The following is a 52879-nucleotide window of genomic DNA, read 5'->3' as shown; positions in this document are numbered from 1 at the left end:
ATACATGAATGGTATGTGCCCCTATCAAGGCTACTCCTCTGAGTTTATTTGGGTTCATTTCTTAATTTCTTTTGGTTAGTGTATAGATGTATATAAATACAAAATTAAATATAAATATAATTGATGATTTAGTACTCAATCCGGTAACTCTACAATTTCCCTTATAGCTAGACTGAAACCAACATTTCTTACAAAAGCAAAAAAGACTCCCGATGGAACCCAAGAGCAAGCTAATGGCAACTGCAAGTAGGCCAGGTCAAGCACGAATGCATGCTAAGAGTAGAAGGGTAGACATATTTAGTCATCTTCCCGACGAAGTTGCCCTTCGCATTCTTTGCCGCCTTTCTATAAAAGACCTCACTTGTTTCGGCTGTGTGTCTAAAAGATGTAGACAACTCTACCTGTTGTCTCCATTATTGCATTTTGATGAATTTCCCAAGGCAAATACATTGACGTGTGGTAAAAGGCTGAAATTGTTGAACTGTTTGGATAGGTATTTGGTTCACCGTGGGGATAATAAGATAATGAAGTTTAGTGTTTGTTGGGCTCGCCATCGATTACCTGCTGATGAGGCTACGCAATGCTTCTGTGATGAGTATTATAGAATCATGACATGGATCCACAATGCAGTAAGGTGTAAAGTGCAAGTTCTTGATCTTGAGATCTCTATGTTTGAGGACATGGCATTTCCATCTTGTGTCTTTCCTTGTGAATCTTTGGTGCATCTATCGTTGGACATGAAGTGTAGGATTGAAGTGCCCTCCACTTTTTTCTCTAATCTCCAGTACTTGGACTTGAGCAAGGTTAATATAGTAGATGAGGGGTTCTTCAAATGGATCTCGTGTTCTTGCAAAGTCATTAAGGAGTTAAACCTTCACCAAGTTTATGGGCCAAAAAATGTCACCATCGAAAGCTGGTCTTTGGAATCATTTTCTCTTGAGTGTCACAAGCTGATTGACATCTGCCACCTCAACATCTCCGGTGAGAAACTTGAAGAAATATTCATAGACTGGGAATTTGCTACCCCTAATGATAAATCATTAAGTATATTTGCCCCGAATCTGGAAAAGTTTTATTGGTTCGGGAATTTTGTGTGCAACCCAAGTCTGGGAAACCCTGGATGTTTAAAAGAAGTGGGGATTTTTCTGGATCCTGAAGCAGATGACTATAAGTATGTATTTGATGATGTTTACACTTCATCCGAGGTTAACTTTCTTAATCTAAATGAAGAGACCATTAAGGTAAAGTGAACCCTTCATACATTTCATTATTGTTTTAAAAATTATGGATGCCATTGCCTTTACATTAAGAAAAGTTGCAGGAGCTAGAATGAAAACTCTTCTTCTTTTCTTTTCTTTTTTTAAGTTTTTGTTCAATAGAATTGAAAAGTAAATTGTGAAGCATGATGTTGTGTGCCTTTATAACATTGCAGGCTCTGTTTAGGGATGGATCCATGCCGGCTCCATTTGAAAATATTCGCCATTTGCGTGTTCATATTAGGAGCTTTATTAATGACCTAGTACCAGCAATGGTCTTTCTTTTTTCTGGACTGCATAACTTGTATACCTTATACATAAAGTCTAGCCCGCCTTTAGTCGAGCCCGAATCTAATAATGTAAGTTAAGACTTAAAAGTGTATGTTGTTTCTCAGTCTCTCTCTTACGCTTTGTTTTGTCATATTAATCAAGACCTTGTTAAAGCAATTGGACTCTATATTTTGGTAGTTCTTAACTTTTTTTTGTTGGAAATTTTCAATGTCTTCTTGCTTTTCCAGGCATCTGGGTTTGTTATGGGACACTGGAGCATGCAAAACCTTGCTTTCATTAAACAGCTGAAGGAGGTTACGATAGAGCTTTCGCATGGATCTAATGGAGTTGAGTTTGCAATGTATATGCTTGCGCATGCTCAGAATTTGGAGAAGATGGTCATAATTCATTTGCCAAAGCAATATGTTAGGAGGAAGATAAAGAAAAGCAAGAATATTTCGAAGGCAAAAATTGTTTTCAAGGAAAGAAATAGAGATCTGGTTTGATATTTTCCAGAATTTGTGTTATGTTGTGTGTATGTTATAATATCAAAGTCTTAGGATGTTGGGATTTCTATTGAATGAGAGTAATGCACCTTTTGCGAGTTGTTGGTTGTCTAAATTTTATCTTATGTGCTGCTTGTCAGTATTAGTATGAAGTCTGGTACCGCTGTCTTTGATTTGGTTCAGTGTTTAAACTAATATAATTGATGTTTTGCTTTCTTAATTTTCCTTGCCTTGTAGTACGGATTAAGACCAATTTCTCTTACAAGCTCAAGTAAATGGCTACTACCAGTTGTGAAGGCGGAGAAGGTTGTAATGATAGTAACTTTTCATATCTAGGTTATTTTGGAACAATTTTGATAAAATAAACAAATTCACACTATTTATCTACATGTATGCCGCTACTGTTTGCCATGGCAATCAAACGACGAGCCCCATGCCATATGCTGACCACCCAAAAGACTCGAGCGGGTTACCTCTTCAAGTTTTCCGGCATCTAAACAAAACACTCGTTTAGCCATCAGAATCGTTTCCAACCGATGAGCAATCACCAGGACCTGTTAATAAGCACAATATCTGATTCATTTAGACACTCAACATAATTTTGCAAGTGTAAAATGCAAAAGCTATTTTTCACAAACCAAGCCAAGATCTGATTCATTAAAATGTATTCATTCAAGATCTAGATAAAAGATTGTACTATCAGTTAACAAAATTAGAAAGTTGTAAGACGGGACAGGAACAGAGGGCAAACCAAACAGATAGGACGTGCTCCATCCTTACCGTGTGATTTTCCATCAAGCGCTGGACAGCTTGTCTAACTAACAACTCAGACCTGCTATCTAAAGCAGAAGTAGCTTCATCCAAAATCAATATAGAAGAATTCTGATAGAGTGCCCTTGCAATGGCTAGTCTGTATTAGAGGAGAGCAAACAGAGAAGTTGATTAGCAAACTTAACATGTAGTTAATCACCATATGACGTGCATGAGTTTTTCTTTTCCCAGGCCGGACCTAACAATCATGCTAAATACCAATGTTAGGATCAGGGATGCTTCACCTTTGCTTCTGACCTCCACTCAAACTTGAGCCTCTTGGTCCTATGTTGGTTTTGTATCCATCTGGGAGATTTCTGATAAATTCATCTGCATTTGCAGTTCGTGCTGCATCCTCTACCATTTCCATGTTAATTTTTGCCAACAGATCCCTGTACCCAATATTTTCAGCAACTGTTCCTGAAAAAAGTGTCTAATACATACAAAGTTACCAACTTAATATTATGATTTGGACAACAAATAAAATATTATAAAAGATTTATTAAAAATAAAGAAGAAAGAAACTGTATTTCCAGAGTCATGAGTCTCTTTCAGACATTTTAGTTAACTGGTGTTCACATCATACCCTTAAAATAAACTCTCAAGTCTTAACCATACGTCCATGTTATTATACAAAAGAACAGTCTCCTAAACTTCATAACTTTTTCAAGTAGTCTTTGGAGTGCAAAATACAGTCCAATACTAGTTGAACTTACCAACTTATCATTTTGCAATCTCGTGCATAACAATATTATATGTAACACATATAGAGCAGATCAAACAACTCCAAATTCAAATAGCACAAACAACCTGAGGTAACTGACAAACTTTATATGAGTATGGAAGTAGAGTTAAGGTCTTGTGTTTTAGCGCATGTAGTAAAATTTTATACCAAAAGATATAATCATACGTCACTCACTATATCCTGGGAAACCAGGCCAACACATCTCCTCAAGCTTGTTAACTTCACACTCTGGATGTTGTGGTTATCAATAAGTATACAACCTGTAAAAATGGAAAATCCAATAAGCAGCCTCAACAAAAAAAATTCATATTCCAAAATTGAACAACAAAGAGTTGAGAAATTTTGCAGAATTCCCTTGGGCATTAGAGGAAAGAGGTGGGAGTGGGATAGTGGTTTCCCTGGTTTTGGAAAAAGCTACATCTTTATTGAAGAGCTCACCAGATAAAGGATCATAAAGCCGAAGAAGTAGTTTTACAAGGGTTGTCTTTCCTCCTCCAGAGGGCCCGACAACAGCAACTGTCTCTCCAGCTTTAATATGCAGATTCAATCCATTCAAAACATAAGCCATATTGTCCCCGTATTTAAATGATACATCACAAAATTTGACCTCTCCTGTAACTTGGTCTAAATCAACAGCATCCAGTTTCTCCTTTATCTGTGTTCAAGAATAAATTGATAGATGCCAAAGCAACATGAATAATAACTACATTGAATGATCACAACATTGAGTTATAATAAAGTAGCACGAAGCATCTTGTCAAGGGCACAAAAGAATGATTAGTATAATTATACCCAATGAGCATTATTATTAATTGCACTATGCTGACCTCAAAACTAAATAATGTAGAACTAAATTTGGCTTCCTCTGTTCAGAAATTTATTAGCAACCATCCTATTCTCTCTTTTAAGTAACTCCTTTTACTTCAGAAAGATTAACTCAAAATTAAATAATGTAGAACTAAATTTTACAAATAAATATATATGTGTGAGTGTGTGTGTGTGTGTGTGTGTGTGCACGCGCGCGCGTGTGTGTGCGTGTGTGTGTGCACATTAAGGATTGAAATACAGAGACCAATATACCATAATTTAGCGTTGATTTCTTCTATTCAGGGAAAAAAAAAATTACCATTGGTTTGAACCTAGTAAGTTCAAACAAGCGTTCAATAGCCGGTTCTCCTTGCTTCAACTCATTGTATGCTTTTCCAACACCCTGCGTGATTCTTTACATTCAGATTGATAACTTAAGACAGCTCCTCAATAGCTGACAATAATAATAACACACACAATGATTAGCAAATACACTTCAGACAACTACTGGAATAAGTTATTGAGAGACTGCTGAAACTATTTTCATCTCATAAATAGCACAAAGCAGAGTAAGTTGGTAGTATACTAGTATCTACTGAATTTCAAGAAGGTGAGGTCAAGGTCATTAAATAATGCTCTGAAATACTAAGAAACCTAAAAAGGCAACTTCCAGTTACACACTAACCATGTTAAGAAAATCTATCAAATATGACAAAAACCCACAAACAAAGTTAAGAAGGGTAGAGGTTCTTCATATCACAGAATATTACCTGAATTGGCTCAATCAGAAAAATCAACGCTGTTACAAATGAAGCCATGCCACCGCTGTCGAAAGAACTACTAGAAAACACCAGTGAACCAGCACACAACATAAACAACACCCCAAAATATATAATCTGCACGATCTGAGGAATAAGCGCCTTCATTTTCTTCTTTTCCAAATGTGCAGAGAGGTCATCGTGAGCAAGCTTCCTAAACCTAGCATACTCACACAATTCTGCATTGTTTGCTTTCACAAAAAGAATTGCTGGGAGGACCTACAGGACGATAACATATGAGAAATAAACACAATCAGCCAGTTAATGACAAAGAAAGTCCAGCAAAATGTTAATGCGAGACACAGAGTGGAGCACTCATTGGAAAGATACAACAGAGAGGGCAGGTAAATTGAGACATAACATATACCTCATTGAGATAAGCAGAGAGAGCAGCAATGCTAAGATGGGCCTTGTTAGATATCTTACGGAGTTTACCGCCAAGTCTGATGATGATAAGAGCCATACATGGAATCACCTACCCATAAACCAAAACACAAAACACAATAAGACACACCCTCAACCAAGTCCAAGAGCATAATCAGTAGCTTTAGGTGCACAAAAGATAAAGCATAACTTCCTCACCACAGCTGAAATCAAAGATAGCAAAGGGCTGATAGCCAACATCTGAGCAGCCATAGCTAACAGCTGCAAAGCACTGGGGACAGTGGTCTGCCATTCACAAACCCAATCAAAACAACATAATCAATCAACACACTAACAGTCGCTCTGGCAACACAATCAATCAAAACTTGAAGACTTTACTCACATTGAGAAGAGCAAACACAGTGTCAGCGATATCAGAGGCCTCAGCAGTGATCCTATAAGCAATATCTCCGCTCAAAACACCGCCATAACCTTCGAAGAACTCTAAGTCCCTCTCCAGAACCTTCTCGAACACGGCAGCCCGAACCCGATACACAGCGTTCAACGCCGCGTCCCAGAGAAACGCTTGCTGCCAATACACAGCAACAAGCCTCGCGAGGACCAATACCCCCACGGCCAAGCCCTCATTTTTCAATGTGATGGGGTCCAAATTTTCGATAAAGGTGGAGAATTTGCCGATTTTGGGTACGGTTTTGGAGAGAGAGTAGACAGAGACGAGGCTGCAGAGCCAGCCTAAGAGGATTGGCTTGTGTTGGGAGAGAATGTAGGGTTTGAGAGAAGTGAGAGAATGGAGAGTCTGAGAAAAAGGGAGGTCGTTTTGGGGTTTTGGGGTGGCGGGAAGAAGAGAGGGGACGTTGGTGGAATTATGGGATTTGTGGAGGGAGGGCTTCAGAGAATGTTTAGGTTTTGGGAGAGTGGGAAAGGGGTGAAGGGGCTTGTGTTTGAGGTAGAGGGAGCGCGGTGGAGATGGAGGAGGGTTCAGAGAAATCAGAGACATTTTTGGGCATTTTTCTTTTCCCCTGGAAAATGATTGGTTTCAGAGTTTCATTTTCAGCTTCAAACTTAACAAGTCCAGAATAATAACTGTGATTAATTATAAAAGTAATTATGTAAAAAAATCAGTGTTTGACTAATAAAATACCACAAGATGAGTTTTATGTGAATAGGTTAAAGTTTGTGAACAAAATTGTTTTGTTAATGAAGTTTAGGTTTAGGGAACATTATGAATCTGTATAGTGTAATTAAACAGTGAGACTGTTATCCCATGATTAAAAGCGATGAACAAAATTATCCTCGGAAAAAAATGATAGAATATTAATAGCGTTAATACGAGATTCACACCAATCAACGATTATCAGCTACCAATGCATAACACTAGTACCAATCTTGTGATTATGGCCCAAACCAGAATAGAGGAAACTGAATTTTATTCAATCTTAGAAACGCAAGAAAAGGAACATTGTATTAGATTACATGTTTCCTTACAGAATTCATACATGTATCGTTGACAGAGAAGAGGGCATTGTTCGCCAAAATCTACATCAAATTCATCAGCAGCAGTATTTCCATATGGGCATGCATGACATTACAAAAGGAGAAGGAAAAACTTAAAAACAACAGAAGCAAATGGGGGAGGGGGATGCAAAATTTGGCATTGCTTCTATTGTCTGGCCGCTGAGTTCATTTCTCTCTCAATTTCTTGGTTATGGCAAAAATTGCCCCTGCCAGAGCCACGATCACCGCCGAGACTATAACGCTTTTCTTGAGAGTCTGGATTGCATCTTTCTTCTCCTGGTCCTTTTTCTTCTTATCTTCAGCCTCTATTTGTTCCTGTAAAATAGGCATTGCAACATGATTAGTAACATGAGAGGCACATAAGAACAACAGGGTTTCAAGCATTTTCATGAAATTCCATTGTTAAAAATGTTTATATTAGCTTGACTTGAGATACATTATTACAAGGTTCTCTAACAACTTCTTCTATAGGATTCAATGGTTTCTTTTACATTGTATCAGAGCTTCAATCCCCATCTCCCATTTCATCTTAGGGCAGCGATTTTCACACTCTTGCTTTGTAAACGTGCTCTCTTCCCCCTTATTTTCATGTTTTCTTTTTCTGATCTTTATATCTACGCAATATTAAAGCATTTTGCCTGCAAAAAAAGTATATATGAAAGCATTCTTCCCTCCCCTGCTTCATCTTAGGGTAGCTATTTTCACACTCCTCCCTTCTTTTTTATGTTTTTCATATCTTTGTATCCATATGTAATAGCTCAAGTATTTTGGACACTTTTTATTCCATCCCATGCTGGTTTAGAAGTGATATACTTGCTTTTCAGCGCCATGAAATATGTATTCAAGTTTTATATAGACAAATCGAGACAGGGTTAGAGTTGAAGAAAAAAAATATCACCTTAATCTCCTTGGAGGTAGCTACTAGAGATGGCCCACTGTCTTCTTCAAAATTCTTGTTCTTGCCTGGATTCAATTCTAAATCCACATTAGCAGCAGGAAATTTCGAATCTCCAGTGCCTGCATCTGTTTGCTTTGGGCTTGCCATTTTTCAGCAGACGGAAAACTTGCTTTGAGTTTCAAAGTTAAGAGTTTTTGCTTTCTTTGCTTTTCTTTCCAAAGGAGGGAGATAGAGAGATATCATAACCAAAAAGAGAAGGGGGCACGTGTCAGTACCTTTTTTCATTGATAAGCACGTGTCAGTACCTTTTTCATTGGTAACACGTGTCAATATTTAAGTAACTCTTCTATGGGTCTTTAAGTAGCTATTTTCTTGTTCTGTCATCAACTGCCCGACAAAACCATCGGTGACTCATTCTGGGCCTATCCATATTTAGGGGGTGAGGGACAAGTCTACATCTCACTATTGAAGCTTGTGCCCGTTGCTTAGTTAGGATATGTCGGGAAATACATCCCAAAACCCTCGGACCCAAAAAGAAAGTAAGAACCAATTTCTCCAATATCTATTCATTTGGAATTAAGATTGTGTTGATGCATTATGGACTCCACATACATTAATGGCCGATTTAGGCAACGAACCGTAGCATAATCGCTAAGATTTAAGAATTATGAAAAAGTAGCTACCATAAGGCAATGGTTCGTCCCGTCTCCAGGAATGATGCATGAATTTCTCATTAATACAAAAATAGATTGCGTACAGAAAAGTGAATATACAATGTGCTTGATACACTATTGCAGGAGCATCAACTTCACAAAGTTAAACTTGTGTAGTTGTACCCAAAGATATCTAACAATAACATATCTAGAGTACGCAACTCATTGACCTGAAATCCCCCTTGCTGTCATCACTCAGTTCCCACCCCCGAAACCACGAGGACTGGGCCGAGATGCCGAGCCAACAAACTGCCTCTTTGAATCAGTTCGTCGTTTCCGTCTTGCAGTCCCTGGAGGAGCCTGATACGAGAATCCAAACCATAAAACATTGATAAACAAGCATCTCCCAAGCAAAGTTTATAACAATTGGAAAAACTAAAAAGCAGGGACATAGTTCATTAGCATGCATATAGATTACAGAGCAGAAGTTGAATGGAAAATACGGCACCTTTTGTTCATTTTTTAGGGATTCCTCAAGATTGTTCAGTGCAGGAATAGATCCCCCTTCCATTACACCCATTAGATTCTTCATTCGAACTCGCATTTGGAAGAGTTGAGCAACAAGTTGGCTCACCTAATATTCACATCATTAAGGGCATATGGTTAAATGTAGCAGCTAATTTTATATTGTTACTCAACATATAAAACCCTTCTTTTCAGGGAAGCTAATACAATGACAACATGTCAAACATAGATAGCCACTTCAAACCTGCTGCTCTGTTTTCCCAGACTCTTGAGCAATTCTTTTTCGCCTGGTGACAGATTCTGCCAACAACTCTGGCTGCTCCTTTTCCTCTGTGAGCAAAGATGAAAATCAGAAAGCCAAATATAATCCACAATGCACCAGGAAGCAACTTTAAAGTATCATCACTAAATGGCAGATTCAATCAATAAAAAATAATAAGAGACCAGGGGTCATTGCTTCAATCATTGCTTCCATTATCTTTAAACTCTTCTCTGCTTCTCGAATTTGTGCAGGAGTAACCTGTTCATTAGGTAAATGAGAAAGTTCAAAGAATTAAATACAACCAAAAAAAGGAACTTGCTGGATCTCAACAACTATTAAATTTTCAGGTTCATAAGTAAACATGGAGAATGGCACCACAAGAGCAGTTCTTAAAACACCCCTTCAAGGTATGCCACAACAGACATAAAAGCCAGAGAACCTATCAGAAAAATAATGCAGGAAAATGGGAAAACAAACTTTCATACCTTCCCCATACCAGGGATCATTCCAAGAACACGAGTCATGGAACCCATGCGTGCGACAGCACGAGTTTGCTTTAGGAAATCATTGAAGTCAAACTTTGCACTCATTATCTTCTTTTGCAATTCTTCAGCATCTTCTTGGCGCATCTATATTGACAACTCAATTATAACTATGTTTAATATAAATATTTAGGGAATCTATAGTGAAAATTACAAACCAAAAAACAAAAAAGAATGAAAAAGAACTTACAACTTCTTGTGCCTTCTCCACAAATGAGAGAACGTCTCCCATTCCTAATATGCGTCCCGCCATACGATCTGGGTAAAATGGCTCAAGGTCCTCCATCCGCTCTCCTCGCCCGACAAGTTTGATTGGCTTTCCTGATACCTGTCATTAACTCATTATTAGGAAAACAATAATATAAAAATATTTTCGGTAGCTTCACTATTTTAGCAAGAAGAGATACTTCAACAGTTAACAAAACTCCTTATGAAAAAGAATTGCCACCAAGAAACATCAAATGACTCTAGTCACACTTCTTCAACAGTAACTCAATAATTGTCACCAAGAAAGAAACCCACAATGAGCCAATGACTGCAGTAATACTATCTCTCATCACTCAAATTTACAAAACAACTCCAGAAGACATCTCCATCTTGATCAAAGGATCTGAACAACCTCCACTGGAGCAACTTTATGATGGCATATCAAAACGCAACATTATGTACTCTGAATGCTAAAGAGGAATGCACATATTATATCTTGTTCAAATATTGTTACACTCCACGAACAATATTGAAAATAAAATTCATGACAAATTATACAAAACTAAATATCATAAGTGATTCTTCCTCTAGAAAGAGTTAACTGTCTCTTCTCTTGAGATTAGAGTTAATTTTCTCAACGCTTGATATTTTCAAATCATGATTCTGCTATACGATAAATCAATTACTCTTAGTATTGCATTCCCCTGATATTTAATGATGAAGAAATGGGGCAGAACAAATGAGATTACTATGACAAATAAGTAATGCAACAACAGCCAAACCTCTTTAACACTCAAAGCTGCTCCACCTCTGGAATCCCCATCTAGCTTGGTTAAAATAGCTCCAGTAATCCCAATCTCTAAGTTGAATGTTGTGACTAAAGCTGCAAAACTCAAAGAAGATAGTCAGCCTATTTCTACAAGTATTCATAATTCTCTTTGTGACATGGTTATATTACACTTTCTGAACATCAATAACTGGAATTGTGCTGGTTGTGTATTTTGAGGTTTTGAACGCACGAAGATCATCAAATGGGATGCAAATTGTTAACAATATGGTTCAAATCAACGAATGTGGCTACAAAACTCATAATTTAATTTGGATAGGTGTGAATTTGTTTTTTGTTTTTTTTAATCTCGAACATTAAGTGCAATTAATTGCCTATGTGGAACTCTTATGTGTACATGATATTGCAGATAGATCATACACAGCAACACGTCCTAATTTTGCTTCTATATCCAATTTTGCAGCAATAACGGAAGAAAGGAAAAGAAGATAGAATATGTATAATTTGGGTGATTAAACTTTAGAGTATTAAAAACTCAAAAAATTGAATGATAAGTCTGAACACCTGCAGCTTCTTGGCCAGTCATTGCATCCACAACAAGCAAAACTTCTGTGGGGTTCAATACCCGCTTAACTTCTTTCAACTCATCCATCATTCCTTTGTCTATCTGTTAAATAAAAGAAAACAAAACAAAAAGAAACCCCAGCCAAAAGTTAACACAACCAGTAGACTTTCGCAAGACATCATATCAGAATTACCTAATAATCACATGTGTAGAAGAATTACCTGAAGCCTTCCAGCAGTATCCATTATTACTACATCTATGTTCTTCTTTTTGGCCTCCGCCAAACCTTGCCTAGCTATTTCTGAGGGTTTAGTGTCAGTCCCTGCTGTATATACTGGCACCTTTACCTGTTACAAGCTATGAATTTAACATAAGAATGAACACATACCAAAATAAAAATAAAATGAAAATGTAATCGGCCACTTTGTTGACAACGAAAATTCAATACCTGGTCACCTAAAATAACAAGTTGGTCAATGGCAGCAGGTCTGTATACATCACCAGCAATCAGCATAGAACTCTTCCCCTGTGATTGGTGTATGTCATGGGGTCAGAAAAAGGAAAATAGAAACAAAAAAGTAAACTACATAGAGCTCCAATGCATATATTAATGAACAAGGAATGAGGAATGCTTGTGGAAATGCACCTGTTTCTTAAAGTAATAAGCCAACTTTGCACATACGGTTGTCTTCCCGACTCCTTGTAAACCAGCCAATAAAATAACACTGGGGGCAGATTTTGCAAAAACAAGTTCAGACACCTCTCCGCCCATCAGTTTCACTAGCTCATCATTCACAATCTGAAAGAAGCACCAACTGAGTATCATAATTCATTAGAAGTCAACACTCAACAGAGACTACCTAGCTTTCCACTGAAGCGAGCAAGAGAATTCTATCTTCGTATAGCGTGAGAAACTAATTACCTTGACCAATTGCTGATCTGGTTTCACTCCTCGAGTAACCCCAACACCAACAGCCTGATCACTGACAGCTTGCACAAACCTTCTTACAACAGGAAGGCTCACCTATTAACACAGCAGGAAAATGTAAATAAACCACCTTGCCATACACATAGAAATCAAAATCCAAAAGACCACTCACATCTGCTTCCAAAAGAGCCCTCCTTATTTCTCTCATAGGCTCCACAATATTCTCCTTGGTCAAAACCTCTGTAGCACAAAATACAGCAATCAATGTGAGCATACTATGGAATTTCAAATGCTTCCAAAAAAACTAATAAAAATCCCCACTTGATACTAGACAATTTGATTAAAACATAGAAGAAGAAAAGGGGAAAAGAAGCAAAACCTTCGCCTTTGAGCTTGTTCCAAGCCGATTCGAGGCCACTTGTCAATTGGCCAAACATTTCAGCTCTCACAATGCCCCGCAACTCTTTTCTCGTAATCGTCACTTGCTTGGAATTCACCCAACCCCATATCTCTCTCTATCAACAATTTTGAGCAAAAGTATGAAACTTTCAGTGCTATATTTAAATTCTTTTCCTACGTTTTCTCGGGAACCAAACAGAAAAGAAAGCGAAACCCCTTTGAGGCTTTGAACTTACAGTGAACAAGTTTCGAGAAGTGAGCCAAGCAGGAGTGCGTGAAGCAGTCCAAGAAGAGCCCAGCTTAGCAGTCGAGCTCCTCGCCGCGTACTTCGAATCGTAGAAGCCTCTGTTCGTGGACACAGAATGCGACGTCGTTGAGAAATGGCGGGAAGCAACGGTCGAGAAATGTACGGCCTCCATCGCCGTTAAGATATTTCTTTTCCAGTTTTCCGGACCAAAGCTGATACTTGCTCTATCCAGCCTATTATCCGCTTGTCTGGTTTGCTTAGGTGCTTCGCGTACCACCGCATTATCATAGACCCTCCAATTTCACGGAACAAATTTATAAATTTGCCCTCCAATTACCGCGGTAACTCCCGCGAGGGAGTTTTCGGTAATTTCTTATTTCGATTTTGTAGCAAAACGCACCGTCTCTCCCTCTACCGCCATGACCACCACCCATAATGGCCCAACCCAGTACTCCATGGAACACTCGCTTACGAGAGCTATCGAAGCAATGTCTGTTCTTCGAAGCCCTCACTGTTTACCGCCAAATGCTCCGCCATGGCCACTCACCTAACGCTTTCACTTTCCCCTTCGCTCTCAAATCCTGCGCAGCCCTCTCGCTCCCTTTGGCCGGTTCCCTGCTCCATTGCCACGTCGTCAAAACCGGCTGCGAGCCCGAACCATTTGTGCAAACTTCATTAATTTCTATGTACTGTAAGTGTTGCTTGGTCGACGATGCACATAGGGTGTTCGATGAAAATCCCCACTCGAGAAAGCTAACTGTTTGCTACAACGCTTTGATATCTGGGCACACTTCAAATTCGAAATTTTCTGATGCGGTTTCGTTGTTTCGTCGGATGAGGGCGGCGGGTGTGGAGGTTAATTCGGTTACGATGTTGGGTTTGGTTCCGGGGTGCGCGGCTCCGGTGCACCTGGGTCTCGGGATGTGCTTTCATGGTTGTAGTGTTAAGTGTGGCTTTGACGTTGATTTGTCTGTGACGAATTGTTTGCTGACAATGTACGTGAAGTGTGGGTCGGTTGATCATGCAAGGAAGCTGTTTGATGCAATGCCTGAGAAGGGTTTGATTACTTGGAATGCGATGATTTCTGGGTACGCGCAGAATGGGCTTGCTACTCATGTCTTGAACTTGTACAAGGAGATGGAATCTTGTGGTGTTAGTCCTGACCCCGTGACACTAGTTGGTGTTCTTTCGTCTTGCACTCACATTGGTGCACACGGTGTTGGACGCGAGGTAGAACGACGGATAGAGTCGTGTGGATTTGTTTCCAACCCGTATTTGAACAATGCTCTGGTTAATATGTATGCTAGGTGTGGTAATTTGGTGAAGGCTCATGCTATTTTCGATGCCATGCCTGAGAAAAGCTTAGTTTCTTGGACAGCAATTATAGGCGGATATGGGTTGCATGGACATGGAGAGATTGCATCGGAGCTCTTTAATAAAATGATTATGACTGGAATTAGACCAGACAAAGCAGTGTTTGTGACCATTTTGTCTGCCTGTAGCCACGCGGGATTGACGGATAAGGGGCTAGAGTATTTCGCTGCAATGGAGAAAAGATGTGGGTTGCACCCTGGTCCAGAGCATTACTCTTGCATGGTAGATCTTTTAGGCCGCGCAGGTCGACTCCAGGAAGCCAAGGAACTAATTAAGTCAATGCCGATAAAGCCTGATGGTGCAGTATGGGGTGCCCTCTTGGGTGCTTGTAAAATACATAAAAATGTAGAGATAGCAGAGTTAGCTTTTGAACATGTCATTGAGCTTGAACCAACCAATATTGGTTACTATGTGTTGTTGTCGAATATATACTCCGATGCAGAGAATCTAGAGGGGGTTCTAAAGGTTCGAGTTATGATGAGGGAGAGGAAGCTCAAGAAGGAGCCAGGGTGTAGCTATGTTGAATGTAAAGGAAGAGTTCATGTTTTCTTGGCTGGGGATAAAACCCACTGTCAGACAGAAGAAATATACAAAATGTTGGAAGAATTAGAAACTTTAGTGAAGGAACCTGGTCGAGGAAGAAACGAAGAACAACTCATTGGTGCTAATGTTCACAGTGAAAAATTGGCAGTTGCATTCGCGCTCTTAAACACCGGACCGGGGACCGAGATCATAGTGATAAAGAACTTGAGGGTATGTGGGGACTGTCACTTGTTTATAAAGTTGGTTAGCAAGATTGTGGATCGCCAGTTTGTTGTCAGAGATGCAACTCGTTTTCATCATTTCAGGAATGGGGTCTGTTCTTGTAAAGACTACTGGTGATACCCCTTTCACAGCTATCTCTGAATCAACAAGCTTTGGTTAAAAAGTTATTCCAAACTGTTCCCAGCATGCTTCTGATTGTGCATTGCATCCAGATTGGTTCAAGTTTCCGAAAGTTTGAATTGGAAAGGACATCTTGGGTTCAAAATCTTGAGATAGCTTCAAGGTCCGTCGATACGTATTGGATTTTTGGTTATTGAAGACACAATGCCAAGGACAAGGGTTACAAGTTTCCTGCAAGTGATGAGCAAAATCCATTTTGACATCCCCGTCCCAATTTAATGTGTTCATGGATTTTCTGTGTAACAATACATTGATTCAAAGTACAATAAAGAGAATCACTGGCAAGGTTACTTTCCTACCATGCCAGTGGGGCAAGACATAGTTAAACGTTTCTAGGTGATTCTTTTATAAGAAGCCCAAAAAATCATGTCATTAGGGTAGAATTTTACTCTTCAATGAGGAGAAAAAGATATTTTTATGTAATTTGCAGACTTAAAATAACTTATAATTCATACTTTCTGAGTTCTAGAGGCAAGACTAACCCTTAGTTTGTACAGATATCTGTTTTATGAATGTTGTCAGTAAATAATCTTCCAAGTGGTCAATTAAAAATAAAGTAAATTATTTATATTTCTTAAAAAAAAAATATATTGGTTTCCAACATACAAAGTCACAAACAATGAAGAAGGGCCATGGGGGCACTGTTCAGAGAAAGAATTTTGCCTTTCAATGGCTTAAATATGACATGATTGGAATTTTCAGTTTCGGACATAAGTTCCAATTGAATAATAGAATTACTTATAAAAACTACTAACAATTCAATCCGCCTATTGGTAAAACCGCATCAGTTCCTGTAACACATTCATCTTCAACAAATGGAATCGTTCTCCACACTGTCAATTTCATGGGAGCATTTCCTTTCTCTGCAAGTAGTTTAATATATATTGTGATTTTTTTTTTTCCCACTACTTTCATTTTCATCCAGAATAATAATCTTTGATTAAATAAAAAGAAAAAGAAAGACAAGACTCTCACCTCCGACGGCTTTACGTTTTTCCATGCAAATGGCAGCATAATGAGAGCCAGCCAACTCTAGAAGCGAAAATTGCCAATTGGTTGTGAGGCTCATGGGACCAAGAGATTCAACACTTATTTCAGATATCTAACAAAAAAAAAAAATCAGAGGCTCAAACATCTTTAAAAAATGTAAATTGTATATTACGAGTTATGGTCAATATTTTAGACCAGAAGTAATTTTTGCATAAGCAATAGTATACCATAATATCTCTACACCACGGCTCATAATACCTGCTCATAATCTTGTAGCCAAAGGAATAGCATGCTAAACAGCTATGTTCAATTGTGGACTCTATATCACATGAATTATGAGTTTGATACCTAGGAAGCCTCCACATGTTGCAATAAAATTTTTGTTTTCCGTCTCTGACATACCTCAGACTCTATGTCCCCAGAAAGATGACGGCCTCTCTTAGCTGCATCCCTCACTCGAATGGTAAAGGTCTTAAACGGTGCAGAAGAGAAGCCCTTCCCCAGTGCTTTCACATATGCCTCCTGGAAATGAGATCCATGGCAATAAGAAAAAGCTTGAGAAAAACATAACCTACACGTAACTCTCAAAATTCAATTAAGCAGAGTTATGCGTTTTTAGTATATTCTTGAGTTCGCATTGAAGTTTATTGATCCTTATTTTCAAATGTTTTTCATTAATCATCCCCACTACTTCTACTTTACATATGATACCTATAAGTGCTTTCAAGAGTTGCTTTCCCTTGTCTAATCTCTATGGAATTTTTTTTTGGACAACTATACAAACAAAAGCTTATGGCAAAAATTAATAGTGTAATGCTAACAGATTACACAACTACCCATGTATACCCAGCAGAATGTACCATTTTAATCAAGTAAAAGAAAATGTGTGCAACTCTGAAAAATAGAAGTTGATGCATTATCATTGTTCAAGTAGTTTCACAGACCTTGAGAGTCCATAATTTTATAAACTGTTGACGCTGAATTTCAATGTCCGAAATAGAAGTTAAATGTTCCACTTCATGAGAAGAAAAGTACCGTCGAGCAAAAGCTAAGATATGGTTCTTCAACTTCCGTTGCTTATCTTCCACATCCATACCAATCTAAAATAATTAGAGGAAATCTCGTAAGTTCAACAATTTTTTACATATATACTCATAGACACTCTAATATAATCCAAAGACTAAATCCAATATATCCGTGGCCCCTTGAATACTCGCAATACTTACTGGTGAATCCACAGTTACTCCACAAGCTATCAAGGAAGACGTGTGTGAGATGTTGAAATGCAATGGTGGTGGCTGCCAGTCATCTGCAATTTGCCACTCTACCTAGAATAAGAAGATTAAAATGTGGACAAAAAAAAAGCCGAAAAAACACAATGGTAAGAAAAATCAACCAAGTAAATGGGAGCATAGAAACAATTTTCTCGAGACATCAATGGGTAAGAAAAAAGAAGCATACCTCAGGCTTCCCATGATTGTTCTTTTTAAACTTTAAGGATCTTGGATCTACTCGATGGTTTGTCTGATCTAGTATGAAACAGCAATGTTTAGAACATTCACAATAACCACATAAACAACATGAGTTGTCATTTTTTTAAAGCAAAATGAAAGGACCTACATATCTAGAAATGGTAGTCCGAACCAATGCCCGGGCAAGCAAGGCTCTTTTCTTGAGCTCCTCTCCACGCATACCCAAAACATTGTCTTTCTCAGACGGCGACAAAAGCTCAGAGTACCAATTCAAAAGGCTTTCACTCTTCACCTCCTCAGGTAAAACATACCACAAATGACTTTCCCTACAAAACCCATCATTTCTAAGAAGAAAATCTTTCATTTTAATTAAACAAAGCATTCAATGGTATTGAATAATTTGTGTGGTAAATACATACATTCGAGATGGAAGTTGAACTGGTAGCAGAGGTGAATGAGCAGCGCAAAAATTGCTATGGAGGCCATGAATATTCATTCTCAAAAACGCTCTGCGTCTGAATAAAAACATGCATACTACCAATCTGTGACACTGTAACCAAATTTGGATAATGGACAGAATCACGATTTAATTATTAACAGACTGAAAAACAAAGCAAAATAAAAACTGGGTAACCTCTCAAGCAAGCAGTGAGCTTTCCTGGTTTATACGAGCAAAAGAAGAATTGCTTTGAGAATTGAGAGAAAGAAGAAACGAGGAGAGAGTACCTTGGATTCTTTGAAATGTTGTGAGGCTGCTTATTAAACAACGAACTTGCTCCGACGGCTCCGACGATGAAAGCAGAGACGGAGAAGGTGGAAAAGTTTGGAACTTTGCAGGTTGGGTTTTGGGCTCGACGGGCTTTATGACACAAAATATGGAGCTGGGCTATCTTGAACCCAAGTCACCTCCAACTTTTCCTTTGTAAGTTATGGATGCACACGTGACATTTATATGCCAAACACATAAGCAAAGAAGTGGGCCCCACTGTGCCACATAAAGAGGAATTAACAGAGTTTTTCACGGAGTTGGGAATGGGTAAAGTGAGACACCAAGTTGGATTTTAGGGGGTAAAGTGAGTCATTTAAAGTTTCAGAGGATAAAATAAGACTAAGATAGAGTTTCAAGGGACAAATCAATAATTAAGCCTTAAATGAATATGTAAAACCCTTTTTTTTTTCTTTTTTTTTTCTTATACAAGTGGAGATTAGAAGAGCAGCAAGAGTGAATGCTCTTAACCACATAAGATACCAAATCTCTTGCACCTCACAAATTTTAAAAACTATTCACGGGTTGAAAATAAGACGTTACTGGCCCTAAAAAGTCGTCATGCGTGCCTTCCTCTGTAAAAACTTAAAGAGAAGTGCAGAATGACTTTTGTAGTAGGGGTGGGCGCAGTCTGGTTCTCACCTCAAACCGAAATCGGAACTAGTATTATTTAATCGGTCTGGTTTAGGCAAAAAAAATTTCAAAAACCAGCCGGTTCCAGTCCAGTTCTGACTGGTTCCGATTTTGAACCATATTATTAATTTATTTATTTTTAAAAAAGAATTCAAAAAAAATATTTTTAAAAAATATTGTTTATAAAAAAATTTATAATAAATAACTTATTTTTTTGGCTTAAAAATTAACAAATAATCCAATTCATACATTTATAAAATTTTTGAAGTTGAACTTGGAAAAATAGTGATTATAAAATTTAAAATATGGCATTAGATTTTAAAATTTTGTAAATATATATATATATGACCGGTTCGGTCCGGTGCGGTGGGGTGTAAAACTAAAATCGGTTCGGTCCAGTTCCAGTACGGTTTGTTGACTTTTTTGGTCAACTGGTTTTTTTTCCAGTTTTTTTTTACTAGTTCAATTCGGTGTTCCGATTTTCCTATCACGATGCCCACCCCTATTTTGTAGTATGCAGTAAATCTCATCATTGTAACTTGTGTTTATTTTTGTCAAGCATTGTAATTTGCAGGGGATGTAGTCAATAAATGTGGGATATGCACCAGTATTCAAAAGAGCTGGATGAGCAGACAAATTTTTGAGCTCCGGAGAGGCATTGTAGTTTTAAGATTATTTGATTCATTGAAATGATAAACATTTCCATGATATGCTTATTTTCTTTGTTAGTGAAACAAGGAATTTTCAACCACTTTCAATCTCTACTTGAAAAACAGAAAATGTTAGAATGGGTTAGGGAAATGTCCACAAGAGACAAGGTTAAGAAATTTCATCCACACACAAACTTAAAGCACACATGAGATCATACAGACAGACACATACACAATATTTCCACATGGGAGACAGAAACATACGCCAACTTGTTTCACCACTCCCCAACACCCAAAAACAGCCCCAAACACTCTTCAACGCCAACCTTCAGCCAGCTCTGTCCTCGAATTAATGCGGCTAAGAATTCCAGTTCTCTTGCTCTTGTCTGCAGGCCCAGCAGTCTGAATCATTAGCTGCTCGTTAACCTTCTTGGATCCCTTCTTCAGATTCGAACCGCTTGATTGACCTGTTTTGCTCTTCCAAATGTTTGGTTGAGCCTCTCTACCTGCACCTGTTGAACCATCTTCTTGGAGCCCATTTGTCAAAGAGTTAACTTGGGATACAACCTCACATGGACAATTATCAGCCAGAAACCAATTTCCTCCAGGAATGATATTCTTGATAGAAGATAGGAAAGTTTGAGATCCAGTTCCACTTGTGGAGTCATCTTGTGCAGAATGAGCCGGGCTTTCTAAATCGGGTTCTTCACCAACAAATACGTTCTCCTCTTCATTTTCCTTGTTAGCCTCCTTCTTGGCCTCTTTGAGATATGGTTGAAAAGTACTTTGGTGCCCATCCTCATCAGTAGGCTCTAGGTGGGGGACAGGGGCTGTTTCTACCATAGACTCTTCTCTTTCTCTTAGTGTCTTGACAATAAGAGTCTTGAGGAAATTCATCACTTGGACAGCATACATCAATGCAGTCAAAGGATCTACCATCTGCGATAAATAGAAGTTACAGAAACTGTTACTAAACCTACCTTGACCACAAGTGGTCGCCTTAAACATATGACAACATACTAAAGAAAGGAAACCCCTCAACATTGGACAATATAGGACTATAACATCAGACCCTAAATGGAAACTGAAAAAAGATACTGGATGCAGAGATTAATAACACTGTGTAGTTATCAGATTAATGAAGGTTTTTCCTAGGTGTGATTCGTGACAAGACTCATATCCAGTCTTAGAACATATTAAGGATGTAATAGAAAAACCAACGGTTGGAATAAAATCTCCCTCAAATTATCACCTCTTCTTATTCCTTTCTGATTAATTATCTATACCTTCAAGCTTTCAAGGTGACAATTGGGAGGAATAACGAGCGTCCGCTTAGAGCTGAATGCATGGATGACATGAGTATGATGTTTGATCTAGCCAATCGAGTCCTACCCAAGTATATAGAATGTCTTGGCGTGGATGTCACTAATAATGAAAACTATGCATGAAAGTAGGTTTTTTTGGCCCTCCTTTTCTACAAATTTTAGACAGAGTATACTTTTCACTCACTTGAGTCATGTTTGGTGCAAACACCATGGCAATATTGCGGGCATTCATCTTGTTGAAGTGTTCCATTTGTGCAACATCAGCCATTAGATTTACTGCCCAATCCAATAGTGCGGCTTCTGTTGGGGGGAGGAGCCTAACAAGTTGAGCACACTCCTCTTCCGACTGGGACTGCATTACCTGCTCTGGCGTGAGAGAGTCCAACACACCAGTTGGTAGTTCTCTAAACCAAGCCTGAGAAGCAATAGGACATTAAACGTCAAAACTCATGTTTTTAGATGAAAGTGCTCAATGATGAGATCATCTTCAGTTGATTGGGGGAGGGGGGAATAGAGCATTTACAACCCATGAACCAGAACCCTTGAGTTCGGCCAATGGATGGCATATAAATATCAGACTAAACTGAACAAATGGTAACTGCCTTACCTTAATAAGACCAGCCAAACAGTGCACGTCAATGCCCTCTGGTATTACTCCCCTATTCAATTGGTCCCTAACGTACTCCTCCTGACTGTTCTCGGCATTAATTCTGAAGATTCCTTCTGCCTGCATGTATGAGTGAACTTCAGTTTTTTTTAAGGTAGTTTGAATTATACCAAAATGCCCAAACTTGTACATGTTAAGCTGCATGCGACAATGAAATCTCAAACTTTCGTACTTTATAAATTATGTCGAACCCTCCGAGACAATGTAGTTTTCCAGTTACACTCTACCCTGGACATGGCAGACGAAAGGAAGAAAAGGAAAATGGTGATATACCTGAAGACCACCTTGTGCATACAAATGTCTCTGCATCAAAATGAGTATTGTTGGGACACTGTTTCCTCTGGCATCAAATGAAAGCTGCATAGACTCCGTTGAAACCCCAAAAACATTTGCACTGCAGATGAAATCAATGTCAATACAAACCTCGAAAATGGTTTTAAAATTAAAAAGTGTGCAGCAGATTACAAGGATCAATAAAGAACATAGGTGTATCTATTCCCAATTTTCACTACATTAAGTATCATGCCAAATCAACTCAAAAAGTCACATAAACAGGCACAAACATGTAAAAATTGTTGAGTCCAAAGATTATTCTCTGCATAACATTTAGATATAGATTGCAGGCCTTAGTTGGAAAAAAAAACATATTATCTTCACATCTTACTTGAGCAGCACAAAGCACCAGCTCAGTAACTCATAACAATTTGAAACATCTTTTAAAAATAAGCATACCAACCAACAATTTCTAAGCACTAGAAGAAGAAAAAACAACACCAGAGAAAAATGAAGCACATTCATTCACTCATAGCATCAAGAAAAGTACTCAAATCTGACAGAATTGAATCATGATGAAAATTCTAGACCAGACATATATTACAAGGTACACAGAAAATTGGCATCCACTGTATCCCTCTTGATGCTTATAGGAGGACACCAAATTATTTTGGCTAAGATTATTGATGGAATAAAGTAGAATAATTGGTGAACTTTTTGTGAAAGAAAAACTTGCTCCAAAGAAGAATCAAGTCCACCAAATGCCCAGCAAGGAAAAGCAAAATAATGCATGTGACAACACAGAACAAAGATAAAAGCAAGTTCCAGCAAGGCATATAAGAACAAAATGCCTCTGAATGCGGGTTCCCAATCATTGAATGCAGCTTCAATACAATCCAGAAAACACCTTAGATAGCTTTATCAGCTATCCGACCAAATGAAACCCTAACACGGGATTTTCGAGACAAATTCAAAAAAGAGCCACCTTTATCAAGAATAATGCAAACCAATCGATATATGCAACCATGACAAAATTTTCAAGAAGGATGAAGCTTACCCATATAATAGAAACCCAGAATAGCATAATCTAACCAATTATCAGAAACCCATAACGCAATTCTAAGAATGAAAAAGAGAGAACTTTTAACCCCTTTCAATCAAAACAGAATTATACATGAAACAAAATGAAAAAGATCAAAATCTGTAATTGACCGACCTAGCACTTGGAGCCCTCCTGGGAACCTCGGGTTCAAGCTCAGAAGGCAAACCAAGAAAGCCATTGAAGCGATCAAAGGTGACATGGGCAACATGCCTGACATTTGAAGGCCAACCAATCTCCATAGAAGACAGCTTTCCTCTACCAGTATCAGTGCTAGTAGTATTACTACAACCCCCAATCAAAGACCTCCTGAAAGCAGTCACCAAAAGTGTCAAGAGCGAAAGCTGATCTCCTTCTCTGTCCCTTTCTTTCCTTTTCCTTTCTTCTTCTTCTTCCTCCTCTCCTTCTTCCTCTTCCTCTTCCTCTTCCTCTTCCTCTTCCTCGGAGCCCAAATACCCTTGGAGACTGTCTTCTATTGTGGGACTGTTAATAAGGGCATGTGGGTATGGCCCATCATTGGGTGTAGGTGGAGCACATGGTGTGGAAGAGCTTGAGGGTGAAGGGAAGTGAGATGGGGATTGGAGCACCTCAGTCATGTTTTGGACCCAAATGGCAAATTTGGGGAGGGAAAAATAAACAGTCTTTTTTGTTTATGTTGCTAATTTATTGCGATTTTGACTATATTTGGGACTATGAAAGACCAATACTTTGGATTGTGAATGTTGAGTGGAGTTGGATTCAAGGAAAGGTTTTGGAGGTTGGGACATGACTATCATCACTTTTCTTCATTTTCCCTCTTTTTTTTTTAATATCTGTCTTTCCCTCTCTCTTGGCTGGCTTTGATACTCAATGGGTTGAAGAAGAGAGAGAGAGAGAGAGAGAGAGAGAGAGAGGGAGTGGTAGGTTGAGATGGGGATGGAGGCGTATGAGTAGAGAGAGAAGAGAAAATAATAAGAGAAGAGAAGAGGGCCTGTTTAATTGTTTATTGTAGACCTCTAGAGAGATTTTACAGGAATAGAGGGAAAAAGAGGAGGTGGGTGGTGGTTGTTTCCACTTCACAGCAAAGTCATCCAATATATATCTGATTTTTGTAAAGGAATGGAGCTGTTGTTGCTTTGCTCCACTCACTGTGAGCAAGTCTATGCGCTATATGAGGCTTTGAGGCTCTAACAGTGATTCAATCTTTTTTGCCATTGTTCTTTTCTCTGGTAGCCATTCAACTTTTGGCCCTTCTTGTCTGTTCCCCTTACCCTTGGGCCATGTGTAAGTTGGTGAAAGCACTCTGTTGGCAGTAATCTTAAGTTAATATCTATATTTTGAATACAATCGATTGTCTAAACTATAAATGAGAAGGAATTCTCACACATATTACAAATGTATTCAAACTTGAGATCATTTATCTATAAGTCAATGCCCTTTTTAATTGGACTAAATTCTATTGACTAATGTCATTTAAAGTCTAATTTAATAAATTAAAAAATTACTCATTTTCTAAAAAAAATTCAAATAATTCTTTTAGAACAAGAATTTGACTCTCCTCCTGTATTGTTTTCGGATATACTGGTTGACAGAATTAAAATCACATCATTACTTACCAATGTACAAGGACAGTGCTGAAAATGGGACCAAAGTCGTCGTCGATGAGATGAAATTGAGGGAATTGACAAACACGCATCTGTATGTTGGGACTTTGTTTTGAGTTTAAGGGTGGAATGACAGGTAATAATAACACGGTTTATCTCTTAAACAAAAGATTATATTACCTAAAACCATCCGGTGATGACAGGTGGTGATGCTCAAGAGAAAAGACCACCTTACCCCTTCACGTGCCCCACTTTCATTTAGGATATATTTTCCTCTTTTATTCATGTGGTAATTTTACAGGGAATGTGATTACTAAGCATGGTGCCAAAGGTGGCTGATAAATTATATTGTTCAGCAAAAGATGGACAGTTGGAAGATGAGGCAAAGTTTCTTTATGAGTGCTTCAAAAGGTTACAGTAATTTGTAATTTTTCCTAGGGTGATTTACTGTCCCAATCTTTATACATAAGAAAACAGGGAAAAAGAAAGAAAAAAATGGCCTGAATCTCATGAACATGAAGAACAGGAATAAGCAACAGCGAAGTACAAGACAAGCAAAGAGTTTTCTATGCTTAAGAATACAGAACCTTCTCTTTTATCTTTTTGGTGCAGATACAGATCCAATCACAATCTCCATATCATATTTATGTACACCAAACACATGCCATCTTATCTTACAATTGCAGAACAATTGGTAATTTTTAAAGGAGACACTTGGGGTTGGGGGACCATTTCTTCATTTCTCAAGAGAGCTATTTTAACACAAGTGGAAGTAGTGACTATTTAATCTAAACAGGTTATGTGCGTCAAACCGTCAATTAAAACCGCACATTTTATGATCATTATATCAAATTTATCTGAACTAACAATCTGGTAAGATAACATTGCGGATGTGCCATTGCCCACATGTTAATAAAGGAAGATTAACTATTATAATGCTGCTTTCGATCCAAGCTTACTCAGGATTTAGATGTGGTTGGCTTTGTGAAGAATATGCATCTATGAATAAAAGTTAGAACACAGAAAAGAGAGGAAAAAGCAGACCTGGTTGTAGCTGAGCTGTTTCTATTTTATCAGACTGCAAAAGAAGCTTCAAACTTCCAGGAGGAAACACCCGTTAGGACACTCATGGATGTTAGTATGTAACCCTCTTTCAAATTCAAACTAGACATGGCGGGCAAGGCAACCGTTAATGGTTTCCTTCACCCATGCCCCAAAAAGCTTTTCCTTTTCCCATGTAAACGTTGATCCCAACAGAAACAGAGAAGAGAAACTTTCTTCTTTTCTTCTTCTTTTTCTTTTTCTTTTTGTTCTATGTACACCTTTCCTTTCGGTTTTGAGTTGCAAAGAGGGCTTCCCATATTGACCCCAAAAATAAAAGGGGAGGGCTTCCCGGGTCATCTGGACCCAATTCTGTATTATCTTTGTCCAACAGTAGCTCTCCTATTGTTACCGTTGAGTTCAGAAAGCATTCATTCTACGAGAGGCCGAACGGGGAAAAAGAGAGATTCGAATTCTGGTCTTGCATCATTTTGTGTTCAGCATTTGTTCTTGACTTAATACAAATGCAAGCAATCTCATTTTCAGGAACCACCCGGAAGCCTAATGCATTTCAACCTAAGGTAACATTACTATACTTTCTCATACATTCATGAGCTCTAAGGTAACTTATTTTGACATACTGTCGAAGGCAGAACAAAGGTAAGGTTTCACCCTAAGCTAACATGGATCCTGTTGCCCAGTTCCGGAGTTCAGTCAAGCATATGATGCCACCATTCAACTAGACAAATAAATATACCCAAAAAAAAAAAAAAAAAAAAAAAGAGCTGCCTTAGAAACTCCTGAACAAACAAGAGCTCGTCTGATTCAGCCTGGAAATCAAAAAGATATCATCCAAATTAACAAAGCATGGACATTAGCAATGGAAACCTTATAATTAGCATTCCGGCTGACCATTACATTGCATATCATACCAAGTCAATGAACTGATATTGCAAAGATCCAATACAAGTACATTTGCTCATAAATCTCCTGAAAGGGGAATCTAGAAATCACCTAACCACCATAAGGCCCAAACTTTCACAAATTTCCTTTGCATACAAGCAGCTATATGTCCAAACTACATACCAACACAGAATACATCCAATCCAAAACAGCCCAAGGCCAGAATCACTGCATATTTTTTGCCACTGGCTCAAGTGCTTCAACGGTAACCACACTATTTCCCCGGATCACCTGCAGCAACATAAGTAAGAATTAAGCAAACCAACTTAATTATTGGAGCATCAGGCCAAATGGCAGTGGAACTATAAAAACAATGAGAATAAGTGGAGAAACTGGGACTCACCACCATGCCTATATCATTCTTTTCATTGCCATTCACTTCTACGGTGTTGTCAACCACTAGATTCATGAACTGGTCAAAACCACGAAGTGTTCCAATAACCATCCGATTTGCATTCAGCTTGACTACAATCGAAGACATTAGTTAATTCAACTGTTTAAAGTTTCTGGTAAAAATAAAGAGGAAAAATAAAAAATGCAGACTCTAATGTCTTAGTATCAAAAAAATAGTTTCTGCGAATGTAAGACATAAATGTTTGACCTTCTACTATTCTTCCCCCTAAATTCAACTAAGATGAGAATCTACACAAGCTTTAAATATTCATATTTAGGCCCCTCAGTATCAAGTATACAAGCAGTTTCACAAAATTTGGTAGCACATGCCATGCAAGTAAAAATCCCCCATCCACCCAAACACTCCTACAGAGGGGCAGTTTAGTGAAGATGATTTCAAATTGTAAGAATATAAAAAGTAAAAAAAACGTTAAAGGATCATCTGGAGAAATTGTGGCGGTCGCAGTGTAACCTATAAAATACAACTTGAGTTCGCACTACAATCCCAAGTGCTCAAACATTTACTATCTGAAAAACTCCAAAACGCCTAGTTGACTTAAAAGGAGCATAAGCCCAAAAAAACTCATTGATCATATTACGCAAGGAAAGCAACTAGGAAGCTCATACAACAATTGCCCACAGAATTTTTTGAAGAGAAAGAAAGACAGAAAAAATAAGATCCTTACTAATAGATGACTAATACAAATCAATCTTTGTGTGCTTTACATGGGCTGTGTATTAGAATTCAAAATATAAAACCAACTCTCATATTAAGAAAAGAAAAATAATATAAACTTGAGAAAGTACTCTCTTTCGCACAGAATTCTAGAAATCCAGATTATTCACACATTTTTTGTACAGGAAACAGAAACCTAGTTGTTCACATCAATTTGGGCTTACATTTTCATTTTCATACATGATTGAGGGGTTGCAAAGTCAGCAGGAAAAACATTGAATTCATGATTATAGTTGACAGGATGAAATCATGAACATATCATACATACTACTGCCAAAGAAACTGCACAATTGTTTCTTTAAAAATATAGATTTCACTCAAAAAAGCAAGACAGTCATAATTGTTTCGGCTGAGTGTCTTTCCCACAATATTTTATACCCAGATAATGTAAACATAATAGTAAGTTGAACTGGTTTTCTTAGCCGAATTTTCTCAGCGACCAAATATAGCAAAATATAGGGGAGATCATGATGGGAGGAAGTAAAACGATAGAACTTTTTTAGACAGCATAAAGAACTTACTTTGAAGCTTCTTGTCCATGTACCTGTAAAAATGCAATAAATTTCAATTAATTAGCATCTTAATTTATTTATAAAAAAAATTTTAAAAACAATAAACACAACGAAAACAACAAAATCAAAACGGAAAAATAGACCATAGGGGACAGAAGAGCTTACTTTTTGAGATCCGGAGGCTGACCTGACCTGCTCATGGTGAAGAATTGGAGACAGAGAGAGAGGGAGGTTTTGGGAGACGAAGACTTTCAGCAAAACCCTAGGAATGAAATCTCCGGTCTCTGTTGCCTGTATGAGGAAACAGTTTTTGTATGGGCAGGTTGGCCCATCGAGCCTAATGTCTGCTAATTGGGCTTTAAAAAAAGCCCACGAATTCAAACAAGGAATAAAAAATAAAAAATATATAAAGAAAGGGGTGTTGCGAGAATCGAACTCGCGACCTCTCGCACCCGAAGCGAGAATCATACCACTAGACCAAACACCCGATGTTGATAAGTGTTCTGAAATAATTTTATTAAAACGTTTTTTTGTACTTGCCTATGTGTCTTTTGAATATTTGGCTTTTTTTTAAAAATAAAAATAAAAAAATTTACATTTGGCTTTGATTTTTTGAATAAATTTTAATCAACCTTTCTATTTTTTAATTAAAATTTAGCTAAAAACACATAAAAGCTATTTTAGAAATTCTCTATAAAATTTAAACTTCAACCATACTCTCTAGTTTAGGGTGTCGATTCATTTTTAATTCAACACAAATGGTCATCTCTATAAATATATATACATAATAGGCTATATTAATTAAAGGTTTAAAATATTCATTAAATTATAGGAAGCCCCTAGGTGTTCATTTTCTCTCTTCGAATTTAAGAGCTCATAAAGGTCTCTCTATTTTAGGATAGGGAGCATAGTTAGAGGTGAGTTTTCTCACTTCCTCCTTAAATTGTATTTAAAGAAATGGTTTAGGGAGTTATTGCGGATGCTCTAAGTTATTTCATATATACTTTTTAATGATCTAACAAATTATTTCAAACTAAACAGAGGGCATCACCAAAGGCAAATCATTTTTCGATTGAGAATAAAATGAAGAATTGTAAACCCATCAAGTTGGGAACATTACTTTAAATGTGCACGCAAAATAAATAAAAAGAGAGAAAAGGGAAAACAAGAGCCCATTTTGAGGTCACGGGAGAGACATTGACAGAGCTAGATCTCCCATATGCCTACCTACTTGTACTCTAAGAAGACTTGGGGTTTGAAGCAAAGCGGCAACCATCTCCAAAAGACAAAATTAAAAACCTTTGACCCCAACAACAACAACAACAACAACAACAACAACAACAAACCATATTAAGTTAATGCAGTACAGATTCAGGGTACAAATGGGTCATGCTCATGGCCCGTAAACAGCAAGTCTTGACGTACGACTCTTCTTGGCCTGGTCAAATTGATTTTATCCAATATGATCCGCCACCATAAGGCCTAATTCCGTGTCTCCTAGTGAATGGCTTACTTTTTCATGTCAAATATGCCTAATTTCGTGTCTCCTAGTGAATGGCTTACTTTTCGTGCCAACTATGCTTTTATTTTCTTAGAGACAAATGCCATGCCGGCCATGCTTTCTTTCTTTTTTCGCGTTGCATGTTCAAGGCTTTGTTTATTCTTCTTAGCTCCTCACACGTTCCAACAATCATATTTGACTATTGTAATTGCCAATAATGGTTTAGGGTATCTCCCTCTTCATTTTGTCAAAATGTCAATGCCAACTTTTAAAATCTTTTTAGCTGATTTATTGATCTTCCATAGAGATAGAGTTCCCTATCCACCATTAGTAATGCAAGGACTTCTCATCAACCACTCGTTTTTTTTGGGTGGAAGTATAGGAATTTACGGTTTCAGTCATAATCATTACGAGAATTTTAACTCCTTATATCAATTAATGGTTGAGAAGCAGGCATGGCAATATTCGTATGCAATATTTCTTGTCAACCCTGCATATGTTTTTGAATATGTGTAATAAGAAGTTATAACTTTAGCGATAAATAACCCATCTTTGCATTCATAACAAGAATTTGATTCTTTTTTCGTTACCTTAGAGAGAGTTTCATATCTCGATTAATGATTGAGAAGCGTCTATAAATAGACAATTGAAAGAAGAAAAACACTTACTATCCAATGGAATGAGACTAGGAGGGCAAGTGTGTATGTCTGGTGGGTGCATAGGATATACGTATATTCTTTATATAAGTTTGATGAGCCAGGGCATTAAACTATGGTGGTTGATTCCTGTATGGAAGGATAATAACAAACCAACTATTTCTTTTTCACTTTCCAGCGAATGAATTGAGATTCCACTCCCCATAAAGTTAATCAAAGCACTACGAATCTGTAATGATAAAATGTGGTTGGCATTTGATTCAAACTGACAAATGATTCAATAGCAGTTAAGCATTTTAAAGTATAGTTAGTGGGATTCCATCATTGTTTATGGACCTCAACATTTACATGCCCAATAATTACACCTTTTTGTTTTCTCTTTACCATTCATTTTATTATCTTTTATTCATTTGAAGAACCCTTTGGTTGACTCACATGTGTACCAGCAAATATGGAGTTCAAAATTTCTAGTATGTATTATGAAATGCCTAAGTGGGTTATTAGATGTTCCCACTCTTTTAGAGCTAAGAAAATGCTTAAGCTCCAACTTATGATGTTACATTTAGAGTAGATTTCGAATGTGAATTGTTAAAAGTTATCGGTAAAATTTATTTCACTTCAAACTTATTTATGATGAAATTCGTGAAAAAGTATTACATTTAAATAAAATAAAAAAAAAGTCAGAAGTCATATATATATCTATATATATAAAGCAAAAGCCAAAAAATGGTGAAACATTCAAAAAAACCAAAAAATGCCCTTCGTTTATTCAAACATTAAGAATTGAAATTATTAATTAAATGAGGATAATATGATAAATTCATATTTTTTTGTATTAAAAATAAAATCATATAATAGATCCTACTTTTATGGAACACTAGTCTCTTGGCACATGCTCACGCAGTGCCAATTGATTTTCTTTTTTTCTTTTTTTTTAATTTTCTTTTTTAGAATTAAGAAAAGATAATATGAGTAGTTATCTATATATATAAAGCAAAAGGTAGAGAATGGTAAAACATTCAAAACACCAGAAAATACCCTTGGTTAATGCAAATATTAAGAATTGAAATTATTAATTAAATGAGGATAATATGGTAAATTCACTCTTTTTCACATTGAAAAAAAATTAAAAGAAAAATCGGATAAAAGATTCTATTTTTATGGAACACAACTACCCATTATCTTTTATAATTCTAAAATAAATTTAAATTTTTTTAAAAAAAGCCTCACGCAGACGCGAAAGCGCGTTTGGAGAGGCTAGTGTTTCATAAAAGTAGGACTTATTATCTGATTTTGTTTTTAATTTTAATTTATTTTAATATGAAAAAATATAAATTTACTATATTATCCTCATTTAATTAATAATTTTAATTTTTAATATTTGAATTAACTAAGGGTATTTTCTGATATTTTGAATGTTTCACCATTCTCTACCTTTTACTTTATATATATATATATGTAGATAACTACCTACGTTATCTTTTCTTAATTCTAAAAATAAAATAAAAATAAAAAAGAAAACTAATTGGCACATACGCGAGCATGTGCCAAGATGCTAGTATATATATATTTAACAACTTGAGACTAATTGCTATAAACTGTTAAGAAGTCAGAGACAAATGGGGACAAGAAAAGTCATTATGATCATAGAATAACAATTTAAAAAGTCAAACAAGATCCTTTCTGAGACATTCCCCCCACTCCATATATCACAAATAAAATCCCGTCCCCCACCATCATTTTGCATATCTCCACTAACCAAAATCACGAAGCCACTTCCTCCTTAGCCAATCTCAGCTCCCAACTTCAATCTCACCCACCTTCCCTCTCCTCTCCTCTTCTCTCTCTCCCTCTCTCTCTAAAAAAACCAGACAAAAAATGCTGGGAAAGAAGATGGTAAGCTTCAAAAAACTAGCCAAGAAAGTGAAGGTTATGGGTGGTGCTAATGAGCCATCACACCATGAATGTTTGCTAAGAGAGTCAGCAGCAGCAGAGCAAGGAGGGTCTCCTTCAACCAAACCCCCAACTGGGTTTTTGGCCTTGTATGTTGGAGAAGAGCGCCAGAGGTTTCTGGTGAGGACAAGCTTTCTGTCTCATCCACTCTTCAAGATGCTGTTGGAGAAGGCTTACAATGAGTATGGATTTGAGCAAAGAAATGGACTTGTGGTTCCCTGCAGTGTGTCTGCTTTTGAGGAGGTTGTGAATGCTGTGGAATGCAGCAATGGGAAGTTTGATTTTGGAGAGCTTGTTGAGGAGTTTATTTCCTGAGCAAATTAAGATATGTTAGTGGAAATGGTTAGATTAGCAATTCCATGTATGTACTGGAACATGTTCATATACATATAAAAATACTTCAGCTCTTCAAAAGGGCTGGAGCTAGTTTTGGTCATTTTGATTCTCTGGTTTCCAATATTCCCAAGTAGACTCAATAGAAATGAACTCCAACTCTGACCCAAGAAAAGAGAGATAATAATAACATATACCCTATAGGCTATAAAATATTTGGGTAACTTTCCAAATGCATATATTATATATTATTATTATTATTATCTTGTTCTCCAATCCCTTTCGGTTGCAATAACAATACATGGAACTTCTCAGTTCAACTTCTGCAGATGGACCTTCAAAATCATGCCTCTGAAGCTACCTTTGCTGGCCTAAGGGGTAGCAGAAAATAGCAGCTTGCTTAGAAGTGTTATTGCTATCCCTTCCAGGAGATGTAGATCAATGTAGATTTTATTTGGGAAAATAAGGATGTTTGATTTGAATAGTCAATTTTATATGAAATTTAAGGCATAATTGTCCGCAGAAAATAAGGACCTTTAATAGTCTAAATTATTTTTTTATTTTTTTAGCACAAGCGATAGTCTAAATTACATTGAGAGAATAATTTCTCATACACACGCACAACTAGACCTCTTGTTTGCAAATAAAGGCTCTTATTCAATGGGCTAGACCCATTGGCTAATAGTCAATATTACATATAGAATTCAAGGGATATATATTTTTTGGATATTAGAATTCAAGACATAATTGACTCTGCAGAAAATAAGGCCGTGTTTATAATGCACAAGGAAGTATTAAATATATTGAAAAAATGTTGTTATATGTAAATTGCAAAAATTGTTGTCATATGTGGGGTTAGAAAAATTGTAGTATTAAATATATTTAAATGTGTATATGTTTTTTGATGTTCAATGGGCAACACAACATGATATTATTCATAACAACCTTAATTTTAGTACAAACAACTAAAGTTCAAAATTTAAAACAACATCACTCATAAGACAACTGATGTCTATAACTAGAAGTAGAATCAACACTATTAGTTTTTGTGATTTTGTAAGTCAGAAAATGTCATTAGTGTATAAAATTCTGATGCTATAAACCTTATTTAGCATCAGAATTATTAAAACTACCGATGTCGTTGCATGTTTAGGCATCAGGGGTCAACATTTTTTGGGCACAAATAAGGAACTTTAGCATCGGTGTTTATTATAGCTGCTTTGATACTTGCAGAGATTCTGAATAAAGGAGCAATTTATTGAGTTTGGCATCTCTATAGGAAACAAATTTTGTAGTCGAATTTATTGCACATTCTCTCATGCTACAACAACGCAAAGCCATGAACTTCCTTCCTGGGTAGAAAGAGAACAGTGCATTTAAGGGCCGAGCTTTTACGGAGGTAGATGGGCTTGCCGTCTTTTCGTCCAAAGTTTTGTAGCCCAGGCCCATGAGCATGCATTCATCTAATTATTTGAGTGGAACTAACTTGGTGCTGCACCTCAATGAAAGATTGAAATCCAACATTAAGCTCATACAATACAACCATATCTAGCTCTCACTCTCAACATCATCACAACCATCTACAAGAATTCTCTTCATACGATCCATCAAGTCCTGCATTTGTTCCCTCGAATGCAATGGCGACGGATAAACACATGCGCAATTCAACGCTCCATCACGTATGGTGTCGAAAATGGCAATAGAGGGGCCAACGCCATGGACTGAAGCGCAGCCCTCGTAGTCCTCCACCCCAAGCTCTTGGTGCACCTCACTAGAATCATCAATCACCGGGTCCTCGAACACTGAGATAAACGCAGTTCTCATTGACGATGACGGGGTCAAACCAGGGTTTTCGATAGCCTTGCACATGAGGAAGTTGAGGTCTGACATGTCTGTGAAATGCTTGTTTGAGTTCTTGGCATTTGCAAAGGCATTGTAGCATCTCTTTGCCAGCTCCCACAGTGTGTTTCCTCCATTTATGTCATGCGTATTCATGATGGCAGAATGATAAAACCCTGAATCATTTAGGGATGAATATCAATCTTATTTCATCAGCATTCAAATCATTGCCACTGTATTCTCATTGATGACTATTGACTTTAAATATACTCAACCTTTTCTCCACCATCGGTAGTTGACTTTTCTTAGAGCTGACCTTCAAATTTTCAATTTGAAAAATCATTTGCAGGGGCTTACCAAGATTATTGGAACTGAGGGGTGGTTCAAGAATGGAGCGGCAGTCAAGGAGAGTTACAACAGCATATTTCTCCCATTGGTGATCCGGGAGGTGCTTAGAGGCATGCACAGCAATCAATCCAGCAGCTGACAAGGCTCCAGATAATTTTATTTCTCTAGATTTGCAACCCTGAAAAGTTCAATCACCATCAAAGTGACCAAGTCCTGGGGCATGGTCAAATTTAACCAGCTTCATATATGATTGTCCTCATTTAGAGAAAATTGAAAATGTCAGCTTGGGCTGGTCAAAAATCAAAACTGTATTATTGATGCACTGCAATGTCTCTCACAAATTGGCAGCCGAAGAAAAGAAAGAAGCGTCATAGTCTTTGTTGAATCCATAACAACCACTTGTAGGCATAGACTCCAAGAACTAAGCTATCAACACCATTAGTGACAATGCTTGACATCGCACGAGAACACAACTTCAAACCGACACGAAATATACAGATTCGGGTTGACTATTGCTTCACATGAACCTAAAAAATGACATGACTTGCTAACACAAATAATAAACATTTCGAGGCATGTCGAGGTATGTCTACCACAAGTAGAGGGTTTTTTCTTTTTCCCCAAAGTCTTGCTAGCATTCTAGTGTTAAGTTTACAATGTAGAAGTTTTGTGTCAACTCGAACATGTTATGATTAACGAAATGGGTCTGGTTAAGATTGATTAGTACTTCACCAAATATCAAGTAACATGACTTGAACACAACTTGTTAGGTGACCAATTAGCTCCGAGTCTAGTGATGCTACTTATGATCTCAACGTTATAAGAGGTTCCAAGTTCAATCTCCCTCTACGCAGGTAAAAAAATAAAATAATAAGTTACAAGAAAGGTGATAAGCCCACGGATGTCTGTCCACGCAAAATGACAAATCACCGAGCCCATGACTCCCATCCCTAGTACTGCAACCTTTTAGAAAAGACAATGGATGATGGGATAGTGGATCAAACCTAACTACCAGACTCAAATTGGTCTTATTCGAAACGCAAAGCCTACAGAGCGCGCCCACATCAACCCCATTCTGGATGCCACAATATGGAGCCCATTTCGGATTATTTTGATTTCATTACTTTATTATGGTAATTATAGTGGTACTAGAATCACATGCATGCCTGCGTACAGTCAAATATTGACTATCTTAAGAAAGAAAAATAATAATAATCCAAGACACTGGAAATTAACTTACAGCAAGAAGCCTCTGGCTGTCATGTGGGTTTAACTGTAATTTCACCACCTGAGAACGCCTCGCCGAGCTCGGGTCTTTGAAATCCAGATTCGACAGCCTCAGCGAATTCAAAGAGTACCCAAGCATGTCCACGCCACGCGCCCAAAACGGCTTGTTCGCCTTCCCGTTTGGGATCAAATCCTCAATTCCCAAACTGACCTCCCCATTTCCCTTTAATTCCCTCTCTGCCCCTCCTCGCCCCGTCGACTTCATCTCCCCCAACAGCGCCCTCAGCAGCGCCACGGCCGCAGCGCGGTCGCACGCTGACGTGTGCACGCGGAGCGCCAGGGCCCACCGGGACTCGCTTATAGTGTACACGCTCGCAAATAGCACGTCCGTGTCAGCGTCCGACGAAGGGTTGGGATTGCGCCACGTGTTAATATTGAGCTCGTGCTCGAGGATTAGATGGAACGCGGGGATGTTGGGCTGGCTTTGGTTTTGGAGAATTAGAGCCGTCGATGGGAGATCGAACGGTTGGATTTGGAGGTGGGGAGTTGGGGGTGTGAGGAAGGAAAAGGTGTTTGTGGTGGGATCGAAGAGGTGTTTGGAGCGGAGGACAGGATGGGAATATTCGAGGTTGTGGAGGGCAGTTTGGAGAATTGAGAAGTTTGGGGGTTTGGAAAGGAGGAGGGCTAGGACTGTTATGCCGGTGCCAGAGGGGACGGCTTTGCACCAGCTGTACTCGGTTCCGCCCACGGGTCGGGTCTTGGGCTCCGGCATTGCTTCTGGGTTGAGGTTTTGATGACCCCAGTCCGACATGTTGGAGTTGAGAGAAAGATGAAGTCTGCTTTGAAAATGTTAGATAATAGGAACTGGAAGAAGACTGATTAAGGTTTGTATATTATTTTTGGCCACACGTGTTTTATTGTTTATCTAATGCGTCATGCTTTCTATCAAAATTTAATTTCTGTACATTTTCGTCTCTTTATGTTACATGATAGCCCCTAGGCATATTTTTGTGGAAATGTCCTTCTACCTCATTTTTAATTTGTCACTGTAAAGGAAAATTTAAGAGAAATGTAACCTCCTTTTTCTTTTCTTTTTTTCTTTTTTTTTTCTTCAAAATTTATGATTTGTCATATAACTTTAACATCATCCAATTTTTCATCTATTTTTAAGGATATTTTTGTCTCTCCATTTTCAAGGAAAAAAAGACGTACCTCTCCTTCTCTGCCCCACCCGCCCTCAAAATACATTGCATAGGACCCCCCTCACCCTTCTAAAGTTTGCTTGGTCATCATTTGTTATGTAGGCTAGCGAATTGTTGGTTTGGTAGTTGTCCTTCCATAAATTTTCAATATTCAAATAGAAAAATACCAAAAAGAAAAAAATAAGAAGAAAAAGGTAGGATGAGGGAATTTGTGCGTGGAGGGTTGGTGTTCCTTTGTAGAGAGAGAAGGAGGAAGGTGAAGAGGGAAGTGGGGAATGGAGGAAGGGGCTGTGAAGAGGGAAGGATGAATGGATTTCAAGGTGGACGGGGTTGGTTGGAGCCGCCGTTGGTGCACAGGGATGGGAGAAGTTGAGATTTATTTATTTTTTTCAATTTTAATTGTTTAAAAGATATACATTTTTTTTATAATGCTTTTTCCATTTTTTAAAATACCCTTAAAATAGATGAAAAATTGGATGGTGTTAAAGTCAGATGAGAAATCATGGATTGTGAAAAATTAAAGTCACATTTTTCTTCAAGGTGACAAATTGAAATTGAGGTATAAGTTCCGGTGGCATTTCTACAAAAATCGCTAAATTTAATACGGAGTGACTTTGTATTAAGTAGCCGAATCATAATATTGACGAAGAGCCGGACTCTCTATTTCTCTCATCACGTGTGTGCTAGCTATTACTTATACCTCAATTTCTTTTTCTTTTTCTTTTTCTTTTTCTTTTTCTTTTTTTTGCTTTTCGAATTTCGTTCAAAGGGTAAAACTGTTGGTTTTTAGACTTTACAAAAATATGGCATACATTGATTAATTTGGAATCAAGTTTATCATTTTATTTGAATTTGGAATATATTTATAGTTTTTAATTTGATTTATTTATATCTAACATTTGTACCTTTTCCTTTCGGTTATATGGATGGACCTCTCAAAGCCCAAAATAATTCAGCACGAACCAAACTCCAGCCGGATCTTCCGTGATTAAGCTCACAATCTCATCATGGGGAGAGTAGAAAACCCGAAAAACTCAAGTTATCATAAATGTGATCCCTAAACACTTAAAGAAACACACTACAAAGTTTAATAAAATTAAACTCATAACTGAAAAATGAACTTGAATCCCACCCACAAAGGTGTACGATTGACACCGATCCAAATCATACCAAATTTTTGTTGATCAACTTGGTCACACACTGATCTATACCAAATCCACAAGAATTTTCTTCATGTTATCAACCAGCTCCTGCATTTGCTCTCTCGTGTGCAATGGCGATGGATACACACAAACACAATCCAGCCTTCCATTCCTTATCGTGTCGAAAATCGCAATGGAAGGGCCGATGCCGTGCACCGAAGCGCAGCCGATGTAGTCATCTACTCCCAGCTCTCGTTGCATGTCATTGTAATCATCAATGATTGTGTCTTCAAACACTGTCATGAATGATGATCGCAAGGAAGAAGATGGGGTCAACGCCGGGTTTTCGATGGCCTTGCACATCACGAAGCTCAGGGCAGCCAAGTCTGTGAAGTGTTTGTCGTTGTCCTTAGAGCTTGCAAAGGCCGTGTCGGTTTTCTTGGCAAGCTCCCACAGGTTTTCACCTCCTTTGATGGTGTGGATGTGGGGGATGACGGAGTGATAATTTCCTGAATATGTCAAAGGGTATTTCAGTCATTTTGACATGCACAAATATATATGGTTTTGATTTATTATATAGAAAAATTTATACTGTATGGGATTAGAATCACCAAGGGGGATGGAATTTACCAAAATGGTGAATTGAAAGAGCTGGATCAAAATTGGGGCGGCAATCAATGAGTGTTAGTACCCCATATTTCTTCTTTTGATGAAGTTTAGAGCACTTATCTGCAGCCATCAATCCAGCAGCTACCAATGCTCCACATAATTTAATCCCTTTAGCCTTGCAACCCTACAAATTTTGATTTCATTGATGACAAGCAAGATTGCTCAATAAGTGCCATATATCCAAATGAAAAAAGTTTGGTTATCTTCTCATACATCGTCATATTTTGTCTTTTTTTTTTTCTTTAAAAATATCAACAATGTATCAGGTACTGTAGATTGATACTTGTTATCAGCGAATTATTGTATATATATATATATATTAAAAGTGTATGCATATATTAAACTTACATCGAGAATCCTTTGAGTTTCCTCTTGATTCATCTGAAACCTTACCACCTGAGAAGATCTAGCTGACTTGGTGTCTTTGAATTTCAAATTTGTGAGCCTCAGGGAATTGAGAGAGTAACTAAGCATGTCCACCCCGCGAGCCCAAAAAGGCTTCTTAGCAATCCTAGAAGGAACAAGGTCCTCAATTCCCGAATTGACCTCCCCTTTACTCCCAATTTCCTTCTCTATCCCTCTCCCCTCTCCATCATCAGTACCACCAATCAAGTACCCCAGCAACTCTCTCAGCATAGTCTCAGCTGTGGTGTGGTCACAAGCTGATACGTGTAGCCTCATCACGGCCACCCACTTGGCATTGGGGAGGGTGTAGATTGTTCCAAAGAACATGTCTTGATCATTTGTGCTACCACTTGATGAAGAAGTAGTAGTAGTAGTTTTAGTCCAAGTGTTTTTGTTTAGCTCATGTTCAAGGATCAGGTGGAAGGGAGAGACTGAATTATTACTTGGGTTTGATAGGGTTTCAAGGATTTCCAAAGTTGATGAGAGGTCGAATGTTTTGATTTGGACAAAAGGGGTGGGGGATGTGACAAAGGAGAATGTGTTCGTTTTGGTGTTGGTATGGAGCCTGGAGTTTAGGATTGGATGGGCATTTTGCAGCCTGTGAAGTGCAGTTTGGTATTTGAGCATATCCGGAGCGCGGGAGATATCAAAACCCAGCACCGTTATGCCAGTGCCGCCCGGCACGGCGTGGCACCAGCTGTCCTCCATGGCACCAACTGCTCGACCTCTTGGCTGATCAGCCATTTTCAAAGCCTTACCGAAATAGTAGAAGTATAGCCAGGTTTTTTTGTTTGTTTTGCTTTTGGTAGCTAATAGCTATAGTTGCAATATAATGGTAAGTTGTGGTGAGATTTATATACAAATTGATGGAGGGTCACATGGCCATTCTGTGCATAAATTTTGAAGACGCAAGATGGTAAGATTTTAAGACAAATGGTTGAATTTCGCATTAAGTTCTCATCTGCCCTGCCCTCTGTTTTGGTAGGTGATCAGTTGCCTTATTAACTGCGTCTACCGATGTGCATTAAATAAATCTTCAAGGCCCCATTAATCACACAGCCATATACATCCATATTCAACTTTCACAAAGTCCCCTTCTCTCTCTCTTTCTCTCCAGTACATTCTTTCTCTTCTTTATCCCTTTCACCAACAAAAACACAAAAATTCTCTTTTTACCTGCAAAATGATTTTTGAAAATTGCGAATGATTGTAGAAAGAGTCAAATAAACTAACCAAAATATTATATAACTGGCCATTGAACAAGACAATTTTGAAAGTAAAAACTTGTTGAACAAGAAAATGTTGGAAGTAAAAACTTGTTTTTCTTTTGGCATAAGTTAATTAATTGATCATGCGTGACACAATAACGCAAATTATAAATATGTAAGCATAAAAGTGATACAGGATCCGTACACATTATTACTCAAATTTCGTAACAACTTTTTAGATCTTCCATTCTACATTGCCATCACAACCCACAAGCATTGCCTTCATGTCATCAACCAAGCCTTGCATTTGCTCTCTCGAGTGCAATGGTGCTGGGTACACGCAAACACAATCCAACCGTCCATCTCTGATGGTGTCGAAGATTGCAATGGATGGGCCAATGCCATGCACTGAAGCACACCCCATGTATTCCTCCAACCCCAGGCCCAGCTCTCTCTGCTTGTCGTTTGAATCATCAATCACTGGGTCCTCAAACACTGACATGAACGATGTTCTTAAGGAAGATGATGAGGTCAAGGTAGGGTTGTCGATGGCCTTGCACATCAGGAAGTTGAGGTCAGCCATGTCTGAGAAGTGCTTGTTGTTCCTCTTAGAGCTTACAAAGGCCTTGTAGGTTTTGTTGGCCAGCTTCCACAGACTTTCTCCTCCTTTAGTAGTATGGGTGTTGAGGATGGCAGAGTGGTAAAATCCTGAATGTTGAAGGGTATTTCAGTCATTTCACATGTATTCCTTGCTAAATCACTAGTCAGCCACTAGTCTAGCATAGTTAGTAATTGTGGGTGAGAACCACGCCCATGATGTAACCAATTCACTCATGTATTCCTCGCTATTATAAATTAGATTGTAAGTACTGTCTAATTAAAATATAACACATGTTAGAAGGTCGTATCTGTAATTATTCAAATTATGTGACACATCGTGTAATTGTGGATGAGAACCACGCCCCTGACACATCATGTAATATTCCAATATTCAGTATCCACCATCAGCCATGTGCAATGACTTAATGAGTGTAAGAGAAGAATATGGTGACCTACGATGATTCAATGGTTTTGGGAGCTAAGGGGGGCCGCATATGATATAATAAACCGTACTATTCTAGACTGGCTGGGTCAGCAGGACATGTGTCGAAAAAAGATGCCATCTGGTACACTTTAGGATAGTGACTGTTAGCAAAATGGTTGTGTCAATTAATGTTTGTAAATATGTGCCCCCACACCTACGACGCATCGTCGTACTTGTAGAGACAACAGATAACACATAATAATGTGACTAACTTTTATAAATACAAATTTGAGAATTATGTTTCCTATGAACATGAATAATAAACAAGTCGCTCGCTTGGGTGTCACACAAGTAATTTGATTTTAACACGACAAATATATGTTTTACTAACCTACCTTAATTACTTGAAGTTATATCATGTTCAATTTGTGAAAATTTATAGAATTAGAAAAACGTTCTCTAATTCTAAGACATAGCGAATCTGATCACAACTTATGTAATCATATCATATAAGATAATTATGTTGCCAAATAGTCCTAAAATATTTCTAGACGGAAAATGTTAGGAAGATTTGTTATTGTACCACATTGTGCACCATATATCTAATAGAAATATAACATATGACATACATTTATTAGAGAACGTACACAAGTGATACAATAATACATTGTGCATCATATATCTAACAAAAATATGATATAACTACCCTACATCTATTATGATGTGTTTGGATGAGAAAATTTAAAAGTACAAAGGAATTAAAAAATGACGGAATTTAAAATAACGGAAATTAATGTTCTAGAATTTGTAAAGTTTCTTGTTTGGGTGACAGATTTAAAATATGGAATTTAACCTTTATTTGTAAAGTTATCTTTTTTAAAAACTCAGTCTCTCTGGAATTTTAGAAATGACAACTTTTAGATATAATTTAAAGTTGAGATTTATGACCTACAAATTTCATATTTTTTCTCACACGAAATTTCTAAATTTCTGTGTTTTTGTATCAAAACACGGAAATTAGTTTATGTCAATTTAGAAATTTTGACTTTTGCCAAAATTCCAAGTTTATTTCTCTCATCCAAACACACTATAACAGATGTATACACACAAGTAATACAATAATGTAATTTCCCTAGCGCGTACAAGATATTTTTACTCCCGAAAGTCATGAATGCAAAAATGGTATTTGAACGGGTTTGTGAATTACCAAAATGTTTATGTGAAAGAGCTGGATGGAGATTGGATCGACAATCAGTGAGTGTCACTACACCGTACTTCTTCTGATTTTCCGGACGATACTTATCCACAGCCATCAAACCAGCAGCCACCAATGCTGCACATAATTTAATCCCTCTTGTCTTGCATCCCTACAATAATTAAATTAATTAAGCTAATACCACAAATTAAATTAAATTAATCAATGGTATATATATGTACAAATTAAATGGTTAATGTAATAAAACTTACATTGAGAACCCTCTCAGTGTCATCTTCATTCATCTGCAGCCTCACCACCTGAGAAACCCTAGCCGATTTGGTGTCGGTGAATTTCAAATTAGTCAGCCTCAGGGAATTAACAGAGTAACTAAGCATGTCCATCCCACGTGCCCACATAGCCTTCTTACCCTTCCCACAAGGAATAAGATCCTCAATTCCCAAATTGACCTCCCCTTTGTTCCCAATTTCCATATTCACCTCTCTCCCTTCGTCTCCACCACCCATCAACCCCACCACCTCTCTCAGCAAAGACACCGACGTGGTACGGTCACACGCTGAGACATGAAGCCTCAGCGCCACGACCCACATGGCGCTTGGCAGAGCATAGATGCTTGCGAAGAACATGTCTTGGTCAGTTGTGCATGTAGTGTTCTTCAGCTGCCAAGGGTTTTGGTTCAGCTCATGCTCAAGGATCAGGTGAAAAGGAGAGACTGAGGAGTTGCTAATTGAGCTGTAGAGGGTTTCAAGGATTTCCAAAGTTGATGAGAGGCTGAACGATTTGATTTGGACATAGGGAGTGGGGGATGGGACAAAGGAGAGTGTGTTTGTTTTGGGGTTTGTATGGAGCCTTGAGTTGAGGATGGGGTGGGAGTTTTGGACTTTCAGGAGGGCAGTTTGGAGATTGAGCACATCCGGGGGTTTCGAGGCATGAAGGGCTAGCACCGTGATGCCGGTGCCGCCAGGCACTGCGCGACACCAGCTGGTCTCCGTGCCGCCAACCCGTCGGCCTTTTGGCTCAGCCATTTTCTCAGTCTTGATGAAATATTTCGTACCAGCAGTGGCCTTTTAGTGCTGTTTTTTTGTAGTGCTAGTACGTGAGTGGTAGTGGGATATTTTATAGGCAAAAAGGGTGGGGTGGCTGGCAATGGGTCGTGTCGTGTCGGGTTCGTGTCGTGTCGGAATAATAAACGTGTCAAGAATGCTCAACCCGAACCCAACCCATTTAATAAACGTGTCGTGTCGGGTTCGGGTCGTCTTTTATCGTGCGGGTTTCGAGTCGTGTAACGGGTTCATAAATAATAACATGCATGTTACAAAACCCACAACCGAAAAAATTTAAATTAAAAAAAACAGAGAGAGTAGAGAAAATATAAGGAAAAGAAAGAAAAAAAAAAGATAGAGAGATGAGAGAAGAGAGAAGGAAAAGAAAGAAAGAAAAATAGAGAGAGAGAGAGAGAGAGAGAGAGAGAGAGAGGAGAGAAGATTGAAGGAAAGAAAGAAAGAGAAAAGAAAGATGAGAGAAAACTAAAGAGAAAGAAAAGAAAGAAAAAAAAAAAAGGAGAGAAGAGGAAAGGAAAAGAGAGAAGAAGAAAAAAAGGGAGAAAGAAGAAAGAACGAAAAAAAAGGGAAAAAAAAAAAGAAGAGGAGAAGAGAGACCGAAAAGAAAGGAAAACACAAAAGAAAAAGAAACATTATAAATATCAAAATGTATACTATAAAATCACAAAATTGTTTGTAGCATGGTGGATAAGGTGTTTGAGAGAAATGAAGATGGTAGGAGTTCGAAACCCCTTGTGTGTGTTTTGAAATCTCCATTTGTCTTTATTTTTTAGTGGGTTAGCGGGTTGTACGCGGGTTGACCCGAAACCCACCCGTTTATTAAACGGGTCAGAACGGGTTGACCCGAAATTGACCTGTTTTTTTATCGTGCGGGTTGAACCCGCTAATTTCTCGTGCGGGTTTCGAGTCGTGTATCGGGTCGTGTCCGAAATTGCCACCCCTAGGTGGAGGGTCAGAATCATTGTCTTTCTTTGTATAAAAAACGAACCTTAGGGCGGCATGGCTAAATAATAAATTTTACATTGATTTCTATGTGCCTTCGTACTTTGGTAGGTGACTTGGTGCAGAATCTGGTAATGAAACAATTGACCTTTCAATTGAGAAGATTTTGAAAGACTAAATTGTCCAACATTTTAATGACATTTTTTAAGGGTATTGCCCTATGGATTCAAGCACCTTAAAGTCTTTAAATTATGCTAATTATACAGATTTATACATCAAAGTAATAAACAAATAATTTCAAATACTATTTAGTTAATATTATGATCAGCAATGAGGGAAACATGAATTTATTTAGGGCCTCGCTATTTTTTTTTTCTTGGCTTCTTCTATAATATAATATATAATGGTTTAAATTGTATAGAATATTTTTTTAGGAGGGCTAAAGCACGAAAACAGCATAACTAAATGCGAACGAGGCCTATAGTCTAGTTAAATTTAGAAATTCTTTTTCCAAACACTAACACAAATAAGTACAACCAAACAAAAAAAAAAAAAAACACATACACACAAATCAATAGAACTAAAAATTAGAGTCAATTAACTAGCAAACAAACAACCAATCATCAATAAATATCAGAAACTTGAGAAATAAAGGTGAGATAATACCTTAGATTGTATGCAAATTGGAGAAGATTCAGAGCTTGGTACCATTGATTTAATAATGTTCTAATATATTAATGTTGTATTTGAGTTTGACAAATGACAAACAATAATGGAACATGAAAAAAAGTGTAATTTGTGTTATTTAAATGTTCTAATATTTTACTTTTTATTTTTTTTAAAATCTTTTTGTAAGTTATGTTTGTCTGATCTTGTCCTTTTCTGTTAGCTGAGAAAAAAAAAAGTGTTTTGTGTGGCTATGAGGCAGGCTAATATTTAATTGTATTGCATTTCTTTATACATATAAGCCTAAAATGAAATCAACAATCTGCTAATACCAAACCTTAGCCCCTTTCTCTCAAAAAACTCTCATAGAGCCATTTTCACTTTGAGGAGGAAGGAAGCCATTGTTCTTCCTCCCCTCTCCTCTTCCTCCCTCTCTTCTTCCCTAATTTTCAGAGACAAAAAGTTTTCCCTATTTTTTTAAATTTATTATCATTTTCCTCTAACCATCATAGGCGGATGCGTCTCGGCGTTGGATCTCCACCTGCATTCGACGTCCAATCTCCACCACCATCATTTTTGCGGTTTCTTTATGTTCAGAATAAGTCACAAAGGCTCTTTGAGTTCTCTGTGTAATTTTCACCTCTCCTTTTGTGAGAGCTTTTCATGTCTTATTTGTGAGAACTTTTCATCTTTTATTTGTGATATCTTTTCATATCTCCTTTGTAAGAATTTTATTTGTATTGTTATGACTTGGTTTTTTCAAGTTTTATCTCTTTTTGATTATTTTGAGTTTGCAATCTTAGTTAGGATACATATGCCAGAGTTTCTTCAATCCTGCATGATCGTTAGTGGATGCGCACTAGATTATCTTAATTTTGATGTTAGACCGCTTCTTAATGTATTGGCCCTTTGATTAGTTTGTATTGACCCTTTGTGACTAGTGGATTTTTTAGTTGAATTATGAATGCAAGCGGTTCCAGGATTTGAATGTTGGATGGGCAAAACTTACCTATTAAATTTAATAGTACAAGCTAATTTGATTAATAAACATAAAAAATACACATAGAGGGGATCCAAAACTGAATGAGAGAATCATAACCAAAGATTGTTGTTGGACAAATGGTAAATTAATCAAGACAAATGCACGCCTATCGTTAACATATCATATTTCCTTTTGTTTTTTGTTTTTTTTCTCTTTTGTGTTTTGTGTTTTTTATTCTCTTTTGATTTTTTTTTCTTGTTTTTGTTTGTTCTTTCAAAAAATAAGGAGTTTTTCTATTTGTTCACCCCATATTCTAAGTTCACCTCAATTTCTAATTCAGATTTTTACAATTTCTAAGAAAACCTCACTATCTTCCCAAACTACCCCTAAATATACACTCAGCAGAAAAAGAAAAAAGAAACTCATCAACCTCACAATCCACACCTCGCTATCTTGCACCTCACCACTCTAAGTTCACATCAACCTCACATTGCTTAAAGAGATAAAAACACTATTGTCAAATGTGTAGCTGCATTGAAATATGAGGTTTTGTGAAGAGAAGATGAGAATGTAGTAGGTTTCTTGGATTGAAAGAGGAGTAATTTGGCAATAGGGCGTAGAGAAGTTTGTGTTTTTCTAAAACTTAATATGAAAATAGAAGTTGTGCAATACATAAATAATTTGAGTTTTTCTATTTAAACCCCTCGCACTACTTTAAAAACTCATCAATCTCACACCCCGCACCCGCACCCCGTTATCTTGCCCCTCTCCACTCTAAGTTCACCTAAATTTCATAATTACAACAAGTCCTTAATCACAACATCCTCAATAATTTTGGGAGGAGTCCCAAACCAAGAAATAATCTCACATTGCATACCTCAATTGACAACCCACAAACCACTATTTTCATACCGTATTTAGGGCTTGTGAAGAAAAGATGAGAGTGTAGTAGGAGTTTGTATTTTTCTAAAACTTAATATGAAGAGTGGTAGGGTGTGTGTATAGATGTACTAGGGTTAAGTATTAAGTTGGATTATCTTTTTTGTCTTTTTACACAATAATAAAACTTAAGAGCTAAATGATTTAAGTATTTGGGTGAACAAATAAAAGTGTGATGTTTAAATAAAAAAAACTCAAAAATAATATGAACAACAAATCATTCATATTGAAAAAATAAAATCTCAAGAGAAGATAAATTTTTTTTTTGAATTAGAAGTCGTAGTAATGCACAAAGAATAACCATATACAAGAGGAAACTATAAAAAGACTATTGTATTTTGTGTTCACAAGCAATAGTATTTTGTTTTAAAGTTTCTATATAGATAATTTTCTACTTTGTACTAAGAATGAGTAAAAGAACATATGCTTAAGGGGTAAAAAAGAAATAATGACACAATCACATGTTGATGGAAAAGAAAGGAAAATAATACATGATGAAGGGTAAAAGTGACAACTAGAATAGTGAGTAACTATATTATTTAATGAGGGTTTTATACTATTTTATTAGGAAAAGCTATGCCCAACCAAAAGGAGAATAGGAGAAGTTGTGCCTTGGGACTCAGGTGGGCAGTGTATGTTTTTGTAGGCTAACATATGTAGCTATTTGTTTATTTGGAAAAATTTGGGCTGGGCAGTAGCCCATCCTGCCCTTGGCATAGATCTGCCAATGAATGCAATATTAGAATTTCTATAAATAAAAAATAAAAATAAAAAGCCTAAAGTGAAACTCAGCACCGAACTAAAGCCCAGTATAGTCCCTTGAGGCCATGTTTGGTACGCCTCACTGGACTAGACTGAGTTAAATAGCACTTGAAACCCTTGTTTGGTAAGGGATGAGACTAACTTAAATGAGACTGTATAGTCCAATAGTGAAAAAAATGTCTCACTCGCTCGTCTAATACATTGAGCTTGAAAAGTGTTTCGCTAAATAGCACGCTTACTAAATAGAACATAAGAGTCCGACGCCTCTCTTTAAAAAATATCATAATTTTATTTGTTTTCTTTTAATTATTGTTTTAGATCTTTGAATGAGGTTTTTTTTTGCAGCATTTATTTTTTATAGATAAAAATTCTTAATTAAATTTAAATATTACAATAATTATTTTGATATTGCATTTGAAAAATCAAACTATAATAATTTACAAATGTTTGATATTTTTTTGATATTGAAGCAAGTTTATTAATTCATGATGTGATGCTTTCTTTATCACAAGCAATTTTTACCTTGTCAAATTATATTTTTCAGTTTGAAGTCAAAAGTTAAATATACAAAAATTATTCATATATATATTTTAATTATTGTTTTACTTGGTCCCTGAAAAACCTAGAATTATATAGAGTGAGCGTAGCTCATTTAACAATGTTTCGACCAACTAAGATTAATCTTAAGAAGTCAAAAAACAAATATCATAATTTTATTCTTTAAATAAATAAAAAAGAATTTTATTTGTTTTAAATCTCTTTTTTTGTTGTTGCCAGATATTGTTATAAATCTTTAAATTGGGTTTCTTTGTAGCATTTATTTATCTTTTAGGTAAAAAACCTCAATTAAATTTAAATATTATAAGAATTATTTTTTAGTTTGATACAGCACCAAATATAGGTCTTCACTATTTTTACAATCCAGCTTCTTAGTTCGGCCCAGCACCAAATGTAGGTCAGCACTTAATCCAGCTTAAGCCAATCCGAGCTAATCCGAAACAGTCCCAAGATTTAGTCCAGTTCATGATAGTATGTCGTGCCAAATGACCCATAGTTTTGCCCATTGATGAGGGTCACATTCATCAGCTTGTGTAGATAGGTTAATTAATGTCGTCTCTGTCAGACTTGTTGCTTGTGGTCGATATGAGAGACGAAAAATTAATTAAGTCTCTGTCAGAGACTTATTGCATGTGATTTGACAGAGACTTATTCCATGTGGTCTGACAGAGACTTATTGCATGTGGTCGATATGAGAAACGCCACAACTGTAATTTACGCCATTAATGTCGTCTCTGTCAGACTCATCAGATTGTGTTGTCAAAGAGAGGCTCACGTTGGGTTTTACGCATCAACAGGACTGAAGGATTTGTCAAATAACTATATATCAAGTGGTTTTTTATATATATCAATGCTGGAAATTGTATGGCAGCTAAGTCACTGGTGCAATAGCAACCATTATGTTGGGAGCAGTCTAGGCTGGCATTCAATATTAGAATGTAACCCACGCCTTTTCTTACGACCCATCAAAGAGGCTCATAGATCAAACCCCAGTGCTGTTTGATTTAGAAGAGGTTGTGAAAGTCGCAATGCAAAAGCTTATATACGGTGGATTTGGCTTAAATGCAAATCCAGTTGGTCTTCTATTCTGTATGTATATTTATGTGATTTTTTTTTTTGGTAAGTTAAAAAAAATATTGTATGAAGTCAAATTCACAATTATAACATAAAAGAAACAATCTATATGTAATTTACACAATAACTTTATAAAATCCATTAAAACATCACTTAATAAATATCACTAATCCTATATTTTTCAATTTAAATGTATCAATTAACTTTACATAATCAAGTTTTTCTATAATGTATTTTTCAATTTCCTAATTGATTCAACTAAGTTAATTGTTTTAAGCTATAAATTTAAAAAATAATTGGATCTTTATTGAGTTTCCTCTTTTTTATTTTGAATTGAATGATTATGTCATTTGGGTTAACATAATATTTATATAATATAGTTTTTTATTATAAAATAATATAGGTATGTATATATAATTTTTAAGGCCTTCTGCCCTTCCAAGGCGGCTGTCTTGCTTGCTTGTGCCTAGGGCCTCCCCTGACTAAATGGGTAGCTTTGTTTATTTCGATGCCCAAATTCAAATGCACCCAAACATCTACCCCAGTCTAAATTAAAATCTATATATAAAGACAGAATACCTTAAAGGGTCGTTTGGTACACAGTCTTGGCTTGGACTGGCTTGGACTAAATTTGGTACCATGTTTGTTTCATTTAATTCTAGTCTTATATGAGATTGCTAATACCGGGCCCACCAAAAACACCTCATTAGGAGGGGACTACTAAGCTCATGTAGAAAGAGAGGATTAGCTAGTCCTATGTTCACCAATTAATGTATAAGATACATATATTATATTGTAATACTAATAACATATATTATTATTATTATTATTATTATTACATACACATATATTATAATGTACATATATACATGTATATACACATATACATGTATATATATAAACACATATATACATATATAATATATATATAAATACATATAGATATATACACATATATTATTATTATAATATACTCATATACACATACACATACACATTAATATTATAATAGCATGCATGTATACATGTATATATGTAATAGATATTATATTATATATTAATGTATACACGTATATACATACATACATATATATATATAAAAACACATATATACATATATAATATATAAATACATATAGATATATACACGTATATTATTATTATAATATACCCATATACACATACATATTAATATTATAATAATAGCATACATGTATATATGTAATATATATATATAAGTATATATACATATATGTGTATATATATTATACCCATGTATGTATTATAATATACATTTACACATGTATATACACATATACATGATATATTTATACTATATGTATATATATATATATTATAATATACATATATACACGTATATACATGTGTATTATTATTATAACATACCCATATATATTATCTATTATAATATACATATATATATATGTATATGTATTATACCCATGTATATATTATAATATATAGATACACCTATATACACATATATTATATACATGTATATACATATATATACATATATTATAATATATAATATATATATATACATATGTATTTTATAATATATAATGTATATGTATATATACATACATATATAATATATATATATAAACGTATATACATGTATATTATTATTATTATTATAACATACCCATATATATTATATATTATAATATACATGCATATATATAAATATATGTATATGTATTATACCCATGTATATTATAATATACATATATACACCTATATACACTTATATATATGTATGTACGTTTATATTATTTAAAATATATAATATTATTATAATATACTTATATACATGTATATACACATATATATATATTATATGTATGTATATATACATATATATTATATATATATATATATTATAAAATACATAATACATAAGTGTTATCCAACTTAGACCAAGTCAAGCCAGTCCCTAAGCATAATCCATGCCAAGACAGTACTGTGTACCAAACGAGCCATAAAAGTAAAACATTGAGACTAAAATTGTAAAACAACATTGAAGTAAAATAGTAATACAAGTCTTATTTGAATATGACCCTTGATTACGGCTAGGAGAACAAATATGATAAACAATGATCAATTTCAATCAAAATTTGGTATTAATTTAATTATAATCGTGTGTTGTTGGTCATGCCAGTCTTACTTATATATGGTCTTCATCAAGAAAGGATGCTATAAGATATATATATATATATATATATATATATATAAACTTTCTTTTTTGAAAGACTTACTGTAGTTAAGTTTTATTATTCACTTACTTGCCTCGGACTTCTGGTGAAAATGCCCTTTGTAAATTAGTTGAATTACATGTTTGGCCCATATTGTTTGATTAATTTTTTACTATGGTTCATCTTATTTCACCATGATCAATTTTAGTCTTTGTAGCCTTGTTTGATTTGCAAAGAAAGCCAAAATTGTAATTTACGTCATATTAATCAACGGAATTCGACGTCGCGTCGTACCATCACCATTGTGATGTTCTTTTTGTTTATCCAAAACGTTCAGAAACATCCCAAAAGTATGCATTTCGTTTATTTTTCATAATTAATGTTGAACTTGGAAGACTTAATTGTTA

General features: G+C 36.6%; 12 protein-coding genes and 1 non-coding gene across 21 annotated transcripts; 3 read left to right on the top strand and 10 right to left on the bottom strand.

Annotated features, from left to right (window-relative positions):
- Positions 1-212: 212 nt before the first annotated feature.
- LOC117635379 (F-box/LRR-repeat protein At3g58900-like) lies at positions 213-2032 on the top strand. Its single transcript, XM_034369710.1, has 3 exons — positions 213-1241; positions 1433-1615; positions 1775-2032. Exons 1-3 carry the CDS (start codon positions 213-215, stop codon positions 2030-2032), a joined length of 1470 nt encoding a protein of 489 aa, XP_034225601.1.
- A 212-nt stretch (positions 2033-2244) lies between these two features.
- On the bottom strand, positions 2245-6644 carry LOC117634423 (ABC transporter B family member 29, chloroplastic). Of its 2 annotated transcripts, none has more exons than XM_034368527.1 (10): positions 5979-6644; positions 5795-5881; positions 5580-5687; positions 5165-5431; positions 4714-4797; positions 4026-4242; positions 3753-3847; positions 3088-3275; positions 2813-2942; positions 2245-2586 (listed from the first exon to the last, which is right to left on the bottom strand). In XM_034368527.1, exons 1-10 carry the CDS (start codon positions 6591-6593, stop codon positions 2431-2433), a joined length of 1947 nt encoding a protein of 648 aa, XP_034224418.1. In that variant the 5' UTR covers positions 6594-6644; the 3' UTR covers positions 2245-2430. The 2 variants fall into 2 exon arrangements, with proteins under 2 accessions (XP_034224418.1, XP_034224419.1); XM_034368528.1 differs by having other exon boundaries at positions 2391-2586; positions 3762-3847; positions 5979-6593.
- Positions 6645-7006: 362 nt separating this feature from the next.
- LOC117635567 lies at positions 7007-8235 on the bottom strand. The gene is made up of 2 exons (XM_034369870.1): positions 8010-8235; positions 7007-7426 (listed from the first exon to the last, which is right to left on the bottom strand). The coding sequence occupies exons 1-2, from the start codon at positions 8154-8156 to the stop codon at positions 7277-7279; spliced, it is 297 nt and encodes a 98-aa protein (XP_034225761.1). The 5' UTR covers positions 8157-8235; the 3' UTR covers positions 7007-7276.
- A 491-nt stretch (positions 8236-8726) lies between these two features.
- On the bottom strand, positions 8727-13345 carry LOC117634684 (signal recognition particle 54 kDa protein, chloroplastic). The gene is made up of 15 exons (XM_034368871.1): positions 13114-13345; positions 12858-12993; positions 12651-12718; positions 12473-12574; positions 12197-12349; positions 11999-12076; positions 11772-11897; positions 11550-11652; positions 10981-11081; positions 10182-10319; positions 9935-10078; positions 9632-9707; positions 9432-9517; positions 9171-9296; positions 8727-9022 (listed from the first exon to the last, which is right to left on the bottom strand). The coding sequence occupies exons 1-15, from the start codon at positions 13294-13296 to the stop codon at positions 8918-8920; spliced, it is 1725 nt and encodes a 574-aa protein (XP_034224762.1). The 5' UTR covers positions 13297-13345; the 3' UTR covers positions 8727-8917.
- A 118-nt stretch (positions 13346-13463) lies between these two features.
- Positions 13464-15918, top strand: LOC117634683 (putative pentatricopeptide repeat-containing protein At3g11460, mitochondrial). Its single transcript, XM_034368869.1, has one exon. The coding sequence runs from the start codon at positions 13560-13562 to the stop codon at positions 15378-15380; it is 1821 nt and encodes a 606-aa protein (XP_034224760.1). The 5' UTR covers positions 13464-13559; the 3' UTR covers positions 15381-15918.
- A 70-nt stretch (positions 15919-15988) lies between these two features.
- Positions 15989-18801, bottom strand: LOC117634499 (4'-phosphopantetheinyl transferase gsp). Of its 6 annotated transcripts, none has more exons than XM_034368637.1 (9): positions 18632-18801; positions 18325-18506; positions 18054-18249; positions 17895-17957; positions 17660-17761; positions 17378-17533; positions 16836-16955; positions 16419-16545; positions 15989-16306 (listed from the first exon to the last, which is right to left on the bottom strand). In XM_034368637.1, the coding sequence occupies exons 2-9, from the start codon at positions 18432-18434 to the stop codon at positions 16194-16196; spliced, it is 987 nt and encodes a 328-aa protein (XP_034224528.1). In that variant the 5' UTR covers positions 18435-18506; positions 18632-18801; the 3' UTR covers positions 15989-16193. The 6 variants fall into 6 exon arrangements, with proteins under 6 accessions (XP_034224528.1, XP_034224527.1, XP_034224533.1 ...); XM_034368636.1 differs by having other exon boundaries at positions 18325-18455; XM_034368642.1 differs by having other exon boundaries at positions 16419-16475; positions 18325-18455.
- A 1244-nt stretch (positions 18802-20045) lies between these two features.
- On the bottom strand, positions 20046-24625 carry LOC117634322 (rho GTPase-activating protein 5-like). The gene is made up of 5 exons (XM_034368380.1): positions 23436-24625; positions 22220-22340; positions 21887-22006; positions 21464-21694; positions 20046-20893 (listed from the first exon to the last, which is right to left on the bottom strand). Exons 1-5 carry the CDS (start codon positions 23912-23914, stop codon positions 20270-20272), a joined length of 1575 nt encoding a protein of 524 aa, XP_034224271.1. The 5' UTR covers positions 23915-24625; the 3' UTR covers positions 20046-20269.
- A 2144-nt stretch (positions 24626-26769) lies between these two features.
- Positions 26770-44735, bottom strand: LOC117635558 (probable small nuclear ribonucleoprotein G). Of its 3 annotated transcripts, none has more exons than XM_034369861.1 (5): positions 44717-44735; positions 28712-28762; positions 28556-28578; positions 27249-27370; positions 26770-27136 (listed from the first exon to the last, which is right to left on the bottom strand). In XM_034369861.1, exons 2-5 carry the CDS (start codon positions 28744-28746, stop codon positions 27071-27073), a joined length of 246 nt encoding a protein of 81 aa, XP_034225752.1. In that variant the 5' UTR covers positions 28747-28762; positions 44717-44735; the 3' UTR covers positions 26770-27070. The 3 variants fall into 3 exon arrangements, with proteins under 3 accessions (XP_034225752.1, XP_034225751.1, XP_034225750.1); XM_034369860.1 differs by having other exon boundaries at positions 44713-44731; XM_034369859.1 differs by lacking the exon at positions 44717-44735 and having other exon boundaries at positions 28712-28844.
- On the bottom strand, positions 28962-29033 carry TRNAP-CGG. Its single transcript has one exon. It is a non-coding gene; the product is annotated as a tRNA-Pro (tRNA).
- Positions 32569-32971, top strand: LOC117635557 (auxin-responsive protein SAUR23). Its single transcript, XM_034369858.1, has one exon. The coding sequence runs from the start codon at positions 32582-32584 to the stop codon at positions 32969-32971; it is 390 nt and encodes a 129-aa protein (XP_034225749.1). The 5' UTR covers positions 32569-32581.
- Positions 34209-37318, bottom strand: LOC117635553. Its single transcript, XM_034369855.1, has 3 exons — positions 36417-37318; positions 35186-35354; positions 34209-35004 (listed from the first exon to the last, which is right to left on the bottom strand). Exons 1-3 carry the CDS (start codon positions 37212-37214, stop codon positions 34538-34540), a joined length of 1434 nt encoding a protein of 477 aa, XP_034225746.1. The 5' UTR covers positions 37215-37318; the 3' UTR covers positions 34209-34537.
- On the bottom strand, positions 38611-40711 carry LOC117635554. The gene is made up of 3 exons (XM_034369856.1): positions 39765-40711; positions 39378-39540; positions 38611-39256 (listed from the first exon to the last, which is right to left on the bottom strand). The coding sequence occupies exons 1-3, from the start codon at positions 40563-40565 to the stop codon at positions 38811-38813; spliced, it is 1410 nt and encodes a 469-aa protein (XP_034225747.1). The 5' UTR covers positions 40566-40711; the 3' UTR covers positions 38611-38810.
- On the bottom strand, positions 41178-44375 carry LOC117635556. The gene is made up of 3 exons (XM_034369857.1): positions 43521-44375; positions 43261-43420; positions 41178-41737 (listed from the first exon to the last, which is right to left on the bottom strand). Exons 1-3 carry the CDS (start codon positions 44292-44294, stop codon positions 41265-41267), a joined length of 1407 nt encoding a protein of 468 aa, XP_034225748.1. The 5' UTR covers positions 44295-44375; the 3' UTR covers positions 41178-41264.
- Positions 44736-52879: the final 8144 nt, after the last annotated feature.

The sequence above is a fragment of the Prunus dulcis genome, chromosome 7 (genome assembly GCF_902201215.1).
Source record: "Prunus dulcis chromosome 7, ALMONDv2, whole genome shotgun sequence".
NCBI classification, from domain to species: domain Eukaryota; kingdom Viridiplantae; phylum Streptophyta; class Magnoliopsida; order Rosales; family Rosaceae; genus Prunus; species Prunus dulcis.
Note: the sequence above shows the minus strand (reverse complement) of the source record. Positions and strands in the feature narration are given on the sequence as shown.

What these genes read in the sequence shown, in the direction of transcription:
- LOC117634683 (XM_034368869.1), top strand. Translation starts at nt 13,560, where the DNA reads ATGGCCCAACCCAGTACTCCATGGAACACTCGCTTACGAGAGCTATCG.
- LOC117634684 (XM_034368871.1), bottom strand. Translation starts at nt 13,296, where the DNA reads ATGGAGGCCGTACATTTCTCGACCGTTGCTTCCCGCCATTTCTCAACG. An exon ending in CAGATCAGCAATTGGTCAAG is followed by an intron (nt 12,350 to 12,472) that starts GTAATTAGTTTC and finishes TGCTTCTTTCAG; the next exon opens with ATTGTGAATGATGAGCTAGT. An exon ending in CTTATTACTTTAAGAAACAG is followed by an intron (nt 12,077 to 12,196) that starts GTGCATTTCCAC and finishes CACCAATCACAG; the next exon opens with GGGAAGAGTTCTATGCTGAT.
- LOC117635567 (XM_034369870.1), bottom strand. Translation starts at nt 8,156, where the DNA reads ATGGCAAGCCCAAAGCAAACAGATGCAGGCACTGGAGATTCGAAATTT. An exon ending in CTACCTCCAAGGAGATTAAG is followed by an intron (nt 7,427 to 8,009) that starts GTGATATTTTTT and finishes CCTATTTTACAG; the next exon opens with GAACAAATAGAGGCTGAAGA.
- LOC117635379 (XM_034369710.1), top strand. Translation starts at nt 213, where the DNA reads ATGGAACCCAAGAGCAAGCTAATGGCAACTGCAAGTAGGCCAGGTCAA. An exon ending in TAAATGAAGAGACCATTAAG is followed by an intron (nt 1,242 to 1,432) that starts GTAAAGTGAACC and finishes ATAACATTGCAG; the next exon opens with GCTCTGTTTAGGGATGGATC. An exon ending in TCGAGCCCGAATCTAATAAT is followed by an intron (nt 1,616 to 1,774) that starts GTAAGTTAAGAC and finishes TTGCTTTTCCAG; the next exon opens with GCATCTGGGTTTGTTATGGG.
- LOC117634423 (XM_034368527.1), bottom strand. Translation starts at nt 6,593, where the DNA reads ATGTCTCTGATTTCTCTGAACCCTCCTCCATCTCCACCGCGCTCCCTC. An exon ending in CTGTGTTTGCTCTTCTCAAT is followed by an intron (nt 5,882 to 5,978) that starts GTGAGTAAAGTC and finishes TGTGAATGGCAG; the next exon opens with ACCACTGTCCCCAGTGCTTT. An exon ending in GCTTGATGGAAAATCACACG is followed by an intron (nt 2,587 to 2,812) that starts GTAAGGATGGAG and finishes GCTTATTAACAG; the next exon opens with GTCCTGGTGATTGCTCATCG.
- LOC117634322 (XM_034368380.1), bottom strand. Translation starts at nt 23,914, where the DNA reads ATGACTGAGGTGCTCCAATCCCCATCTCACTTCCCTTCACCCTCAAGC. An exon ending in AGGAGGGCTCCAAGTGCTAG is followed by an intron (nt 22,341 to 23,435) that starts GTCGGTCAATTA and finishes TTTCATCTGCAG; the next exon opens with TGCAAATGTTTTTGGGGTTT. An exon ending in TTGCACCAAACATGACTCAA is followed by an intron (nt 20,894 to 21,463) that starts GTGAGTGAAAAG and finishes TATTTATCGCAG; the next exon opens with ATGGTAGATCCTTTGACTGC.
- LOC117635554 (XM_034369856.1), bottom strand. Translation starts at nt 40,565, where the DNA reads ATGGCTGATCAGCCAAGAGGTCGAGCAGTTGGTGCCATGGAGGACAGC. An exon ending in AAACTCAAAGGATTCTCGAT is followed by an intron (nt 39,541 to 39,764) that starts GTAAGTTTAATA and finishes CAAAATTTGTAG; the next exon opens with GGTTGCAAGGCTAAAGGGAT. An exon ending in TCTTTCAATTCACCATTTTG is followed by an intron (nt 39,257 to 39,377) that starts GTAAATTCCATC and finishes TGACATATTCAG; the next exon opens with GAAATTATCACTCCGTCATC.
- LOC117634499 (XM_034368637.1), bottom strand. Translation starts at nt 18,434, where the DNA reads ATGTTTTTATTCAGACGCAGAGCGTTTTTGAGAATGAATATTCATGGC. An exon ending in GGACTACCATTTCTAGATAT is followed by an intron (nt 17,958 to 18,053) that starts GTAGGTCCTTTC and finishes ATACTAGATCAG; the next exon opens with ACAAACCATCGAGTAGATCC. An exon ending in AAAACGTAAAGCCGTCGGAG is followed by an intron (nt 16,307 to 16,418) that starts GTGAGAGTCTTG and finishes AACTACTTGCAG; the next exon opens with AGAAAGGAAATGCTCCCATG.
- LOC117635556 (XM_034369857.1), bottom strand. Translation starts at nt 44,294, where the DNA reads ATGGCTGAGCCAAAAGGCCGACGGGTTGGCGGCACGGAGACCAGCTGG. An exon ending in ACACTGAGAGGGTTCTCAAT is followed by an intron (nt 43,421 to 43,520) that starts GTAAGTTTTATT and finishes TAATTATTGTAG; the next exon opens with GGATGCAAGACAAGAGGGAT. An exon ending in TCTTTCACATAAACATTTTG is followed by an intron (nt 41,738 to 43,260) that starts GTAATTCACAAA and finishes TTCAACATTCAG; the next exon opens with GATTTTACCACTCTGCCATC.
- LOC117635553 (XM_034369855.1), bottom strand. Translation starts at nt 37,214, where the DNA reads ATGTCGGACTGGGGTCATCAAAACCTCAACCCAGAAGCAATGCCGGAG. An exon ending in ACAGCCAGAGGCTTCTTGCT is followed by an intron (nt 35,355 to 36,416) that starts GTAAGTTAATTT and finishes TGAACTTTTCAG; the next exon opens with GGTTGCAAATCTAGAGAAAT. An exon ending in CCTCAGTTCCAATAATCTTG is followed by an intron (nt 35,005 to 35,185) that starts GTAAGCCCCTGC and finishes TAAATGATTCAG; the next exon opens with GGTTTTATCATTCTGCCATC.
- LOC117635558 (XM_034369861.1), bottom strand. Translation starts at nt 28,746, where the DNA reads ATGAGCAGGTCAGGTCAGCCTCCGGATCTCAAAAA. An exon ending in CAGCCTCCGGATCTCAAAAA is followed by an intron (nt 28,579 to 28,711) that starts GTAAGCTCTTCT and finishes GCATTTTTACAG; the next exon opens with GTACATGGACAAGAAGCTTC. An exon ending in CATGGACAAGAAGCTTCAAA is followed by an intron (nt 27,371 to 28,555) that starts GTAAGTTCTTTA and finishes CTTCGATTGTAG; the next exon opens with TCAAGCTGAATGCAAATCGG.
- LOC117635557 (XM_034369858.1), top strand. Translation starts at nt 32,582, where the DNA reads ATGCTGGGAAAGAAGATGGTAAGCTTCAAAAAACTAGCCAAGAAAGTG.